General features: G+C 39.7%; 6 protein-coding genes across 6 annotated transcripts in view; 4 read left to right on the top strand and 2 right to left on the bottom strand.

Annotated features, from left to right (window-relative positions):
* Nucleotides 1-9,034: 9,034 nt before the first annotated feature.
* On the bottom strand, nucleotides 9,035-9,988 carry LOC311581027 (olfactory receptor 52D1; the record flags this gene model as incomplete). Its single annotated transcript, XM_084752912.1, has 1 exon — nucleotides 9,035-9,988. One exon carries the CDS (start codon nucleotides 9,986-9,988, stop codon nucleotides 9,035-9,037), a length of 954 nt encoding a protein of 317 aa, XP_084609038.1.
* A 7,950-nt stretch (nucleotides 9,989-17,938) lies between these two features.
* On the top strand, nucleotides 17,939-18,886 carry LOC311581198 (olfactory receptor 51I2-like; the record flags this gene model as incomplete). Its single annotated transcript, XM_084753251.1, has 1 exon — nucleotides 17,939-18,886. The coding sequence occupies one exon, from the start codon at nucleotides 17,939-17,941 to the stop codon at nucleotides 18,884-18,886; it is 948 nt and encodes a 315-aa protein (XP_084609377.1).
* A 13,539-nt stretch (nucleotides 18,887-32,425) lies between these two features.
* On the top strand, nucleotides 32,426-33,370 carry LOC311581263 (olfactory receptor 51I2-like; the record flags this gene model as incomplete). Its single annotated transcript, XM_084753382.1, has 1 exon — nucleotides 32,426-33,370. The coding sequence occupies one exon, from the start codon at nucleotides 32,426-32,428 to the stop codon at nucleotides 33,368-33,370; it is 945 nt and encodes a 314-aa protein (XP_084609508.1).
* An 8,420-nt stretch (nucleotides 33,371-41,790) lies between these two features.
* On the top strand, nucleotides 41,791-50,239 carry LOC311581407 (olfactory receptor 51I2-like; the record flags this gene model as incomplete). Its single annotated transcript, XM_084753609.1, has 2 exons — nucleotides 41,791-41,917; nucleotides 49,422-50,239. The coding sequence occupies 2 exons, from the start codon at nucleotides 41,791-41,793 to the stop codon at nucleotides 50,237-50,239; spliced, it is 945 nt and encodes a 314-aa protein (XP_084609735.1).
* Nucleotides 50,240-59,559: 9,320 nt separating this feature from the next.
* Nucleotides 59,560-60,498, bottom strand: LOC311581368 (olfactory receptor 51I2; the record flags this gene model as incomplete). The annotated part of the gene is made up of 1 exon (XM_084753529.1): nucleotides 59,560-60,498. The coding sequence occupies one exon, from the start codon at nucleotides 60,496-60,498 to the stop codon at nucleotides 59,560-59,562; it is 939 nt and encodes a 312-aa protein (XP_084609655.1).
* Nucleotides 60,499-71,163: 10,665 nt separating this feature from the next.
* The window catches only part of LOC311578548 (olfactory receptor 51I1), a gene marked incomplete at both ends in the record, with an annotated part of 945 nt that continues 19 nt past the window's right edge, over nucleotides 71,164-72,089 (top strand). The window contains one exon of the mRNA XM_084748454.1: nucleotides 71,164-72,089. This exon is cut by the window's right edge and continues 19 nt beyond it. Within this exon, the coding sequence (XP_084604580.1) occupies nucleotides 71,164-72,089 (926 nt within the window).

The raw sequence follows: 72,089 nt of genomic DNA, 5'->3' as shown, positions 1-72,089 counted from the left end.
GTCCATGTTCAATTTTCTATCGCTTCCAGAAAAACACATTATTCCATGTCACTTCCTAACGCTAAGATAGCTTTTTAAAAAATATCTTATTTATTCATATTACATCTCAATTGTTAGCCCATCCCTTGTATCCTCCCATTCCTCCCTCCCTCCCGCTTTCCCCCTACTCCCTTCCTCTACGTCTGTGACTGAGGGGGACCTCCTCCCCCTGTATATGTTCATGGGGTATGAAGTCTCTTCTTGGTAACCTGCTATCCTTCCTCTGAGTGTCACAAGGCCTCCCCATCAAGGGGATGTGGTCAAAAATCGGGCACCAGAGTTTGCATGAAAGTCAGACCCCAAAGATAGCTTTATTCAGTATCTGAACGTTAGACCCTCTCCCTGTTTGCTCTTCAGTGATAAGCCAGGGTGGTTTTGGCTGAGCCCTGACATAGGCCTGTGGTGGTAGAATCGGGCAAGCTGTAATCACTACAAACCCTCTTTCCCTGTTTTTGGCTCAGTATTATACCTGTGCATGGTTTCCTGTTATTGCTGTCAGATAATATCTGCTGCTCTGTCAGCATCTGTGGCTGAGAGGGCTGGGAAAGACAGAAGAGAAGCACAGTGTTTTTCTTCCATTAAGAGACAGCGTGAAAGTATAATGAACCTGTGTCCCACTCGGTTTCACAATGGGTGTCTTCTTCCAAATTTGCCTCAGCCTTTTTAAAGTCAGTAACTGGGTTTTTGAGGTTTTGCTTAGGCAAATACAGTTTAGTCAAACTTAGACATCAATGTAGCAACTCTGAGGTTGTTTTCTTTTTGTTTTTTCCTAATCAAACACAGTTTTTTAAAAAAAATCTGATTTAGAAGAAGAAAAACTCTTACCTGTGCAAGAGGCATCCATCATTTTTGGTGAAGTGTGCCAAGAGTCGATCTCTGCAAAGGAGCTCTGTGTGGGTGTACAGCTACTGGGCGATGTGTTACATGAGTGCTACATTGCTTAGGAGAGAGAGCAGAGGTGCACGGCTTGGGCAGGTGTGTGCCTACGCTTGAAGTTTTGTTTGGAGGAGTGGAAGGTGTGTGACCTTACAAATGTGGACGGGCGTGGCATGAGAGAGTGGAAAGCCTCGGTGCTATTCCTGTAGAATTGTCTGCTCCTTTCTGAACTCTCTGAATATCTTCAGCGTGGCCACCTGGCTCACCAAGTGAGGTTTTTTTATTGAGTCATTCTGCAATACTCAAGAGTAAAGACTCAGGTGTCCTCCTCCTCCAAGGTACCTGCTGCATACCTCTTGGGGGAGAAAGAGAAAACGGGAGGTTGATAAATGAGAAGAAAAAAAATCAAGTGAGAAAAAAAATTGCAATAACTTTTGAAGAAAAGTGGAAGTGTGTGCTTTATTCTCTGTCCTGGTCTGTGTCTGTCTGTCTTTGTTTGATTCATTTTTCTTTCTTTCATTCTGAGTTTTCCTGAAAGCCCTGTTATTGCGGTTCATTTGCATTCTGTGCACAGAATCAGCGAAGTGTGTGAATAGAGTAGTAAGTGGTGGAGAATGCCATTGTGCCACCAGATGCCACTTAAAAACACACAAAGGTGCTGGAGAGATGGCTCAGCAGGGACGAGTATTGGCCGCTCTTCCAGAAGATCTGGGTTTGAGTCCCAGCACCCACATAGCAGCTCACAACTGCAAGTTTAGTTCCAGGGAATATGATGCCTGCTTGGCCTCTGAGGCCATGCATACATGTTGTGAAGACATATATGCAGGCAAACATCCAGAAACATAAGATAAAATATGCACAGTCAGCATGCACAGGGTCTCAGCCAGATGGGGTCCCATTGCTGAGAGAGGAAGCGGGCACCAGCTCTCATTCCTAATGCAGAAACTTTCTCCAGTTGATAACTACTCACATAGAAAACTAAGTTTTCTCCAAGAGAGCCTCACTGGGTATACAAACCACACTTAGGGCAGGCCCCATGCCCAGCAGTAGAGACCAAAAACAAACAAACCAAAAACAACAACAAAAACCCAAAAAACAAAAAACTCAGTAGTATTTTTGAATGTATTTTTGTTTTATAACACTTCATCTGGGCTTCCTCCCCTCCACAAATCTTTTGATTATCTACTACAGTTTCTGTTTTTGTTTTGTTGTTGGTTTTTTGTTTTTGTTTTGTCTTGTTTTGTTTTTTGTTGTTTTGTTTCTGTTTGTGTTTTTATGTGGTTTCTGTGTACGCAAGTGTGTGTTTCTGCATCTATATGTGTTCCTTGTGCTTTTTCTTTGGCTCTTCTTGCCTCCTGTTTGTTTTGTCCTATTTTAGTTTTTAAATTTTTATATTATTTTCCTTTATTATTATTTTTACATGTCTGTCTGTTTTCTAATGAGAGAGAAAGAAAGGTTGTGGATTTGGATGGGAGGGGAGAAAGGATGGATGTGGAAGGATTTGGGAGAGGGGAAACCACAGTCAGAATATATTATATGGAAAAAATTTTATTTTCAATAAAAAATTACCAAATGTACAGTGTATAAAAAAAAGTGGATTCCTGGTAATGACAGCAGGGAATTAAGCAAAGCATAAGACCTTTCTGACCCTTTCCACTGTGACTGCCAGGCTGTGTCATGAAACCAGGTCTGTTGGGGTAGCATTCTGCTCTGACTGGATGCCCTGAGTTTCACGGTATCATCTGCCCACTGGTCCTGATTTTACAATATATGTCCATCCACATTCTAACCCAGGATCCACTGATTTTCCTTTCTGACTTTCTTTGCAACATATATTCTCGGCTTAAATTACTCCAAAGCAGTGGTCTTATAAAAATGTAAGAAATTTATTTCCTAAAGAATGTGGTAAATATATGCACTTTAAAAACTTTGAGCTGGCACTTGAAAAGTAGGATTGAAAGTTTAAATAGTGGAGAAAGGGTGAAATTTTCAGTAAACTGTGAATACTGACACTTAAAAGTTAAACTGTCACATCATTATTTAAAATGCATTCAATAGCACCTTTTTGTTAGTATGTGTCTGTGTTCATGTGTATATATGCTTATGTTTGACATGTATGTGGAGGCCAAAGGTCAAATTCTGGTGTCTTTTTCATTTGCTAACTATCATGTTATTATCCTTATTACTATTATTACAGAGAGAGTCTCACTTTGCCTCCTTGGTTAGCCTAGCGTGCCACTGTAGACCAGGCTGGCCTTGAACCCACGAAGATCCACATTTGTTTCTGCCTCCCAAGTGCTTGTATTTAAAGGTGTGTGACACCACATTCTGGCTTCCACTTTATTTTTTGACACAGGGTCTCTCACTAATTCTGAAGCTCATAGTTGGCTAGGCTGCTCCAGAGACCCTCTTGTATTGACATCCCCAGCCCTCAGATTACAGGCGCTCTCATGTCTGACTTTTTACATTGATGATGGGACATAAACTCATGACCTCACACTCGTACAACAAGCACTTTACTAATTGAATCATTTCCCTAGTCACAGGACTATTTATAGACTAGAAAATTCTAAGTCAGCATTATCAAATTATAAACAAATGAACTTTGGTTAACTATGAGAAATTTATGCTTCTGACTTCTTGATGCTGGCCCATTATTCCACTTATTTTCCCTAATTATTTAATTATGATCACTCTTTCAAGACATCTATAGAAATTAAAATCATTATTTTTATTATTTTTTAAACATAGGCTTTGCATATTAAACTATTTTAGTATAATTATTACAAGAATGCATTAACAATTGAAACATTTTCTTTTTTTCCTTTATTAATTTATTCTTGTTACATCTCTGAAACATTTTCTTACTTCATCACTTGTTAGACATAGGAACCAATATTCTAGGAAACATTTTTCTCTAATTAGATGAATACAATTTCCTCTTTTCTTTCAAATTATTTCATGTGTTCAACGTTGATGGAATGGAACATGGTTAATATGCAGTCACTTTTAATTTTATTTATACAAAGTGGTAAGCTATAAGAACATGACGTACATAAACAGCATCATCGGGAATAACTTTTAGTTCTGCCAGGTAGGATTTGTACCATAGCTAGAGGTTACCAAGAGTTTTAAGAGTTCTGGTTATCTGAAACCTACACCCCAGACCCTGTGAGAGGTAAGGTACACTGGTGTGATGAAGTTAGCGAAAGGGGAGAAATTGAAAAATCAACTACTAATGAAAAGTGTGGTGCCGAATGATACTACAAAGGTGAGACATGGATAGTAACGTCAACCCACTCTCAGTCTTTTGCCTTTGCAGTCTGCCTTCCAGGCCTCCTTTTGGCAGAATTCTCACAGGCAGCTGGCTGACAAAGGAAAAGATGTAGTCTGAGCCCAGTCATCTTAGCCAGAGAGTAGAGGATGGTTTCAGAGCTGACAGAAATAGCTTAGCGTTCATCACAGCGATCTTTGGTACCTGCATGTGGTGGTTCGAATGAGAAATGTCTCAGACATCATCTCAGGCATTTGAACACTTGGTCTCCCCTTGCTGGTAGGTGATACACCCTTGCTGGAGGAAGTATACCACTGGGGACAGGGTCTGAGATGGAAAAGCCTTGCTTACTTCCACTTTGCTCTCTTTCCTTCATTTTTGTAGTTCAAGATGTGAGCTCTCAGCTTTCTGTGGCAACATGGACTCATCCCTCTGGAACCATATACCCAAATAAACTTTTTCTTAAGTTGCCATTGGTCATGGTGCTTTGTCACAGCAACAGAACAATAACTAATATACTATGTACACATATGTAGAATAATTTGAGTGGTGTTTTATGATTAAGTAAATGCGAAGCATGTTAAAAATAGAAATAAATTAATCTGTTATATCTTGCTGTAGGTTTTTCTACATTTAATGTAAGAAAAACTATATTCTCATGAAATATTTTATGGGACCAAAGTATATTAAGAATAAATTAATGTTAACATATTTTATAAAATACTTGATAAAATAGTTTTTAATGAATTAATGACTATCTTCTCTGTGTATGTCTTCTTGAGAAGGCAAACAAATGTGTGTAATAATAACCTTGCGTTGTTTTTAAGTGCCATTTACTGAGTTTTGAGGATAGATGTATGTGTGTATTTGTCTGAGTATCCTCAGTAAAGAGCAGAGTCTTCTTCACAGCTCTCAGCATCTTTGGGTCTCGGTGGAGGCAGTGGTTGTGATTTTCACTTTGTTTATGCCAAATGGTGAATGGGAGATGTGAAGGGAGGGCTAACACTCACCGCGTTGCTGCTGTGTAACAAGCTAAGCAAGGAGCTTCGTATGTACAATACAAGTGTGAAATATGTAGGACATTCTAATTTTCACATTAGAGATCTGAGTACACTGTAGATTACGGCTTAAGATCATGAAATTGGCAAGTGACTCACTTGGTAATTACACCAAGTCTGATTCAAAAACTGTTTCCTCAAATACAGGATACCCCACTCTTTTCATCCTAATAATGTTTTGGGGTTACATCATGGCCACCAAATATATGCATGTGTGTAGGTGTTAGGTTTGTATGTGTTTTTGTGTATGTGTGGTATGGTATAATTGTGAGTGTTGTGTTTTTATGTATATTTGTGCAGGTGTGGTATGTTTTTAGTATGTGCGTGTGTGTGTGTGTGTGTCTGTGTTTGTGTGTGTGTGTGTGTGTGGTGATAATCTCAATATTATTGACAGTGTAAAAAGCAATGAGGAAATGGTGACAATATTGTTAGGGTTCACTTTTTCAGAATTACAGCTGTTAAAGCAATGGCTTGTGTTAATCTAGAAAGTTTTTATGTACAAAATGGCTGCATATCCATAGCAGGCTGTGTCCATGTCTGGGGTTTACATATCACACCAGAAAACGTCCGAGAAGACATCCTTGTTTACTTTGAGTCTGTGCAAAAGACAAGACTGAACTAAAGCTGCAAAATAAATTCCCTAGAGCTATGGTTCTAGCACAAAAGTTTGCCCTTGTCAAACACAGACCTGCTTCTGCCTCTTAGAGAAACATCTTTTCAATTCTTCTTCCCCCTTTTTTTTTTAAGGTCTGTAAAATAATTCTCCCTAGTAATGAATGAAAAGTCTAGCTGCTAATGTCACCTACCAACCAATGGCAGGATCCTTTTTTAATTAATGTTTTAATTTTTTCAGAGTATATTTTTTCATATAACATATTGTGACTCTCTGTTAACATCCATCCACTACAATATACTGGTTTTTTCTTTACCTTAAAAGATTTGTGGTAACGCTGCATCATACACCTACAGGTTACATATTTATAATACTCTAATGAGCATAAGTACTTTTTTAACAATAAAATTTTCTTTTTAGATTGTGCAGCACAGGCTGACCTTGAACTCACATTGTAGGGCAGGCAATTTTTGAAGTAGCAATCCTCCTGCTTCCAGCCTGCACAGTGTTTGCATTATAGGTGTTCGGTTCTATGCTTTGGTACTGAATTACTTTACAGTTAAAGTATATACATTGTTTTGTTTATCATGTTGCTGTCACCCACATCACAGGCAATACTACAGTATAAGCAACTTTCATATACACCAGGAAATATAAACAGGCTTGGGTGATTCACTTTACAGAGCTATTTCCTTTATTTTAATTGTCCTGCTACAGATCGTTGGATATATCTAAGGTACAAGTGTATGTAAAGTATATTCATTTTCAGCAGAAAAGTTTTTTTGTTCTTTCTCTAGGTAGATGCTTTATTTTCTTCTCGATACCTAGGGCTAGAATGACTTCATTATCAGTGACTTGTGTTTAATTAAATAAAGCAAGCAGTTAGCAATTTACATATTCATGGCCAGTGTACGGAGAAAATCTAGCTCCACCAACCCGTGCCCACCAATGCAATGGTTAATCTGTCTCATTGTGGTTTGCTTTGTATTTCTCTGATGTCTCATGAAATATTAACCTTCTTTGTGTGTCTTTGGATTGTGTCCAATATCAAATTTTCATATGTACAAAGAAAGAAGCATGGCTCAGGCACACACAAAAAATAACAAGACAAAATTATTATTCAGAAAAATAAAATTTGGGCTTACTTAACCAAGAGTTTAATTAGGTATTTAAATATATTTGAAGAACTAAAGGGACATATGTCTAAAGATAGAAAGGAAAGTGCAATATGACTTTATTACCAAATATATATCAGAAAGAATTAGAAAAAATATTCTTTAAAAAAATCCACAAAACCCAAATGAAAAATTCCCAAGGCTAGGAGGAGACTGGGCCAAAAACTGGGCAGAAAACAGAAGCAGCAAACTTGAAGATGTGTCAGTGGATATTTCCAGTCCAAGTAACTGGTAAGAGAAAACAACAAAAAACAAAATCAAAGGTAAATGAGCAGAGAACCTCAGAGACCCCAAGACACACCAAGAACATCCAAGTGCATGCATCAGTACTGTGGGAGAGAAAGTGAGGGAAATGTATTTAAAAATCACAAGCTGTGGAAGCAGACAGAGCCAATGGCCAAGACAAGGTAAAAAAGTCCTCAATAGTTCCTGCCTCACAAATATGTCTGTCAGATATATTGGGCCAGAAGGCTGAAGATGATGCTTCAACGTTATAGAGAGTTATCAGTCACTGTCCAGGCAGCAAACTGTCTCTGTAATTTTTTTTCCATTTGGAAGCTCCTAACTTGCACTTCCTGTTTACTCAGGTAATTAATTTTATTCCTTCTCAAGTCTCCAATGAGGTTGAAGACCAAATAGTTTAGATTCTCAACTAAGCTTAGTTGTTTAGGAGTTATGATGTTTTTAGGATGAGATAGATGTTTTAAGCTGATAGAGATAGGATATGATAGATATTGATTTACAGTCAGAATTTTAGACTCACCAAGATAGGAAAATGTTTTCTTCAAGGTTGCCGAATACAAATAGCCAAACCACTATGAATGTAACATAAATATAATTCTCATTGTTTTGTGGTTCTTCTTGCTGTATGTAGTTTATTTTATATATATATATATATATATATATATATATATATATATATAAAATGTATATGTAAAAATATTATTAATTTAAAAGAAGATTCACAAGCTGACTGTTTTCTAAATTCAATGAGAAACATTGGTGTTCACTCCAGGAAGCACCACAACTTCTCAGTGGGAGAAGCTTAAGCATCACTCAGTGGCTGAAGACAGAAGAGACTATGCATGAAGGCAGCTTGGCCTCAAATCACCTTCCCTACATGCTTAAGAAGGGTACATTCACTACTAAAAGAAAATAAAACTTAGATATGAAGTGAAGGGATGTATTGGAAACAAATATAGTTTTATTAAGTACTCATCATGTCAATTACTGTCTATTTTATATACGTGTTATAAAATAGTTACAATTCTATGATGGGAGATTAGATAAGAAGTCTTATGTAGAAAGTTTTATACAAAAGCTAAATTAATAATGTTTTAAGATTAAACATTTTATAATTCACATTTACTTATTGAACATTTTACATTTTAGACACCATTCCAGATTTGGGACACACACTCAGTAATTTATCTAGTCCTTATCACAATCCCAAAGGCATTTCCATTGTCTGGTTTCAAAGCTGGCTTTACCTGATGGAAGAAGGATCTGGTTCAAAGCTGAAAACCAAGTGAGAGAGAACGTATCCAAACCTATGTGCCCTGTCAGACACGTGGGTCCACCCTAGAGCTTTACATGTTCAATTTACGTTCATTCTGAGTGCCATTTTGGTTTTTTCTATGTTGTGCCAGTAGATTATTTCAATCTTGAGATGCAGTATTCTCTTCAGAACATACCTCCTCTTCCTCTTCCTCCTCTCCCTTTTCATTCCACCCCTTTTCCTTTCTCCTTCTAGCAAATTGTATCTCCTTCTTAGGTAACAGAAAAATAGTGGCATCACCTATCTGTGTAAAAGTGGTCGGCAGAGCACCTTAGTGTGGTGTTTAATAAGCCACATTCACCAGACTGTTGTTTTTCCTCCCAGCATTTCTTCCCATGTCATGCTGTCATTAACACGTCACAGATCTCCATCCACCTGACTTCATCTAGATGACTAACCTGCCCATGTACTTTTTGTCATCTTCAACCTCTGCTTAAGACATTATACTGAGTCCTTCCCCAAGTGGAGCAGTCTCACAAGCCGACTCCGAATCTCCTTGGTTCTCGCTCCATAGATAATGGGGTTGAGCACAGGAGGCACCAGCACATAGAGGTTAGCCAGGAAGATGTGCACATGCTTGGGAACTCGGTTGTGACCAAAGCGGTGGGTGAGGAAGGAGAAGAAAGCAGGGGTGTAGAAAACCAGGATGACACCAAGGTGAGAGCCACAGGTACTCAGAGCCTTGCTCCTGGCATCTCGAGATGGAAGACGGAAGACAGCCCGGAGGATGAAGCCATAGGAAATGGCAATGAGGATAGAATCCAGGCCCACAGCTAGCAGAGCCACAGTCAGACCATAGACAATGTTGACAGTGATGTTGGTACAGGCAAGCCTTGCAATGCCCATATGCTCACAGTATGTGTGAGCCATGACACGGTGACCACAGTAGGACAGTCGCCTCAGCAAAAAGATGAAGGGGGAGACAACAGCCACACTGCGGATTATCCCAGCAAAACCAATTCTCCCAATGACAGTGTGGTTGAGGATGGTTGTATATCTCAGAGGGTTGCAGATAGCCACATATCGATCAAAGGCCATGGCTAGGAGAACTGAGGACTCCAAGGCATAGATGGAATGGACACAAAACATCTGGGCTAGGCATCCATTAAAAGAAATCTCCCCAGCATGGAGCCACAGAATGGAAAGTGTCTTGGGTACAGTAGTGGAGCTGAGAGCCAGGTCAGTGAGTGAGAGAAGGCAGAGGAAGAGGTACATGGGTGCATGAAGAGCACTCTCTGTCCCAATTATGAGGATGAGGGCAGCATTACCAACAAGGGCTACCAGATACATGACACAGAAAGGAATAGAAATCCAGAGGTGGAAAGCCTCCAGCCCTGGGATCCCAGTCAGGAAGAGAGTGACTGGGAGACTGTCACTCACATTGGAGGATGACATCCTTGATAGAAGAAGGGCTCTGCCCCAAGTTAAGTGGTACACCAGCCCTGTGGCATCAGGATTGCAGTTGATTCACCTAAAATAATGGCCTTCCATGAAAAACTTATTTTAAATCGGAGAGCATTCATTTCCACTAACTAGGTTGAGCATCTGAGAAGATGCCGTCACGTACAACATTTTTCTCCTTCGCGCTCATCATTGGTGGTGTCATTTACAAAAACGAAAAGGGAGAGTAATCAAATCAACAAAATCAGAAATGAAAAGGGAGAAATCACAGCAGACGGTGAGGAAATCCAAGAAATCATTAGGTCCTACTTCAAAAGCCTATACGCCACAAAATACGAAAACCTAAAATCCCAAGATTCAAGCAAAATGTTTATTCGTCTTCTCAGCCTGATCCTTGTCAATTCGTTTCCTACCACTTCCCTCTCTGCATAGGCAGCTAAGGACAAGCCCATGAAACCCTCTTTCTTTGCATTCTTCTTAGGTTTTGTTTGTTTGTTTTTAGTTTTACAATAGCGTGCTTCTCTGTGCAGTCCTGCTGTCCTGGAACTCACTCTGTAGACCAAGCTGGCCTTGAACTCAAGAGATAAGCTTGCCTGTGCCTCCAGAGTGCTGGGATTAAAGGTGTGTGACACCTCTTCTCTGCTCTTTGAAGTTTGCTTTCTAATCTGCTTCTTAGTCATCTTTTAATTTTATTTTATCCACTACCTTAAAAAAAAATCCTACTGGGTTGAGAGCCTCTGAGTTTCTAATGCTGACCTTTTCACTGACACAGTTGATACCTAGCCTTTGAACTGCTTCACTGAAGCAAATTAATGGCCAATTCATATTACAGCACTGCCCATTTGGTTCAGGGCTTCCATCCCTTTCCCACTTTCTGTGTCTGTAAAGTATTTACCTAATTATATGTCAAATAGCTTGATTTTTTTGTATATTAAGTGTTTGTCAACTTGTATGTATCCACCTGCTTCACGAGTGCTTCTATAGTACTTTAAGCATGAAATACATCACACACTTTAGATGAGGTTCCAGCATTCCAACTACCGCAAAGCCAGTTCATGGCCCTGCAAACCCACCAGAGCAGTGGCCAGATGTGATAAAAAGGCAGTATGCGAAGGGCTAATAGAACAGATGGAAGGAGGAAGTGGATAAGCCTGGTGTGGCCAACCACAAAGGTACTCTAAAGAGTGAGACATATTTGCTGCAGATTGTACAGTGTAGTGTGTGCATCTTCTTTGAGTGACACATTGCATACCCACAGGTATATTTTTGTTGGGTGTCAAGAAATCTGAACCTTAATTCAGACATATGAATGTTGTGTAGGTATTTTCAAATTCTTGAGTTATCTCGACTTATATACAGCAGAGGAATCCCAGCCTCAGCTCATCTACCTTTTGATTTTAGGCATCGATGCCCCTCCAACCCTGCTAAGGTTGGGTTTTGTTGTTGTTGTTGTTGTTTGATTGGTTTTATTTTTATTCTATTCTTTAAATTTTTAAAAAATGTATTCAGATTACATCACGATTGTTATTCCTTTGCTTGTATCTTCCCAGCCCCACCTTCCCTCCCTCTTTTCACCCTATTCCCCTCCCCTAGACTTCTGACAGAAGGGGACCTGTTCCCCACTATATGACCACAGCCTACCAGGTCTCATCCAGATAGCCTGCTTCCCCTTCCTCTGTGTGCTGTTGTCGGACCTCCCCACCAAGGGGAAGTGATCAAATTGGGAGCACCAGAGCGAAACTGAGAATGGCAGCCCTTGGTTTGCCTATCTCATACAATATTTTGTCACTGAAGAAAAGAGTTAAGTATTGGCACTAAAAGTTCTAACACAGGCCAAAGCTTGCAGTGGCTCTTGTCAGGCAGCACTGTGGAATCTCCGCTGTGCTGCCTGCCCCTTTTCTCAGGACTCAAGAAGGTGCTATTTTTTTCTTTACTTCTTTTTGTCCTCTTTGGGTACTGTCCGAAGGGTAAACATGTCTTCCACGGCACTTTGCGTGTTTTAATTCTTTATCTGAAGCCACCCACTTCTTTGCCCCATGGCAGCTTACTGACATTCACTGTAAAAGGTGTGGCTGTCCCTCTATTTCTCCTCCAGTTCCCTTCATGAAGTATTTATATCAGTAGTTTGCCTGACCTGTTGCTTTTCTCTTAAGCTCAAATAAAATTATCCTTAAACGTAAAAAAAAAAAAAATATCTAACGGCAGAAGCAGCACCTTCCCTATCTCATAAGCTCCTCGCCCCACAACAGCAATCAGAGTGGTGGAGAGTTTAATCATTAATCTTACCTGAGCGTGCCTTACTGGTAGAACTGCAGTTAGCCCCCAAGTCTCCTGATTTGAACTTCAGTATTTTATTTAACTGTTAATTATATGGCTGCTCCTAAAATTCCAATGCTTTTCTCACATGCTATTCTGTATAAATCTGTATGTATTTCTGAAATCACTCTCTATTTAAAAGAGACAGAAAAAGAAAGAGAAGGAGGAAGGGAGAGAGAGAGAGAGAGAGAGAGAAAGAGAGAGAGAGAGAGAGAAGAGAAGAGAAGAGAAGAGAAGAGAAGAGAAGGGAAGAGGAGAGGAGAGGAGAGGAGAGGAGAGGAGAGGAGATGGAGATATTATTTGTCTGAAGATTTTCTCTGGTAACCACAGTTCCTAGGGGAAAATCTTGGACAGTGAAAATTAGAGACCTGAAATTTCTGGTGTTTTCTTTTTAACTTATTCTCATTCCCAAGAGAATATTTCAAGTGGTAATTGTAAGGAGGATGCTCTCCCATGAGTGAAAATGAATGTAGACTGTGCAAAGGTGGAGTTTAGACAAATCTGTACTGTAGGATAAAGTCAGAAACATATATAGAATAGATATAGAATTGGAGTAGCACTCCGTCCTGATGGAGGAGGCACGCTCCTGAAGTTTTTCCATGCAGCCTTGCTATGAGTCATTTAATTAGTTTTGTCCCCTGATTCTTTTTAAATCTTAGCAATTGGATCCTGGTTTCTTTCTTTGAGCAGTTGTTTTGAGAGCCTCTATTTTTTTTTTCAAGACAAGGTTTCTCTGTGTAGCCTTGACTATCCTGGACTTGTTTTGTAGACCAAGATGGCCTCAAACTCACAGTGATCCACCCACCTCTGCCTCCTGAGTTCTGGGATTAAAGAAGTGTGCCACCACGCCCAGCAGATCCTTTAATCTTATGGGCATACCTGTCATAGGCTGGCATGCGTAGGCTTTAGCTACAGTGGGTATTCATGTGTGAGTCTGAGCCTTGTCATGTATGAGTAGTAGACTTATGTGTGGTTTCTGTGGGCACAGGGCATCTGTAGGGCCATTTGTCAAGGAACGATCATGGACATGTGCATGCTCCCTGACCTTTAACCTTCACTCCACAAAACACACCTTACAGTTAGTAACAGTTTCAGAAACATGCCAGTATTGAGTCAAGTTCAAGGTTCTTCACAATGTAGGACCCTTCACTGTTTCCGGTTATGAATCATAGGTGTGAGCCATGTTGGTACTCTGGTCAGGTCTTCTCAGATCTCCGATATTGTATTAATCAAGGCAACACATAATACTAAAATCTCACAAATTATTAAACAGATTTTTGTTCTGTTTTGAGACAGGGTTTCCCTGTGTACCTCTTGCTGTCCTGGACTCGCTCTGTAGACCAGGCTGCACTCAGACTCACGGTGATCCTCCTGCCTCTGCCTCCCTGATTAAAGGCATGCACCACCAGGCCCAGCTTATTAAACATTTTTAAGGAGGAAATACATTCCTTAATGAGATGCCATTTTCCCCACTCAATGTGTGGATAATCAATATTAATGGATCAGGATAGGGTTAGAGCTGTTATTTTTAATTTAATTCTTCAACAGTTACACTACAAGAACTGCTTTAAAACATATAAATAATTTAGAGGAGAGTGGAAAAACACTTGCAATGTAAGTGGCAACGCTGTAATGCACAGCTGGGGACATTGAAGATCAACTTCTACTCTCAGTAAAGTTAAGTTGTTTTTACATGACTGGGTGGTTGTATTCAAGTTTGTAATTCTGATTCTAATTCTAATTCATTCCAATTCTATTTCTAACGAGACATCCTAAAACCTCTACTTTTTCATTTTTTTAAACCAAAGACAAGTTTATATGGAAATTTAGGCTGCCTCCATATCAAATTAGCCTCTTCAAATCTTGTCTTGATAAATCTTGCCATCTTGCCTCTATTTATTATGGAGTAAATAAAAAACAAAAACAGGACACTGAGTTTTGTGTCTACGTCCTATCAGCACGCAATTGCTTTGGCCTCCCAATATCTTTATGGCCACCCAAGGTCCAGAGAAAGGAGTCTAAGTCCTGAGAAAATGTATATCACTGCCTATCTATCAGGAACACAAAAGTTTCTTCCAGACTATGTGGCTCAGGTAAAACTCCAAACCAGAATGGAAGTAGGAATCAGAATGTAATTCAAACACTAGACAGTCTCCAAATTGACTTCAGAAATGCATTTCTTGTCTTAGACATCTACACAACACGTATTCACCCACCAGCTCACATGGCCTGTTGATATCTTCAATGGTCTTTTAGGTGACTGAGATCTCAGAATTCTTGACTAAGATCCAAACAAATATATAGTCTTTGTTTCAGCTCAGCGTGTTTAGAGAAATAAAACGCTACACAATAAAACTGTGTGAACTTTGCTGGAGAGACTAAATTGGCCCTCACAAAATAACTTTCCTTTTAAAAAGTTATTATAAAGTTGTTCAAAAAAAAAAAAACACTTGCTAGGGCTGGAGAGACTGCTTAGCGGTTGAGAGTATGTGATGCAGGCTAGAGAGATGGCTCAGCAGTTAAAGGCTAGGCTCACAAGCAAAAAATAGAAGAGAGTGTGTTCTGCTCTTGCTATGGACCTGGTTCAGTTCCCAGCACCCACATCCAGTAGCTTCCAGCTGCCTGTCATCTGCATTCCAGGAAATCATACACCCTCTTCTGTCCTCTGTAGAAACCACATGGTGTATATAAACTCACTTAGGCAAGCACATATTCACATAAAAACATCCATCCAAACAAACTCTCTGAATACATATGACCAACATGGAAATCAGCCTGTGTTTAGAATTTATATGTGACATATACTTTATAATCAGCGACATGTTTAAAAAGCACAGAAATACTATAAAGTGCTAAAACCCATGAACAGTTTTTTAAAAGATTTATTTATTTGTTATTATGTATATAGTGCTCTACCTGTATGTACATCTGTAGGCGAGGAGGGCATCAGATCAGCCTAGGTACCCACAAGAAGTTTAATGAAAAATAAAATATGTACCATATAAGCACAACAGAATATTTATTTAGCCATGAAGGAAGATGCATTTTTACAATTTGCAGCAAACTGAGAGTAACTAGAAGACATGAAATGAAATAGTAGTGTGTTATTTATTTATCTACACAAAGCATGACTGTTTCTCTTGTGCTGGCCAAGGCCTTGGACTCAACCAGAATGGTGTCCCATTATCAACCCATTTGTCTTAGTCTCCCCATGCTGTGATTACAAGTTTGCCATGTCATGCCTGTCTGTTATATGTTTGGTAATTGTAAATGAATAAACGAATGGTCTGTATGAAAGCAGCCTTGTCACTTGGTACTAGTAATTTTGAGTATATGTTAACTTCTGGGCCTCCAGATTTATCAGGTGTGAAAGGGGAGGATTCCTTGTCCGTGAGGTTGGTTGTGAAGATTAAGTAAGGTAATGTCCTTAAATTTTGATGGGGTTCATGGACACTGGAAACACAGGGTATCACTGATAAGATTTGTTCCTATTGTCTAGAGGATTAGCTACTCCTACTGTACAGCCTCTGCATCTTCTGGGGGAAGGGGTCTTGGGGTGGAAACTAGGCTTTGGGAAGAACTCTGTCTAGCTGGGGAAGAGGAAGAATGAATTAGTTGTGTATCATCTACTAGTGTTGGACTCCTTGTCACCCAGACCCTGATGTGACACATTGTTTACAGGACCCCAGGGGCCATGAGGACATGCCACAGCTGCCTGTAAGCTTTGTTTGATTGGCAGGAGAAAGATTTTTATATTGCTATCTGCACACAGCTCTGAAGCAGCCAAGGGAATAGATGGCAGGTTGTAAACACCGGGACTGTGTGGTGAAGATCCTATTCCCAACAGGGCTTGGCTGAAGAATATTAGGTCTTTCTGTAGACCGTCCACTGCTCAGAGGTGAGAGGAGGCTTCTGAGAAATGTGGCAGGAATATGAATTCTTCACCAGGCCTGGAGTGAGCATGGCACAGGATGCCAGGAGCATGTGGTAGGCTGGTGCATCTCCTTGTAGCTGCTTGCAGTTTTATTTGTCCTTCTCTTAATCTTTATTTTCAGTGTTGCTGTCATAGTATCTTTAATCTTTCCTCTCGGATTGCATCCTATATCTTTCATTTACTCATGTGACCTTATCCCTTTTTATATTATTTTCCTTTCTTAATTTTTTTCTTATTTCTATACATATCTATCTAACTCTCTACCACTTCGTTCTTCATTCTCTATTTTCATTTTGTTTCTTGGTTTAAGTTTCTGGAAAATTACAAAGGAATCTAAATGACACCATTGTTACCAAGGTCCACAGGGCCTTTTCATCTTTTCTGGTTACAACAGATATTAATGCATTTTTTTCCTGAAGAAGCAGGATTTTAGTTAAGACAATTTTAGGTTTTCTAAAGTGGTATGTATTCCGTGGTGAAATGAGACTACAGTGTCAGGAAGTCTGTTCACCTCTAAAATCAGCATTGTTCTTTCTTTGCACAGCACTGTCAGAGGCTCATTACGCTGGAAAGATTTCTCTAAGTATTTCTGATCTGTCTTTTCTACCTCTTCAAAACTAATGCTGTTTTCCAGCAAACTTGTCCTCCTTTGGTGGGTCCTCAGGACTCTTTCTCAAACCCTCATCACGTAACAAATAATTTCCTCCTAATATCTTATATTAGTATACCCTGATACAAAACTTAAATTCCATCACAGAAAACTGTCTTTCCTGAGACTTGTATAGAATAATAAATATGGAAACAATATGCTATTCAGTGATGGGTAAATGTCTCAATGATTACCTGTGAGACACAGAAATTGATCTGGCACCCATATTATGAAGTCACTCTTTACCAGGTATTAAAGGTTTATAGGCTTGCCACAGAAATGTTACAGAATACTGTTAAATGCAGCTTCTTCCTCAAATGGGTGGATCTTAAACAAGGCAGCAAAGGAGAAGGATGGAAAATGCAAGGTATGTTATTTTTTCACTACATCTTCTTACAGCCTCACCTGGGCTGATGTAAGGCAGCATTTCTTATCTCCTATACTTTGAGAAAATTGACTTTCTAATAGACGAACAGAAATGGTATGTTATGAACATGAAAGCTTGTGGTATTTTATCAATTTATAGTGAAAAAAAATCCCTGGGGATTGTAGTTGGGTTAAAATTCAAGTTCTAAGCATGTAGCTTCCGTAATAAGAAACCTGGGATAATTTCCTTCCTTTACTTGAACATTTGTCTCCTTATTTTTCAGAATGGATGCTTAATATTCTATAGACCATCTTAGGTCATGGTTATGAAGTTTGAGGCATATGAAAATAGCTGATTGAATGACCATAAAGACCATATCCAGGAAGCTACTAAAAGACTGAATGAGATGGCCAACCCCCCTCAAAAAGATTTCCAATTCATTCTTCTGAAAGAATCCTGAAAAACGAAGCCTCTCCCCATAGTTAGAATGTCATAACCTTCTGATCAGCTCACCAGTGGATTTCAGAAATCAAATACAGGTGCAATCATTATTAAAAAACCAAACCAAACCAAACCTGTCCGCTGTCTTTCCCTCCACAGAGATAGTAATAGTATTGGGCACATGGTGTAGTTTTTCAAAAGGTTCATCTGACTGGTGACAAATGACTCTATCCTTTCATGGGGAACTTCAAGGTCAATGCTTCTGAGGCTCCCACCTTTGTTCTGACAGGCTTCCCAGGAATGGAAGCCATGGAGCCCTGGCTCTCCCTCCCTTTCCTTTTGTTCTATGCCATCTCCATTGTAGGCAACTCATTGATCCTCCTCATCATCAAGGAGGAGCAGAGCTTGCACCAGCCCATGTACTATTTCCTGTCCCTGTTGTCTGTGAATGACCTGGGGGTGTCTTTCTCCACCCTGCCAACCGTTCTGGCCACGCTTTGCTTCCATGCCCGCGTCATCACCTTTAACGCCTGCTTGGCCCAGATGTTTTTTATACATCTCTTTTCTTGGACCGAGTCCGGCATCCTTCTGGCTATGAGCTTTGATCGCTATGTAGCTATCTGCAATCCGCTGCGTTATGCCACAGTGCTCACCAATGCCCGCATTGTGGCGATGGGCCTAGGAACTGTCCTCCGCAGCTTTGTCCTCATTGTGGTCTTTCCAGTGCTTTTACACAGACTGCCCTTCTGCCACCCTCAGAACATCCTCTCCCATGCGTACTGCCTACACGTGGATATGATCAAACTGGCCTGTACTGACGTTTCCCTTAATAGCCACTATGGGCTGTCCATTGTTTTGCTCACCTTTGGCCTGGACTCTACACTCATCTTCATCTCTTATGTGCTCATCCTGAGATCAGTGCTGGCCATTGCCTCTCGGGAGGAGCGCCTCAAGACACTCAACACGTGTGTGTCTCACATTCTGGCTGTACTCATCTTCTATGTGCCCATGGTCAGTGTGTCCATTGTGCATCGATTTGGGGCTAGCCTGCCTCATGAAGTCCACATCCTCATGTCTGTTCTCTATCTCTTCGTGCCTCCTATGCTGAATCCTGTCATCTATTCCATTAAGACAAAGGAGATACGTCGGAGACTCCTCAAGATGCTTTTCAGGATCAAGTTGTGACTCGGGCACAGACAGAAACAACATATGATCTAGTGTTGGGAGTATAGACATCCAGCCATCAGAGCAGGGTGAGAATAACTCTCGATTCGGTGTTGTGAGGGAGGGAAGTCTGTGCTCAAAGTTCCAGGATCACTGATAAAAAGTTTAATTTTCATTATTAGGCTAGTACCTGCCAATACCATTTGGGGTCATAACCAGAACTTAACTTTGTTAGCTTTTCTTTATAGACAAAAGCAATCTTCTTTTCTTTTCTTTTCTTTTCTTTTCTTTTCTTTTCTCTCTCTCTCTCTCTCTCTCTCTCTCTCTCTCTCTCTCTCTCTCTCTCTCTCTCTCTCTTGCGTTTCAAGACAGGGTTTCTCTGTGTAGCCTTGGCTGTCCTGGACTTGCTTTGTAGACCAAGCTGGCCTTGAATTCACAGAGATCTGCCTGCCTCTGCCTCCAGAGTGCTGGGATTAAAGGCATGCACCACCACCCCCAGAAATCTTGTTTTCAAGATAACCAAGAGAATTTTACCACCACAACAAGGAAATTTTATTTTCTAGGAGATCAATGACTAATATAAAAATACTTAGTGATACTGTCGGACTTCAAGGGACATGCATGAAAAAGATAAGACACAGAAAAGGTTAATGAGGGATGGGTCCATGTCATCCATACTATGGAAGTTTAAGCAAAAGTGACTTGATACCTGGGGTCTGAACAGTGGTAAAGCCCTGGTGTTTATTTACTCATAATTTGATTTTAGGATTCCTTGGACATTTTCCCCACATATGGGAGACCAGAGGTACATCAGCATTTAGTTTCACCCAGCTGAAGTTATGCACCCTTTGCTTATGCCACTTTCTATACATATATTTGTCCTCAACGAATAAGACTTCCTTGCGGCAATAATCTTGTGCTGTTCTGTCCATCCATATTGGATCTGCCACTGTCCTTCCATTGAGATAGGATCTGACAGTGCAAGACTAATAAGGAAGGAATAAGTGAAAAGGTGGTTGAATAAGAAATAACAAATGAGTAACTAAGAACAGAAAATAAGGTTTGAACAAATCAACAAACTTATAAACCATTGATGACTTTTCTCAAATCTCTCAAATCTCTCTGGGTCTCATGCTTCTCCCAATAGGAGAAAACGTAAATGAGATTTGAGATCTTAGCATCTTGATTTTTTTTTCCGCATGTGAAATGAGCAATCAGTCTTTCATCTATTTACCTCATAGGTGTGTTTTGAAGTATAAACAAATAAAATTTCTTTAACATTTATGTAATAACAGACACACCTTCTTTATGCTTATTAATTTTTATTCAGTGGGAATAGATACAAGATAATATGTTATGACATGCAGGCCAATAAATTGGCCCAGTGGGTAAAGGAACTTATCACTAAGCGTGACTCCCTAAGTGTGAAGGGAGTGGACTGACTCCTGCAAGTGGTTGTGCTCTGACCTCTATAAGCACACGGTGACATGTACACACTTGTCCCATGTAAAATGAAAGTGTTAAAACATCCCTTAAAATATGACATGTGAGAATCAATGTCCTCAGAGATGTTTTGTCTAAACTTTCCTGAGTGTTAATCCCCCCCAGTAGAACTCACTACCTGCTTTGTATTCACGTTATCCTCAGGGCGTATATTTTGACCATCTCAGTTTAGTTTGTCCTTTCCACCTATATTTTCTTCATTATTTTTTTCTTATTAGCCTCCATTATAAGGCCTGCAATGCACCTGACAGATACAAATTGAGGAGTGAGTTAATAAATATTTGTGTGTCAGTAACTTCTTCAGGTTGAATTGTCACATCCAAACATCTTATTCTAAAACTGATTATACTTTTGCTGAAGATTAATTTTATATGGAATTTTTGCTATTGATCATAGTGTAAATAGTATATGTATTACAAGTGGATAAAAATAACTTTATTTTCAAATATTTCATAAATGCACATTATATATTTATGTAATATGTACCATGTGGATTATGGTTTATAGTAATAACAATTATTAGAGTCAAATGTGTTCAAATAAATATTTTTAATGGAATTGTCTGTTTAGTGATTTTGACTATAACATAATGTGACATACTGAATTAGTGCTGTTATAAACACCATGGCTACCCAGATCTAGCCAATGATCAGAACATTCTCCACAGTAGAGTGGAGAGTGGGATATTACTTTCTCACATACTCTGGTGCCTCACCTTTGACCATGTCCCCTGGAGGGGGAGACCTGGTGGCACTCAGAGGAAGGACAGCAGGTTACCAAGAAGAGACTTGATACCCTATGAGCATATACAGGGGGAGGTAATCCCCCTCAGGAACAGTCATAGGGGAGGGGAATAAGGGGAAAATGGGAGGGAAGGAAGAATGGGAGGATACAAGGGATGGGATAACCATTGAGATGTAACAAGAATAAATTAATAAAAAAAGGAAAAAAATAAACACCATGGCAATACTTTGATTTATTACTGTTATTCTAGAAGACTCTGATGCAAAGCTTTGAGTCTTTAATGTGATTGTGAAAGGCTTATGCAAACACAAAGACAAGGCTAATGTTTTCCATAGTACATTTGGTAAAGACACTAAGAATCCACTTCTTCATCTTCAAGATCTTCTGCATCTGGGAGAGACTCCTCATAGATATTTCTTATGGACAGCCCTTTTCTTCAGACTAGTAAGCAGACAGTTCATGGTTCTGTCTGGGCCTGTCACTGGTGTATCCAGAGCATTTCCATATCCCACTGATAAATAGGTTTGCACAGAAATCCACAGCAGGGCAGGACTGCTGGTACCAGTGTCATCACAAACATCTAGTCAGAGGTACTGGAAGCTTTAACTTCTTAAGATTTACCCTTCACTGTTCAAATGTGATTAGCTTCATGGTTCATTCTTTTAAACAGGTAATAAGTGCTCCTGGTTTTGTTGAGCAAGAGAAGGTACACTGTGGCATATGATCTTGCAAGTACTTCTACAGACCATCCAGTATACGTGCCTGCTCAAGATACTGGAAGAAATGTGAATATATTTAGTCTATAGAACAACAGAGGAAACATCTCTCAAAAGGATATATGGAGAACCTATGGGCTCATGAGATTAGAGGAGCTTTTGGCTGGAGAGATGGCTCAGAGGTTAAGAGCACTGGTTGCTCTTCCAGAGGTTCTGAGTTCAATTCCTAGCAACCACATTGTGGCTCACAGCCATCTATAAGGTGATCTAATGCTCTCTTTTGGCCTGCAGGTGTACAGGCAGGCAGAGCACTGTATACATCATACATAAGTCTTAAAAAAGCAGCAGCAGCAGCAGTGACAGCAGCAGCAGAAGAAGAAAGAAGAAGAAGAAGAAAGAAGAAGAAGAAGAGGAAGAAGAGGAAGAGGAAGAAGAAGAAGAAGAAGAAGAAGAAGAAGAAGAAGAAGAAGAAGAAGAAGAAGAAGAAGAAGAAGGGGAGCCTTGGATGGATGAAGTTTTACTGAGAATGAGGTCAATGGGGAGTTATATGACCTTTTGCCTCTCCAAGTACACATCCATGGAGTTTCCAGGGAACAAAAACTTAGGTCCTATACTGCCTTCTGTGCACTACTGTTGTAGGTTCATCAAAGCACATTCCAAAGAGTGAGTGCAGTTGGAGGGCAGGGATGCAGCTCTCACACTCTGTTCCAGCAGAAGGTGCCTCTAGACAGATTCTCACAAGGACTTAGTAGGTTCTTTCATATTGTTCTACTAAAAATTCCTTCCATGATCACAGAAGAACAAATCAAGGTTAGGTTTGAGATAAGACTTCAAAGCAATGGAAAAAAGAACAAAACAGAAACCAAAAAACAAACCCAGACACTTTGTCTAGTCCACTTGCTCTGTTCAAGATCATAGGTGAGGAGGATTCCATAATTAGTCCACTAACAAATACTTGACTATTTTCTTTCTCAAGAAGGCAAAGAGGATCAACAATGTTGTATGGTGTCACTTTATTGCTAAATATCCAAATGAAATTTAAAGCCCTCTGTGTACCTAGCATAGTACTAGCACAACAAAGCTCTTTGTACACAGTTGAGGAAAGAAAAGGAGTGCTGAAGATTGTATCAAGATGAATGGTATGCTTTTCAAATTAATACATATAACATTAATAAATTTATTGATAATTTAACACATACTAACACAACTGTAATAAATGATAGTATTTAATTAAAATAGCCTGAAGGACTTTGATACCCAAAATAAGCCAGATACAGAAACACAACTACCTCTGTTTCATTCATGCGTGCAATTTTAAGTTAAGCATAAAGGAGGATGGAGAATGTTTGGCCAGTGGGTATAATGTCACATCTAGATAAAAGGAAAATATTCTAGTGTAGCACAACAAAGTGGCTATAATTAACAATAATTTATTGCACATTTCAAAGTATTTAAGTTTCATTCTTCTCACTACAAGGAAATAATTATTAAAAGTGAGCATATGCTAATTTCTTTGATTTAATAATTGCACTCTCTCTATATACATATATATTTGCATCAATACATTGAACTTTATCTCACTTATTTTCAATGAATAATGAAAGAGCAGTGCCTTCAGTAAATAAGTATGAACATATATATAAAGAATACATATAATGCAGGAAACAGGACTTCAGTGTTGGGGAGCAGTAAGGCAATCCCGTTGATGACTGTTGTATAACAGGCCTGGGAGGGAAAAGGGGCTTCAGTGGGCAGTTGAAAAAAAAATGAAAAAAAAATGCCGCTCCCCAAGACCAGCTCCGGGAACAGGGAAGAGGAGAGAAGAGAGGTGGATCACGGTAGGGAGAATTGAGCAGGTGGTGAACGGCTGGTTCAGGGAAACCAGCTGTTGGTTGAACAACTAGCTAAAGCAACCAGTTGTTGTGGAGAAGTTGCAGAACAGAGAAAAAAGAAATACTCGGAGACTCAGGCATATGTGGTACAAGCTGAAGGTCTTAAAGTCCAGGAGAACTTTTCTATCTGTCTCTATCTTTGACTCTCTTGTTGTCTGTCTGTCCAACTAACTTTCTCCATGGCCAGGCCCAATATCTTATTGAAATGAAGTTCAGTTTTTTTCGTTACAGATAATATCATGATTCTTTTTTCCCCCTCATCATTATAATCACTAGGGCAACCAAAAATCAACAGAGTAACTGGAAATACAAAAAGTTCTGTTACCTACAACAAAAATCAATTATTTTTCAAACAATGGGCAGCATAACCTAATTATTACTTCTTAAACAATATTCAGGAACGTTTAATCATAGATTTCCCTGGGATAAAGCCAATATGTTTACAAGATGGTCATAGCAACATAGCTTGAACTAGACATTCTCTAAAGAAAAAATTCAATCCTCTTCTAGTCCCAGACCAACAGGTGTGCTATCCAAGCCTAGGCTAACTGCCAAAGGGTCCTCTATTATAGACTATCGATCTGTAAAGTATGATGTTCCAAGGCCACATTCTATTGCTCTCAAAGCAGATTCTATTGAAACATTTCTACAGGTAACAGTATCTAGCCAGGTACTGTTATGTCTAGATCTTGACTTTCTTATATGCAGTTTCTGCTTGGGTGCTCACAGTTAGAGCAAAAAACTCTATCTGGTCAGCTGCCCTCTTTTAACATTCTCTGTGGGAAAATGTTTTCCCAGTATGATTTTCCTAAGGGCTGAGAAATAAAGAGAAAAAGCAGTTTCAGGAGAAATAGCAGATTTCTAAACAACATTACTCCTGGACCAAACATAATATTTAAGAGCAGTGGTGATCAGCTGGAGATCTTTGGAACTTTGACAAGCAAAGCCTCAACAGCTGCTCTGGATGTCTAGAGATCATGCTGGACAGGCAGAGGTCTCTGGACCTTTGTCAAGCAAAACCTCTATGACTTATCCTCAAGTCTGCAACAAAGAAAAAAAAGCTTTTAATAGAAGAGTAGTCTGGTGAGGTGTGTAGGCAGATTTGAGGAAATGCTATACTATCCGGACCCGCCGGACAATCAACTGGGACCCTCGGACCCCTGGGGGAGAGAATGGGGGACAAGAGACGCGAAGAAAAGACAGCAAGTCAAGAAGTCTGATCAAGCTGACAAAATTTTATTTTTTTCACAGGCAATTATATACCATTGAAGCAGGAGGCTGAGTGGGGTGATCAGGGTGAGCGGTTTTCACAAGATATCAAGAAGTCAGGAAGTTTGGCAGGGCGAGGGCCCCTGTGGTTCTGGGGCTGGGTGGAATTGTTAGGCATCTGGAACCACAAGATGTTATCTATAGACTTCGTTCCGCAGGCATCTGGAACCATAGGTGTTATCTATAGACTTCATTACGCTCGTCCTCTGAAGGCCTCTGTAATTCCGGGAATACTGAGAACAGCTGTAGAGTACCTTGAGGGAGAGGAAGAGGTCGCAAGGCAGCCTTCTGGAATGTACCCTGAGGCAAGGAAGGAAAGAGGTCACAAGGCAGCCTGCCCCAGGTCCACTTGATGTATTATGCCAAGGCCCGAGATGCTTGCCGGCTATGGTCTTGGCTCCCCACACTAAACTCAGTATTATAGCAAGCCCAGACCTTAACACATTTCTATTCTTCCTCCTTCATAGCTTCGGAGTGACTTCCACAGGCTGGGCAAGTTTTCTACCACTTAGCTTTATCCCAGAACCTATTTCATCATTGTTTTGTCTTTTAAACCACCTCATCTATGTGTAGCTTATGATTTTACATTTTTTTTTGTTAGAAGAATATTCCTAATAGGTACTCTAAATTTCCTAATACTGAGTTTGCATGTAGCTTTTTTTTTTGGTCAGTTTATGATAATGGTGGAAGTGTCCCTACTCTCTAAATTGCTTGGTTGCCACCATTCATAGCCCTTATAAATGAATGTTGAATGAATTTCTTGGTTTTTAACACACATATTTTCCTGTGCTGTCTGTTCCCCAGTTAAGTATTCTTTCTACTGTATGTGTACTGTCAGGTCTTCTGAAAATTATCCTTCTTGACTCTTTCTCCTCTTTCTTTTGCCTATAGTTCACCATGTTAATTTTCTATTGCAGCCAAAAGAAATGAGTATACACTCAGTCACTTAGAACAGGGCCCTCTTTCTTACAATTTTTTGTATGCCAGAACTCTGGGGAAGAATGTAGTCCAAAGGTGGCTGGCCTGTTTCACTTCCTTAAAGCGGTGAGACTGAGGTTTCAATTCTCTGACTACATGTTTATGTATCTGTTGGGGTCCATGCAAGAGGAACAGCAAAACAGCTCTAGAATGCATGGAATATGGCCCACCAGTTAGCAAACCCACAATGGGTGTGTCTCAGAGAGGCATAACCCCAAGAACTGCGCATCCTGAGGACTTCATGCTGTTATGGAGCATAGCTCTGCTTCTTACCTTTGCGGTCCTTATAATCCCCTTAATATGTGACTTGTGTAAGTACTATAAAAGGGGCTTCTAGGCCCTCACTGGGCAGTATCATTGACATACTCAATAGCAATGCTTGATCTCTTTCAGGCATTGCTGCTGGAGCAGATTAATGATTCAACCACCATCTCTAAAAACAGCCTATAGATGTAGATAATGATCTTTGCCCTTAAAAAGGATTTGGAAAAATAGATTGTTCAACAAGGTTAGGTAAAGATGTTTTTGCTAGTGGCTCCCATGCAGGAAATTTTAGCGGACAATTGAAGTTAAGAGAAAGTACACTCTTATTAGTAAAGCTAGGAACCTTTTGAAGTTGTCAAAGCAAGAACAATGACCCATAGCAGCATTGGCTGACATGACTCTTTCAAGCTGGGCTGGTGACTGAGATGGTGATTGATTTCCTTATTCTGTTTTTCTGCCCTCAGCTTCCTGATATGATTTAATAAAACATATTAACGAGTCGATGAGTACCTTTAGGACTTAAAATAGAAGTGGATGATTATTTTTATATAGGAATTTAGATTTGTGATTTCTTTAAGATCTCCATAAGATTACTTCTTAAGATAATTGATTCCTTCTTTGTAACTGCAAACTGCAGCCTGCCAGTAAAGAAAAACTGGCTGAGAAATTCCCTTGCTTGCTTATATTCTGTTAATATGTAACTAGTTGCTTATGTACAAATGTATATTCTTAGAAATAACTTGTTATTCATGTTTGTTCTTCATCCATAATACGTAAAACATTTGATCATGTGAAGGTATGGGGGAACATGATTTTCTTAAGTATATCAATTGTAATCATTTATTTACAGAGAGATAGAATGTAAACACATTGTGATTTTTATACTGCTTGAAATATTTTGTTGGGGTTTATAAACTGTAAGAATAAGGAGAAGAATAAGAAGAAGGGAAAGAAAAAGGATAAGAAAACGGATAAGAATAAGAACAGGGATGAAAATAAGAAAATAATAATTAAAGAAGAAGAAGAAGAAGAAGCTTGTTGAAACCTACCTGCTGGAGTCTGTGTAAGTGTGTGTGTGTGTGTGTGTGTGTGTGTGTGTGTGTGTGTGTGTGCGCATGCCCGCCCATGGTTCTTTTCTCTCTTTCTTTCCCTTTCTTTTTTAGATGCTTGCCACCCTCAGTGGAAGCCCCCCTAGGAGCCATCAGCTCTAGAAGCTCCCACTAGGAGCCATCAGCCCTAGCCCCAGCTTGCCACCATCAGTGGAAGCTATTGCCGGTAACTATCCAGCTTGGAAAGTTGCCTTCAGAGAAAGTTTACAGGGTTACCAGCCAGCCAGCCAGCCACAGGATTCACACTCCACTTCAGTTTTCCCCTGTTGATGCCAAACCTGGACTTTGCTCTTCTGGCACCCCAACAGTAGGACTTCCATAGGTATCAGCTCTTTTTCCTCAAAGCTGCCTTCAGTATTGCCTGTGGTCTCTTTATTGGTGTCCTGCAAGTAATGGTGGACTGAGTGCCTCACACAGTCGAGCCTCTACTTATCTACTGTATTTCCTTCTCTATTCTAAAAGAAAAAGCACTGAGCTCCTGGCTGCCATGTAGCACTCAGTGGGTTTAGTCATTGTGTATATGTTTCTAACACTTAAGTCTTAATAGGAAAAGTCACTGATTAAAGAGTGCAGAATGGCTCAAAAGCTCCCTCTTGTAAAAGAGAGGTACATACATGTTTGACGAATGTAAGAACTCATGTGCTTAGTTTAGTATTATGAGTACCACTCAAAAGTAACAAAAGGAAAGACTATCTTAATGTCTGTAATCCAAGTTGCCTATGCAAAATTCTTTTTTGACACGAAATATATCGTACTCATGGGATTAAAAACGGGGACAATTTTTTGAGAGGCATTTTGTCTATCATGTCCGCTTGAACACTGTTCTTTTATTCTTTGAGAGTCAAGCACACTACATATGTAACTAATTTTCAGGCTTCTCAAGAATGGATTATGTGGCCCCCCCCGAAAGAAGTATTAATACTATTTCAAAATGTATCCTATTAGTAAAATCTGCATCTTTTGTCACATTATTCCTTCAATGTGTACCTACAGGTGTGTTTGCAAAGGGGGAGCTTTTAAGTGACTCTGTATACTTTAGTGAGTGTCCATTTCCTACTAGGACTTAATGTTAGAAACATATAACCAACGATTAACCCCAGCGAGTGCTACATGGCAGCCAGTAGGCTCAAGACTTTCTCACACTCATTTTTAATAACCCAGATAATTCTATTATATACGACTATATCTATTTATAGGTAAAAGATAAAGCCCTGCAGGGAGGGGTCAGATGCCTTCTTAAGCCAAGACTAATAAAGACTAAAATTCAAGTCCGTCTAATGCCTTCAACTTCATCTACAAATCCCTATTACCCTTATTTTCTCCAAAAGGTTTTCCAAAGCCCTCTGTGAAGAAAATAGCACAGTGCAATGCCTCAACACTTTACTAAGAAGCCATTTTCTATGACATGATTTGTAATCACACGCTGTGTGTGATCAGCCATGTGCACTAGGGTTTCTTACTAGGATTCAGAAACAGCTTTATTGGTGGCTGTGACTGACATTTATGTGTCCCGACCAAGTAAAATGTTAAAGTTTATATGAGGTTTGAGTTCTGCTTACAGGATTCAGCCTTTTTGGTAGATACTGACTGTAGGTATGCACGCACACATACTGGAAAGCCCATATACTGAATGGGAAGGGTTAGATTTAAATAATATTTGGTTATTGAGCAGCAGTAGTTTAGAGAGTTATTTTCACTCACTTCTGTGAATGAGGAGTGAGATAGAATCCTCTTAACAAATGATCACTTCCAGTTCTGATCATTTCACTCTGTGTTAACCCCATGAGACATGGAATGCTAAGTCCAGGAGGTGTGGATGCCGCTGATGCTCTCTATTCCCAGAAGTCAATGAGCACCTGAGCTGATAATAACCTATGGGACTTCCCAGATACAACCATAAAGTTCTCAGGTAGGAGAATTGAAAGAAGTAACAGGGGACTATGGACAGAGGACTCATAGTCCCCAGAACTGTTCTTTCTTTCTTTATACAGGCCATGCATGTGACTCTCAGGTAGGAGAGCTGAAGTATCTGATGCTTCAAATTCAAGTTCTAAGACTCTGCTGTCAGCTTAGAAATCTCAGCACAACACCATTACAGTCTAAAGAAAGACATCTTTGCATACTCAATTCTTAATTTTGCCTTTCCTGCAGGTTCTCTGCCTCTTGCCTTCCTGTATCTATATTTTCTACCTCTTGCTCTTGGTCAGAGACATCCCACCTGCTTTCCGCATCATTTATTACTTTCTTGGAAAGAATGCTCTACCAGGCTGTTCTTTGGATATAAAGGCTTTATGCCTACTCCCTACCATCAATACTTTTCTCAGAAAATACAGTATTTGGCATATACATCAGCGAGTTTGGGTTTTTTAGAACCATCCATTTGCATCCTACTTAATAGTAAAAGATTGCAGTTTATGAGTGGGAAATAAAACGAACATGAAAAACTTGCATATAAGAAAAGCGAAGCAGGGGTTGATGAAGGATACATAATTAAAAGCATCCTGATGAGAAAAGAGAGGAGTGCTGTGTGTAGACAGAGGAGTGAGGGCAGATGGGAACAGGAGGGTAGGGTATAGAGCAAGCTTTCCAACTCAGACTCACAAATTCTTTGGTATAAAGAATTTACCAAATCTGTTCAGTTGTGGCTTTCCACTACCATGTTAGGTAAGTTTATTAATATTGCTATGCTACAATGTGTGAGTCAAAACCTGGGAGCATGTGTGACCTAATGAGTACCACTCCCAGTCAAGCCTTTGTGCCAAGAATAGGATAGCAGGGACTTAACTGTGAAAGAGTCAAGGTTGGGCGCTTGGACCTGGCCAGAGAGCTCCACACAAGGTAAGATGCACAGTGTTACAAGAAGATAATGGGGGAGAAATGCTCACCAAAGGAGGTGAAACCTCAGCATGATCAAGGAGAGAGGGGAAGTCACCTCTGCTTATGTTAATTATATGCCAAGTATTCATGGAGGACGCAGCAATGGGTTAGAGCTCTGAAAAATGAAGTTTTTCTTCATTTTCACTTTCATTAATTAATGTTGATTTACAGACTGGTGGGTGTATTGATGCTATTTCCTGGCATACAAATAATGATGTCTTGTTTCAGTCCAATTCTCTTAAATCTCTCCCTTCTGCTCGTTTTGTTGTTTTCTTCCATAATAGTTTCTTCCAACTTCCTCTATTTCTTGGTTTTAAAAAACCTACATTCTATTTGCAGATAAAACATGTAGCATGGTTCTCTTTCTATGTTTGATGTACTCTGAAGCATGATTTGAATGACCTGAGTTATATAGTGATGAAATCCACTGGAAACTGGAGTGCTGCAAGTAAATATTTGGGTGAAAACAAAGAGCATACTGGAGGCACAGGAAAGAAAGATGCTCTTGAGAACTGATGTTAGGAACATGAAGAATTGATCATAGAAGCCTTGAATTCTGTGCTAAAGAGTTGAATTTGGTCATTTAATGAGGAATTATTTAAGTTCTCTAACAAGAAAAATGCCTTTTAATACCCATATTTTAAAATATATTTTAGATTTTCAATGAATTAGAGGGAGTTAAGTGATTTTTTACAAGGCTGTGTTCATGGACTAGTGATGTGACATCCTGGGACTAAGGCAGGGGCTACAGTTGAAAGAGGTGGCGAGAGGTGGTTCAGAAGCACTTTAGGTCAGCAGTTTCATTGAGTATTAACTGTCTAACATAGTAGACAAAGAAAAAGGAGATGTCAGCTTGGCATGGTGGCATACACCTGTAATCCTAGCACTCTGAGAGGCATAAGCAAGTGGATCTCTGTGAGTTTGTGGCCAACCTGATCTACAAAGAAAATCCAGGACAGCCAAGGCTACACAGAGAAGACCTGTTCAGGAAAAAAAAAAAAAAAAAAAAAAAAAAAAAAAAAAAGGAAAGGGAGATGTCTAAGCACTGTTTGGAATCGAGTCTTAACCTTGGGTATAATGATGACGTCACCCAAGAAGAGAGCACACGTAAAAGCAATGTTGTAGTTTAGAGAAATTATTAGTACTTTCACTGATTTCAGGAACCAAGTAGAATTTAATTCTGAAGTAAGTGGTTATAAAATCACATAAATCAAATTGCTCTGAGAAGAAGTAATGTGCTGCAATGAGTGGACTGAAGCACAAGACGGTGGCGGGAGAAAGAGAGCAAGCAGCTCAGCTAACGAGCGTCAGAAAGTCCTCTCTACAGGCTCTTGTTTTCCAGTTGAGATAGATCCTAGCTTTCTATCCAAAGCTGGCTGCAAGCCACAATCCCCCTGCCTCAGGCTCTCAGGTACTGACACAGGTGGGATTCAAGGTTGGATGGACATCTTTCTGCGTTCTTACAGTTCACCTGATGGTCTTTAACAAGATTTTTTTTAAAAAAAAGGTTTTGTTTTTAGAGATTGTCATATAGTTACATTATATCCTCATTCCCTTTTTCCCTGCAAACTCTCCCATGTGCCCCTTGGTACTCTCTTTCACATCTTCGCCTCTCTTTTCATTAATTGCCCGATACATATATGTGTATGTGTGCATATGTAAATATTCCTAAATACATAAAGATGACCTGCCTAGTCAGCATAGTTCTCCTTGTGTGTAGGTTGAATGGGTGGAATGTGGTGGTAGAGAAAGGGGAGTCATAACTGGATATTCGGGGCTCAGTAGCTTGGGCTTGGAGAAAGAGGAGAAATGATTGTGGTATAACAAATGTGTCTTGCCTCAGGAGAGAGTTTAGCTGAAGAAGTATAGCAAGGTTTTTATCTCAGCTCTTGAAAAAAAAAAAACCAGTACTCATATAGTGAAAAGGAAAGAGTTTATCCAGTAAAAGGGAAAGTGTTAGTCATAGGTAACAAAGTAGGCAGAATATCTGCTGTTTCAGAGCAATTCACTAGGTAGGGCTGCTCTGAGGTTTCAGAAACTTTGTTTCAACGAGAGACAGGAATGCTTGGTATAATTCAAAGGAGATTATTGCTCTCAAATGAGCAAGTAGATGGCATATGAGGGACACATTTTATTCTCCAGAAGCCACACACAATATTATGTACTTGTCTTACAGGGTAGAGGACCAAACATCTAAGGAGTCTCAGAATGAGAAGTGAAGTCCACAACAGCTCTGGGTTGCCTCCCTTTATCTTGACAGGACTGCCAGGGCTGGAGAGCTCCCAGCACTGGTTGTTTCTGCTCCTCGGTGTCCTCTACACTGTCGCCATAGTGGGCAATGCCCTGATTCTTTTCATCATCAAGGAGGAACAGAGTCTGCATCAGCCCATGTACTACTTCCTGTCTCTGCTGTCAGGGAATGATTTGGGAGTGTCTTTCTCCACACTGCCCACGGTCTTGGCTGTGTTTTGCTTCCACCTAAGAGAAATCAGTTTTAATTCTTGCATGTCCCAAATGTTCTTTATCCACCTTTTCTCTTTCATGGAGTCTGGGATTCTGCTGGCCATGAGCTTTGATCGCTATGTAGCCATCTGTAACCCTCTGCGCTATTCCACAGTGCTCACCGATGCCCGGGTGTTGTGGATGAGCTTGTGTGTTTTCCTTCGAAGTTTCTGCATGATTTTACCCTTACCTTTCCTTCTAAAGAGGTTGCCCTTCTGCAAAGCTAATGTGCTCACCCATGCCTACTGCCTGCATCCAGATCTGATTCGTCTACCTTGTGGTGATACTTCCATTAATAACGTATTTGGTCTGTCCATCGTCATCTCTACCTTTGGACTTGATTCTGCACTCATTTTCCTGTCTTACGTTCTCATACTTCGCTCTGTCCTGGCTATTGCCTCCAGGGAAGAAAGGTTGAAGACCCTAAACACATGTGTTTCCCACCTATGTGCTGTGCTCATCTTCTACGTGCCTAAGGTAGGCGTGTCCATGTTCGCTCGCTATGGGAGGCATGCCCCACATTATGTACACACCCTCCTGTCACTTATCTATCTCTTTGTTCCTCCAATGCTCAACCCTGTCATCTATTCCATCAAAACCAAGGAGATTCGTCGGAGGATTCGCAAAATCCTGCTGGGGAACAAATTTTGAGTAGAAGGATGCTGTAATGTCAGTGTTCTAAGGATGTTTATCTTGACCCGTCCAACTTTGTGTTTTGAAGAGCTGCTTAGACAGTTACTATTTGATCTCCCACCTTAGCACTGTCATTCCTCTTATCAGAGATTAGATGATAGTATTTAGGATTCAAGCCAATAGTTTTTCTTACGCTAAGAAATGTAGGTGTTCCATTTTCTTTTTAAAAAATAAATAACATATATTCTCATAATTAATTTCTCATTATGTCACAATATGTCCCCATTTTCTTTATTAAGAGTTATACATCCCTGTGAATTTCTAACTAATATGGAAACATTTAATAATGGCAATTGTATTATTCTTCCAAAGTTTATATCCAACTGACATTAGTTAAAACTCTCTCTCTCTTGAGACATACAAAGCATCTGAGATAACATTCTTACATCCTCTCAAAAGAAACAGTGTAGAAAGGAAGCCATTGAAGAGAACTCCAAAACTTGATAGAGATGCTGGAATGTAGCTCTTCACAGTTGACTGATTCCGGCTGGGAGTAGAGGAGAGGTAAAGGACTCATACAATGGAAAAAAAGGAGGCATCTTCAACAAATGATGCTAGTCTAACTGTATTTCTGCATGTAGAAGAGTGCAAATATATCCATATTTATCACTTTGCACCAAAATAAAATCCAAGTGGATCAAAGGCCTCAACATTAAACCAGAAACATTAAGTCTATTAGAAGAGAAAGTGGGGGGTCAACCTTGAACTCATTGTTATAGAAGACAACTTCCTGAACAAAACACCAACTGCTAAGGCACTAAGATCAAAAATAAATGGGACCTCATGAGACTAAAAATTTTCCATAAGACAAAGGACACTGTCAATAGGACAAAATGGCAGCCTACAGATTGACAAATGATCTTCCCCAACTCTACATCTGCCATGGACCACCCTAGCCGGGTATGGGGTTCCCTGGGATGAGAGTCCTCGAAGGTTAGGTGGGTAAGGATTCAGCAATGACAAACAGAAACAAACACAGAGGCAGTTTGAATCTGAGTGTATTTTGCAGCTCTCAAGCAAGGGTTTTTATCCACAATGAAACCAGTATTACAAGTAGAAGATATGTTCAGGGAAGCAGTCATGAATAGAACACAGAAGATGTGTGTAGTGAAGCAATCATGGATAGGACAGATAACATCATTGTTATTTGGCACAGGAAAGTACAAAATTATCCAAGGCGAATGGCATAATTCCAAGAGCAGGTTAAAAATTCTTATGGTCAGTAGTATCTAACCTATATTTCTGTGAATCTTCAAGGTGTGATTTTAAACTATTTTAAATTTTTATTTAAGGCTCTCTTAACTATATACCAAAGCCCACTTCTGACAACACATGTATAACCATATGAAATTTTGTTGTTGGGAAACTTTTTATCAATCATAATACTATTTTGTAATTTTATAAATGATTTATAAAGTGAAGCTCTGGTTCTCCCAGCAATACGGTCATGGTTAGTGACTCTATCTCAAGGTATGATCTCTTATCCAATTTCTCACTAAAAATCTCAGCCTAGGCTATAAGGAACATCTTGTAGATAAGACAAGGCATAGAATAGATGAATTTCCATGAAAATTACAACTCAATATTTTTTCTCCTGCCAAGAGTTCTAAAACCATTTCCAGAAGACCTCCTTCCTTTGAAGTTAATGCCTCAGTCTGTGGAACTTGTCAAACACAATCTGCCGGAATTGGTGTGGCATACATCAGAGGGCTAATATCCAAAATATATAAAGAACTCAAGAAATTAATTACCAACAAATTAAATAATCCAATTAAAATATAGGATACAGGGCCAAATAGAATTCTTAACATAGGAATATTAAATGGCCCCGAAGCACTTAAAGAACTGTTCAATACCCTTGGTCATCAGGGAACTACAAATCAAAATGACTCTGAGATCCCATCTTACACCTGTCAAAATGGCTAAAATAAAAAACTTAAGTGACAGCACATGTTGGCAAGGATGGGGATAAATGGGAACACTCCTCCACTACTGGTGGGAGTGCAAACTTGTACAACCAGTATAGAGGAAGTCAATTTGGCACTTTCTCAGAAAATTGGGAACAGCTCTACCTTGCGACCCAGCTAGCTATACTGCTCCCACAGCCCACATGTCTAGTGAGCTCCTTTAACAGGATGGCTCTTGGCATATACCCAAAAGATGTTTCACTATAAACCAAGGACACTTTCTTAACTACATTCATAGCAGCTTTATTCATAATAGCCAGAATCTGGAAACAACCTAGATATACCTCAAGCAAAGAATGGACAAAGAAACTGTGGTACATTTACATAAGGATTACTACTCAGCTATTAAAATCAAAGAAACCATGAAATATGCAGGCAAATAGAAAGAACTAGAAAATATCATTCCGAGTGAGGAACCCAAACCCAGAAAGACACACATGGTTTGTACTCATTTATAAATGGATCCTAGCCATATAGTACAGGATTAACACACTATAATCTATAGACCCCAAGAAGATAGATAACAAGGCAGTTCCAAGGGAGGAAGCTTAATCCTCACTCAAAAGGGGAAGGAGAGTAGACGGAGGTAGTGGTTGGAGAGAGGGAACCAGGTAGGAGAAAGAGAGCAGAGAGATATGAGGGTGGAGATCGGACCTGGGGAAAGTGAGAGCAGGAGAACAGAAGGTCTGCAGAGAAAAGAGAAGCTGTGGGCGGGGCATCTCTCTGACAAGCTGGAGACCTAAGTCAAAACAGGTCTCTGGGAGGCTATGTGGGGCACTCTAGCAGAGACTCGAAGTAGCAGGGGATATAGAGACTAAAGATGACTCCCCCTAACTAGAAAATACTCCTAGTAGAGGGAGCAGAACACCAACCCACCCATAGAAACTTTGGCCCAAGATTTACCCTACCCACAAGATGTGCAGGGATAAAGATAGGGCAGAGAATGATGGAATCTCCAACCCATGCCTGGCCCAATCCCAGGCCCACTCCATGGGCTGACACTATAAGTGATACTCTGCTGTGCTTATGGACAGGGGCCAAGCAGGGTTGTCCTCCGAGAGGGTCCACATAGCAGTGCTTTAAAACAGGTTCTGAAACTCACAGCCAAACATTGTGAGATGCATAAGGAGTCTTGCAGGAAAGTGGGAGGAAAGAGAAAAGGACCTGGAGGAGACAGGAGCTTCACAAGAAGACAAAAGGAGCCAACTGACCAGGGCCATAGGGGTTTGCTGGGACTGAAGCACTAACAATGGACCATGCATGGACTAGACCTAGGCCTCCTACACAGATGTAGCCGATGGGCAGCACAGGTTTCATGTGGGACATCTAGTAATGGGAGTGGGGAGCTGGCTCTGACATGGCCTTTCTGCCAAGCTTTCTGACCACTTTCCCCTGGCAGGATTGCTTGGCCAGGCCATGGGAAGGGGACATGATCAATCCTGGAGCAACTTGATACCTTGGGGTGGATGGGAAGGGGGCGTTGTTCCCCTTTTCTGAGGAATAGGGGAGGGGGAGGGGAAAGAGGGAGAGGGAGGAAGGTGGGGGCTGGGAGCCAGGAAGGGATGGAGCTAAGACTAGAATGTAAAGTGAATAAACAAATAAAGAGAAAAAATTAGGAAAAAAAATAGGGGACGGAGCTAAACAGAGAATTCTCAAGAGAGGAATTTCTAGTGGCCAAGAAACGCTTTAAGAAATGATCAACATCATTATTCATCAGGGAAATGCAAATCAAAATGACTCTGTCAGAATGGCTAAGATAAAAAACTCAAGTACAGGCTGGTAAGGATGTGGGCAACAGGGAAAGCTCCTCTATTGCAGGTGGAAGTGCAAACTTGTATATCCACTTTAGAAATCAATCTGACCCAGCTATACCACTCCTGGGAATATAAACAAAAGATGCTCCACCATCCCGCAAGGACATTTGCTCAACTATGTTCACAGCAGCTTTATTCATAATAACCAGAAACATGAAACACAACCTAGATGCCCTTCATTTGAAAAATGGATAAAGAAAACGGTAGTACACTTACATAACGAATACTACTCAGCTACTAAAATCATGAAATTTACAGGCAAATGGGTGGAACTAGGAAAGATCATCCTGAGTGAGGTAACCCAGACACAGAAACACACACATGGTATGTACTGACTTACAAGTGGATATTAGCCATATAGTACACGATAACCATGTCACAATCTACAGACCAAAAGAAGCTAAATAAGAAGGAAGGACACAGAGGAGAATGCTTCAATCTCACTCAGAGGGGGAAATAGAATAGACAGCCAAAGTAGAAGAAGAAAACAAACAAAATAAAAATTAATTATGTATCAGATAAGTATGTCATGATGTGTGTGGATGTGTAAAATTATTATTTTTCTTTTACTCCAAGGCCCTGAGGTGACAGAATTTTTGACCTTGACCAAGATAAACAGCTAGTAATTGAGAGAGCAGGGGGCAAACCAATGCAGACTGACACTTAAGTTGAAGGCTCATCTGAGCAGCTTTGAAAATGCTGAACTCTTGCCTAAACTGTTTTAGTGGCGTCTACAGCTACATGTGATCGACAGTGTCAGTCTTTGTCTAGACTAGGGACTTGCAAAGGCTCACACCATAACTGACTGATTCATCTGTTTGTTCTATGATGACTTATTGAGTATCTGTGGCATCCCTCATCTCATGTTGAGAAGGAGTAATGGCTGAAAGGAATAGTGGATGCCTTCAAGTCCAGAATAATGTCTTCTGAACGTGTAGGTGTGGCTGTGTTGCATCATGGTTCAGTATTGAGATTTAAATGTTACTTACAACACTACGTAAAGTGAGATATTGGTAGTTATTTTAAAAAGTATTTTTTTTTACCTGTGGTGGTGGTGGTGGTGGTGGTGGTGGTGGTGTGTGTGTACATATCTGTGTAAGTGTGTGTCAGATGTGTGCAGGTGCCCACAGAGGCCAGAAGAGGAATTTTCCCCCAGACATGCTACAGACAAGTGTGAGCTGCATTGTGTGGAAGCTAAAGCCAAACTGGTTCTCTGCAAGAACAGTAAGTGCTCTTAGCCACAGAACCATCTCTTCAGCCCTCAGTAAACTTAATTAGCCTACTCTGCCTTGGTTTTACTAAGTGCAATATATAGATAATAGCAGATTCTGAGTATGATGTAAATTTTAAATGACTTAAAATCAACTCATACATAAACCTCACAACAATAATGCATGGGCATTATTACTTGTAGGAAGGTGGTATAAATTTAATTAAGAAAAGATACCTTGATCACTGCTCATGATATCCCAGTAAAGGCAACTGTAAGGTAAATATAATTAGAGTCAGTGTTTCTCTCATGTGTGCTTGTTGTGATTATGTAAGGCTAAATTATGAGTTCATCACATTAAGCTGTCTTACACTACAAATGAAAATGACTTGCAACATTAGGTAAAGAGCTGTGGGCGTTTTTAGTGGTAGAGTGCTTGCCTAGAACCTGGGTTCCATCTACAGAACCATCCATGCATGTGTACACACACACACACACACACACACACACACACACACACACACACACACACACCTTAACTGGTTTCATGTGTGAATCTTCTACTATTCACCATCAATCCTTTCAGATAAACTTTCCAGTGTATTTTCAAAGGGAAGCTCTTCAAAGCATGCTGGCTGACCACGTTGGTCTATAATCATACTGTTGGGACTTAACAAAGTTAACATACTGGCTAATCCATACTGAGTACCACATGGCAGCCAGTGCGTTGAGTGGTTACCAGGCACTTCTTCTGCAGTCATTCCTGTCATTGTATGATACGTGTCATTACCTATTTATAGAAGAGAAATGCAGTTTATTGGGGTGGGACTGATTCTCAATCAAGTGCTGAGTACATTCAGAAATTGAAGTTCTTGAAAGGTTTTCATCTATGACTCTTTCACAACTATACTGTCTCCCTAACAGGTGTTCTGTAGCCATCTGTGAAGAGCACAGATCAATGGTCTCAGCACTTTCTTACCGGGAGGAATGTCTTTATGACATGATTTGCATTCACATACTGTGTGTGACCAGCAGTGTGGACTAGTGCTTCTGACCATGCTGCAGCACAGATTCACTAACGATCAGGTGTGGTTTGTAAATGTCATGATCACATTAAATGTTGTAATTTATATGGGATATACCTGTTCTGTTATGAGACTCAGTATTTCTGTGGCTAATAATACCATATGCAGACATGCATGTATACTGGAAAGCCTATAGAATACATTGAAGACTTAGGTTTAGACAATTGCTCACTGTTAAGCTATATAAATTTGAGGAGTCATTTCTTCTCAGCAATCTGATTATTTCACTGTGTCATAACCCCATGAGAAATGAAATGCTAAGTCCAGGATGCGTGCATGCTGCTAATGCTCTCTATTCCCAGAAGCCCATGAGCACCTGAGCTGATAATAACCTATGGGAATTTCCAGATGAAATCATATAATCTTCAGTACAGAGAGGGATATATGTAGGGCACGTTCCCCAATGATGCTCTTTCTTTCTTCACATTGGCCATCCTTGTGATTCTCAGGTAGGTGACCTGAAAATCCGGTGCTCCAAAGACCAAGGGTGAAGATTTGTCCATTAGATTAGAAACACCAAGATTACATTTCAGCTGGAAGAAGGAAAACCTATGCTTACTTCTTTTCTCTCTCCTCTCCTCTCGTTTCATCTTCTCTCCTCTCTTCTCCTGCCCTCTTCCCCTCCCCTCCCCTCCTCTCCTCTTCTCTCCTCTCTTCTCCTCTCCTCTTTTCTCCTGTCCTCTCTTCTTCTGTCCTCTCCTCTCCTCTCCTCTCCTCTTCTCTCCTCTCTTCTCCTCTCCTCTTTTCTTCTGTCCTCTCTTCTTCTGTCCTCTCCCTCTCCTCTCCTCTCCTCTTCTCTGCTCTGTTCTCTTGTATGCTTCTTTTACCATTCCTTCTCTCCCCTAGGCTTTCTTCTCTTTTCTTTTTTCCTGCATGCTTTCTTCCTCAGCCTCTTTCTTCTGTTTTCTCTCTGTCGCTCTTGTTCTAAGACACATAACGCACTTTCTTCACCAGACATTTCTTTCTTGGAAACAGTACCCCATAAAACTGCATTGTGAATGTAGACTCTATGAATACAATATCCACCCCTATACTTGTATAAGGAAAATCTAGTGTTTAAGATACAATAAAAGACCTTTGCAGAAAAGTGTTTATAAAGGAGGTTCTAAAAGGAGGGGAGACAGCACAGCTTGTAATAATCTGCCATGTGTCACAGGAGATGGCATCTTCTGATCAGAAACCTGTAAGATGAGTTTTTTTTTTAAATGAGGATTGAGGTGGATGTTACCATGGACAAGCAATGTGGTATCTTATGTCTGATACAGAGCTGCAGGTAAAATGATTTGAAGAGATGTGCTGGAAGGAGCACTTTGGTTCAGTAGTTTTATCTAGCGTTACCTTGTTAATGTAGTTTGTAATGAAAAGATGTGTTATCCATGCATTATTTCTTTTCTAAGGTATAAGGATGAGGTCATTCAAAGAGAGAACTGTATGCATGACGGCAATGTTGTTACTTAGAGAAGTGACTATTAATTCATAGCCTTCAGGAGCTAAGTACAAGTTGATTGTGAACAAAATTGTTAAGAATTTAGTTTCAGTAAATCATAAAGTTCACAGAGAAATACGATGTCATTAGCTGAATAGGTACAGAAATGAGAAAGAGGTAGAAAGTGAAGAAGAAAGTGTGAGCATAGCTAGTGAATGCTTGAATGGTTATCACCATGGATAGACACTTTTAAAGACAGGGTCTTGTCATACATCTCAATAATTCCCAGTACTTACAGTCACTCAGTCTCGGCCTCTGAATGGCCATATCAGGTATGAGCCACCCAGCTTGAATAGCTATCTTTCTGGCTATTTATCCTCACTCTGGATGAATGGTTGGAAGCTATAAACAACTAGCTTATAGGTATAGGGAGCTTAGGGTGTAGAGGCTCAGTTCCATCCCAATACAAAGAGGAAAAGATTTATGATCTGATGAGCAAATGTTTTGCCTCAAAAGAGGGGGCATACTAATTGATGACCTTGGAACTAATAGAGTTTTATATTGGTACTAGAAAAGACTAATTCCAATATATTGATAAGCTGAGTTTATGACCTTAAAGGTAAGAAAGCAATAGACATAGATGAGAAGGAGGGCAAGTGTCTATTTCCACGCAAACTCAGTGGGACAACTCAGAGTTTTCAGAAGTCTTTTGTACAACGAGAGGCAAAGTTGAGTACTATTGAGGTCAAATTTCTCTAAAGTGAAGGAATACATAGATATGAAAAAAAAAACTAATGTGGCTTCAGGACATGCATGAAAATATGAATTTATTTTCTTTTTAGGACAGAGGTCTGACATCTTTTAGGGAGTCCCAGAATGAGAAGTGAAGCCCACAACAGCTCCGGGTTGCCTCCCTTCATCTTGACAGGACTGCCAGGGCTGGAGAGCTCCCAGCACTGGTTGTTTCTGCTCCTCGGTGTCCTCTACACAGTCTCCATAGTGGGCAACGCCCTGATCCTTTTCATCATCAAGGAGGAACAGAGTCTGCATCAGCCCATGTACTACTTCCTGTCTCTGCTGTCAGTCAATGACCTGGGCGTTTCTTTCTCCACACTGCCCACGGTCTTGGCTGTGTTTTGCTTCCACTTAAGAGAAATCAGCTTTAATTCTTGCATGTCCCAAATGTTCTTTATCCACCTTTTCTCTTTCATGGAGTCTGGGATTCTGCTGGCCATGAGCTTTGATCGCTATGTAGCCATCTGTAACCCTCTGCGCTATTCCACAGTGCTCACCGATGCCCGGGTGATGTGGATGGGCTTGTGTGTTTTCCTTCGAAGTTTCTGCATGGTTTTCCCCTTACCTTTCCTTCTAAAGAGGTTGCCCTTCTGCAGGGCTAATGTGCTCTCCCATGCCTACTGCCTGCATCCAGATCTGATTCGCCTGCCTTGTGGTGATATTACTATTAATAATATATTTGGTTTGTTCATAGTCATCTCTACCTTTGGACTCGATTCTGCACTTATTCTCCTGTCTTACGTTCTCATACTTCGCTCTGTCCTGGCTATTGCCTCCAGGGAAGAAAGGCTGAAGACCCTAAACACATGTGTGTCCCACCTGTGTGCTGTGCTTATCTTCTATGTGCCCATGGTAGGTGTGTCCATGGCTGCTCGCTATGGGAGGCATGCCCCACGGTATGTCCATACGCTCCTGTCGCTCGTTTATCTGTTTGTTCCTCCTATGCTCAATCCTGTTATTTATTCCATCAAAACCAAGGAGATTCGTAGGAGGCTTTCTAAAATCCTGCTAGGGACCAAAATTTGAGCAGGAGCATATTATAAGCTCTAGATCCAGAGGATGTTTGTCCTGACTGCAGGAAGTTGTGCTCTGAAGCCCTGTTTTGACATGGGATAATTTTCTCTTAAAAATAACTTACTGGGCTGGAGAGATGGCTCAGAGGTTGAGCCCACTGACTGCTCTTCCAAAGGTCCCGAGTTCAGTTCTGAGCCACCACATGGTGGTTCACAGCCATCTATAATGTGATCTTATTCCCTTTTCTGGCCTGTGGGTGTATATGCAGACAGAGCACTGTATACATAATAATAAATAAATCTGTAAAAAATAAATAAAAATAACTTATTAATTGGTGCAAATAATAATCTCATATTCATTCCCATGTGATTACAGTAGAAACATGAGTAGCATATTTGTTTATTATTCTGTTATAATTTTTTGGGGGTTTTGTTGTTGGTGTTGTTAGTTTTCTATTTTGGATTCTCCGTTAATTTATTTATTCACTTTACCTCTTGATCTCAGCTCCACCCTCCTCCTAGGACTTTCCCCACATACCTTTCTCCCATTCTCCCCTCTCTTTTTTTTCTGAGAGGGGGACGTCCCCCATGAGTACCAACCTGCTCTGGAACATTAAATCTCTGCAGGACTAGGTGCATCTTCTCCCACTGAGGCCAGACAAGGCAGCTCTTTTTATTTTGTTACTGAAATTTCTACTGGGATTCTTATTATCAGATGTCATACCATAACATCAGCATGATTAGGATTCACTCAACAGGCTCTGGTGAGGTAAAACAGGTTACAAGATAATTGATCAAAAAAGCATGTATTCCATTTCCTTGTTTAAAAATGAAAAGTATACATCCTTGTAATCATTCTCCCATTATGTCATAGTATGCTTCAAGTTTTTAATTAAAAGTATTATTTCACCTTGGATTTCTCATTAACATGGAAAAACTGTCAATGGGAATTAGACTGTTTTCTCCAGAGTTTGGTCAAGAGATATTTACTAAAATCACTGTCTCTGTCACACATATGCACACACACTCTGCATAGCTATTCTATATAGTATGGTATCCATCTGTCCTTTAGGGTGACAGAAATGTTATTTTATATAAATTATGTTAAAAGATATTATTTTTAGTTTTTTGAAACTCAGCTAAATTTCATTTACATTGTAAATATACGTTCACATCTATTAATGAAAGAATTAAAATGGTAGGAAAGGCTGTGTAATATACGGAATATACAGGATGATTCAATTTAGGACATGATAAAATAATATGCCACTTTATAAAAGGATTGAAATTCTTTAAAGAATTTAATAAATGCGTGTAACATTTGGTCCTTTAATGAACTTGCAGACTAGACCAACTTCTAGAAATACAGCCCCATTTAAAATGAAACTTAGACATTCTATGTCTTCCCATGGTGGAGATACTTTCAAGACTGCAGTATAGTGTGTGTGTGTGTGTGTGTGTGTGTGTGTGTGTGTGTGTGTGTGTGTGTGTGTATTTCACCCTGACCAACAACTTGGATGAAAGTTCTTCTTGAATGACACTGGCCTTTTGTTAGATGCTGTATAGCTTCTGGAGGGTGCACTTCCCACTGTGTGTGTGTGGGATAACTGTGTTATTACTGTATATGCATATTTTATGCATATAAGTTACACATGTGTTTTAAAGTAAGTGTATAAAACAATATTTTTCTTTGTGGCATTTTCAAAATTTTTAGTGTTATTTATTATTTATTCTTTTTTATCCTAGTACCCACTTATTCCTCCCAGTTAAGTATCTTACTATTTCCCAGACCCCCTTCTTAACACACTTGTCCTTACTTCTCTGGAGTTCTTCCCTCTCCTCCAAAGGTCCTTTTCAACTTTTTAGGTGTCTATAGTTTCTCTAAGTTACACACAAACCTAAAGATTTGGGTCTAGGATCCACCAATATGAGACATTTGTCTTTCTTGGCCTTGATTATTTTACTCAGCACAATAGTTTTTAGTTTCATCCACTCACCTGCAAATTTCATTGTTCTTTCCAGCAATAGAATTTCAAGGTGTGGTGTGTGTGTGTCTGTGTGTGTGTGTGTGTGTGTGTGTGTGTGTGTGTGTGTGTGTCTGTGTGTGTGTGTGTGTCTCTGTGTGTGTGTGTGTGTGTTTCTCATTTTCATTATCCACTCATCAGTTGACAGTTATGTAGGCTGGTTCCATTTTCATTCTATTGTGAGTAAACAGCATAGATGCTTAACATAGGTACACAAGTACTGGGGATTGTGAGGTTTCTCCTGAGCACCCTCAGAAAGTCCTATGAGATGTGAATCACCAGCTTTTGTGAATGGGGCTGCAATAAACAGGTGCAAACTTATCACAACAGCATGTTCATTATGTTTACTTAAAAAAAATGAAAAATAAATTCAACATCCGTAGACATTACAGTAATGCAATTTGGAACAATGAGATTCCACTTCACCCAATCAGAATGATTGCTACTGGAAAACCAGTAACAAATGTGTAGGTGGCTGTGGGGAATCCTTACACACATCTGGGGAGAACATAAATTATTCTAGGCACTACAGAAAACAGTATGAGGATTTCTCAAAAAATGAAATATATAGCAATTACATGACCTTTGTCACTCTAGGATGTATCCAAAGAAATCCAAATCGGTTGCTTTTGAAAGCAGAACAACGTTTTGCATGTCACCCATGATACTTCTTAAACACATCTTTCTTGAAACGGTTGAAGAACAGTGCTGTGTTTATGATTATTCATATATTTGTGTCTATTATCACACAATTTAACACAATGTATGAAATGCATTGCGTAGCCACAGTCTTCTGAAAAAGCCAGCTTTGGAGGAATTGTTTTTCAGATCCTCAATACATTCTTTTTAAAATTATTATTAAAAAGAGGCTATGTTTGAAACTCTAATGGATATGTTCTAAGCTCTAAAAATCAATGCATTGGCTTACAAAATCCTGTGGTGAGTAGGCCAGTTCTAACCTTTTGTGATTACTTTTTGAATGCTGTTCTTCAAATCTCATTTTTTCTTTTCTGTAACTCCATGTTTTGGTTAGTGAAATATTTGTGTATGTGTATTTGTATACAGTCATATTTTTATTTTTATAAAAATTTTATCCTTAAAAATTAAACTCTCAAAAGAGTATAAGACAGTTTGTTCAGTGGAGTTATACAGTTCCAGTAAAAAAAAACTTCAATACATAAAAATTTCTTTTCAATGTGATCAGCATACAAGGGTTTATAATGTTTTCCTTTTGTGTTACCCTAAATGAACACGATTACCTTCTCTACTGAATAATCTGGTACTTATCTTAGGTGCAGTAAGTGAATTCATAAGGTTTCCTTCAAGGTGTCCACTTGGCTGGAGCACTTGTTCATCGGTGTCTCCTCTGTTCTCTAGCCTGATAAGAGATAGCATGGACAGTGTGCGTTTTCGTGTGCGTCAGGATAATTTATGTCCAAATTCTGATGCTGTAAATCATTTCCCTATGCATATCGGCAGACTTTTCAGCCTGAGTCTTGATTTCTCCATTGTAAAAGTTTGGCTGTAGTACTTTACCACCCACTTTAATTTTAAGACTTTAAATTATACTTGTATCTTAGAAGTCAATCTGTATTCAGAGTGAACTGACCTTTCTACTATTCAATTTCTTTTCTAGAGGGAAAGACTAGCAAGACGTTTCAACTGTTTCACAGCCTCTTGATATGTGTTATTGGCTCACAGGGCTCAATGAAGGACAATGATTTGTCCTTCATCTTACAAATATGGAGTCTAAAAACCAAGAGAATGAAGCTTAATGTCTGGATTTTAAAATTGTGTTTTTTAAAGGTATTTTATTTTATTTTTATGTGCATGAGTGTTGTGCTTACACATATGTAGGCACACTACTTGTGTAACTGGTATCCATGGAGACAAAAAGAGGCCATTATCTCTCACATAGCTTGAATTACAGATGGTTGTGAGGTGCTAAGTGGTTGCTGGCACTGAACCTAGGTCATCTGCAAGAGGAGTCAGTGTTGGTAACCTCTGAGCCATCTCTCCAGCCTAGTGAAGCTGGCTTTGAATAAATGTCTGGCCACATGGTAACAAACTCTCATGCACATTCTTGTCTTGCTTTTAACAGGCAATAAGGTAGCTTCCCAGACAAACCTAGATGGTTACCATTTGCTGATACCATATAACTTGGATTGTAGCACTTGTGTTATTTCTTTCTTGAAATCTGTCTGAGTCATGGCACAGTTAGTGGAAATAGCTCTTCTGTGAATCAAGGGTTCCACGGGTCTGAGATTCTGCTTAGCTCTGGTGCTGGCGTACAGAATGTGCTGTTTCTGAGTCTCAGTTCTATCAAATGAATACTTGAAATTATGGAAACTCCAGGACAACCCGAGCTTTGACTCTCAACTTCCTCAATATCTTCAAATGGGAGAAATGACAGAGCACAGGGGAGCACATTTACTCAAGAGTTTTCCATCTTCCCATTGCTGTAACCATCTCCTTTGTCTCAGGGGACTGCCAGAGGCAGCTTCATAGATCTCAGAGCATGGGAGTGGAAACAGACTAGCACAGATGAAGAGCAAAGCTGTGTTCTGAGGTTTAGAGTACTTGGTGTTTCTCCTCTGGGCAAATACCTTGGCTTCTCTTTTCTCACAGCCACCAGATCCACCTTGAGAAGGTAAATGGGGACCACAGCCCTTCTTTCACAGGGATCCCCAAGAACCTCTTTCCTAACTTTGAGATTCTGGGATGACTAGGGTACAAAGATTTCAGCAAAGGCTGTCAATTCAGCATCTCTTCCTAAGTGGTTGCAACCCCACTGTGCTGGCCTGATTCTCCATTTAAGCTGCAGGCCCCGGCATGAAGCCTCACAGAGGCATCTGGTGTTTTGTTTGGTTGGCATGCATAGTTTTGATTGGAATCAATGCTTCCGGGTGATTAACTGTGATGTTCTCATAGGAAGTAAGTAGACAAGAACTATACAGAAGAGACTTTGATTGGCAAAGTGGTTAGAATTCATGAAGTAGATTGGAAACAGAACAGGGCATTCTCAATCTTCTATAATCTGCTTTCAGTGCTGCGTTTTTATCTGTCACTTATTCCATGTGTGACTTGCACTAGAGACCCAAATATTCACATCAAGTAACTTATTTTATATTAATGTTCATATTCTTTAAATGTGAAAATGATTTGTTAGAAACTTAAGTTTACAGTTAGTGTGTGGGAAAGTAAGTTCAGATTACTTTACTTGTCTCCTAGATTTTACATTCAAAGTGTAGGTGTTAATATCTTATTATTATAGCAGTTTATACACTTAATAACATTTAACAAAAGCTTAAAACTAGAACTAGTAACCTCTGAGACAACGTGTGCCATTTTTCCTGTCTAGACATTGAGAAGAAAATGAGAATGAGCATGTAAGATGGCTTACTGGCAAAGGCAGATGCCACCAAGCTTTATAGGCTGAGCTTGGTTCCTGGGACCCACATGGTAGCTGGGGAAAAACAACTTCTACAAGTTGTCTTCTAATTTTCACATATGTCATGGCACATGCTCTTCCACTAAATAGATAAGTGAGAATATGATATAATTTAAAAAGAAAAGGAAATGCAGGCAAGGATGGGAGCTCATAGTTTATTAAGGGAGAAAGATACTAAGCAAAGAGCAACATGCTCTGTGATAAAAAAAAAAAACAATGAATAAAATATGGTAAGGAAAGAGCCAAACTCTGGAATTACCTTCGGAGTTTACAAGTGGAAGAAGAGAAAGGAAATGTGGTACATTTATGTATGTATGTAAGCATGATCTATATTTTTCTATAAGCAACAGTTAGATTACAAGATTTGTAAGAAAACATATAGTAAACACAATCATATAAAATGAAATAGCCAGACTGAGAAAAAAAATTCTATTACTTTTTATTACTAGATTCTTTAGTCCTTCTTGCAGAATTTCAGAAGCAACTGCTATGCATGTGGCCTGAATAGCATTTTAAGCCCCTCAAGTCAATGTACATACAGTTCAACTTCATGATATTTGGCCTAAGGCAACATATGAACATACAGGAAGCAAAATCAAAAGCAATCAGAAGCAGAAGAGAGTGAGGTTACTGACCTCTGGTGAGTAAGTGAGGGCCTCAAACAGCAAAGAGGAGATGAGATACTCGGATGATATTTGAGTTCAGGAAAAAAAGAAGAGAGACAGCTTAGAATCTAGTCAAATGGTGTCATAACTTGCACAGAAGAGGAAAAAAATCAGCCTTGACTTATTAAGAATTGACTTTATTTAGCACTCACTGTATGGCGATGTCTATAAACCAGAGGCAAGGAAGGCAAGATCATAGAAATGTAAACTTCTGAAAATAAGACAGAACAAGAAAAAATGTCCAAGAAAGAGTTAAAGGATGGCTATGGGGAAAGGGAAAGGGCTTATCAAGTCTGTTCTTTGCAGATCTTTCCACAGTCTTTGGTATAGAAATCTAACCATCCGTTCCCTTCTACCCTGAGACACTTACTGGCTCTGCTTTTCCTATTCTTCACTCTGGTGCATCTCCGTACCAGCTGCTCAGCAACCCTGATGAGGAGCCTCCACACTAACACCTCAAGCACTTCCAGCTTCATCCTCACAGGCTTCCCAGAGATGGAGAGTCTGGAGCACTGGCTGGCTGCCCTCCTCTTGCTGCTGTATCTTATCTCCATTGTAGGCAATGCCCTGATTCTCTTCATCATAAAGGAGGAACAGAGCTTGCACCAGCCAATGTATTACTTCCTGTCCCTTCTATCTGTCAATGACTTGGGGGTGTCCTTTTCTACACTGCCCACAGTGCTGGCTTCTATGTGTTTTCATATCCCAGAGACTGCCTTCGATGCTTGCCTGGCCCAGATGTTCTTCATACATTTTTTTTCTTGGACAGAGTCTGGGATTCTACTGGCCATGAGTTTTGACCGGTATGTTGCCATCTGTAACCCTTTGCGCTATTCCTCAGTGCTTACTGATGCCCGTGTGGCCCATATGGGTATGTCTATCATCATCCGCAGCTTCTGTATGGTCTTTCCACTTCCATTCCTCCTGAAGAGGCTGCCCTTCTGTAAGGCCAATGTCTTGACCCATTCCTACTGCTTACACCCAGACCTTATACGCCTACCCTGTGGAGATACCACCATCAACAGCATGTATGGGCTGTTCATTGTCATCTCTGCCTTTGGTGTAGATTCATTGTTCATCCTCCTCTCTTATGTGCTCATTCTGCGTTCTGTGCTGGCCATCGCCTCCCAGGAAGAGAGGCTTAAGACACTCAACACGTGTGTGTCACATATCTCTGCTGTGCTCATCTTCTATGTGCCCATGATTAGTGTGTCAATGGTCCACAGGTTTGTAAAGAATGCCCCAGAGTATGTACACAAGTTCACATCCCTGGTCTATCTCTTTGTGCCTCCAATGCTCAATCCTATCATCTATTCCATCAAGACAAAGGAGATCCGCAGGAGGCTTCACAAGATGTTATTGGGCACCAAGTTCTGACCAGGGGCACATTTTCTGAAATACTATATAGCTTAGAAAATTTCCTTATCTCTGATGTTTGAGTGTATCAAGATAGTTTGTGGAACACACACACACACACACACACACACACACACACACACACACACACACACACACACGAGATATACGAGATATGGTCATACATTTGGGAGTATATGTTCCATGCAAAATACAGCCTAGATAAAATCTGCAACTCAAAATATCATGGAACTAATTATGTCATAGTTTCCTGAAAATTAATTCTTCTGAACACAACAACAACAAAAAGGCACATGAATTAGATCTTGTTTGGTCCCAATATACCTGTAACATCTATGTTTTCAAGTAATATAAAAGTGAGTTCATCCATATATATGTATATATATGATATTACCTAATAAGAGAATGGTGGTTTGGGATGTTTTTAAACTTTAAACTTTTAAGTTAAACAATAGTTATTTGGCCATGGAACATGTGCTGTCATCACTCAAGCACAACTTAGGGGAAGATTCCATTTCTCCTAAGGAACTAATAAGCACACAGAGTGGAAGATGAACTGATATTAGGGTCTAACGGAAGGGCCAGGTACCTTCCCGTGTTGTGGCGGTGTAGCCTAGTCTACAGGAGTATGGGTTCATGACTTAAGATGAATAGCTCTTCCCAAAGACAACACTGCAAGTTAGAACAGAGCCCAAGAGATGAAAGATGGCAGAGAAATCATAGAGTCACACTCACGAAGAGACAGAAACCTTCTGAGATCCATAAATATGATCACAATCCACACGACACAAGGAGGTGGACACTGGTAGAATTAACCACAGTGGGCTGGAGACTCCACCATGTAGTAGACAGGACATGGAGTAAAAAGTGAAAATTGACGAGTAATCGAGAAAGCACATACTTTGGGCAGAGGTCTTTTAAAAGTCATATCTCTTTACATTTATTCTTATTAGGTTATTAAGTTTTAGAAATTAAATTAATGTGGGCCAATAAGAGGATAGCAACAAACAAAAGAGAGCATATATAACTGCCCATACTTGAATGCAAACTAAGAACAGAAAAGTAAAATAAAAATCTACAGATGACATAATGTAGGTAACAGAGATATCAGAGAAATGCCTGCTGCCATTTGTAGGCAAATGTATCACAAGAAGAATCTTGAATAGATGGCTTTGTGACAGATTGGAAAAACTACAAACAAAGCTTACAGATTCCAAGGTGTCAGAGGCAGGAGGTGACCAAGTACCGCTGCCATAGTCCCAAGAGTCCACCAATCTCAAAAATGCATCAAATGAGCTCTTAAGAAAGAATACATGTCAAGCAAGAGAAAGAGGCACTGAGTGAGGTAAGGAAGGCTCTGAACCAGTAGCAGGAAGATTATAAGGAATCAGAAAGAAGAGAATGCTGTAGTTTTGCAAGACAAGGGCTGATGTGGAAGCAATGCCTATATATAGGTGAGGGTTAGAGCAGAGATGGGATAGAGCATCCTCCAGAATGCAGAACACGTTCAGCTCTGACTTGGAAACACATGCTACTTTGATCTGTTTACAAGGCTACAGAGCATACTGAAAGCAAAGCCAGTGGAGGAACTTCCCTCCCAAGAATCTTCAGCAGCATCATGGGAAACAACTTATTAGCGTTTGGAGAGAAAGAGGGAAACAAGGCAACTCTACACACAGTCATGTGCAGATAGGCAAAATGCCAAGGATGACGGTGAACCCTCAGTTCTCTCTCTCTCTCTCTCTCTCTCTCTCTCTCTCTCTCTCTCTCTCTCTCTCTCTCTCTCCCTCCCTCCCTCCCTCCCTCCCTCCCTCCCTCTCTCTCAGAGAGAAACCATCTGAATTCAGTATTTTTAAAACTTGGAATTTGGAAGCCAGGTGGTGGTGGCACACACCTTTAATCCCAGCACTCGGGAGGCAGAGGCAGGTGGATCACTGTGAGTTCGAGGCCAGCCTGGTCTACAAAGGGAGTCCAGGACAGCCAAGGCTACACAGAGAGACCTTGCCTTGAACCCCCCGCAAAAAGTTGGAATTTTGGGCAACTGAGATGGCTGCACCTGATGACCTAGCTATAATTCCTCACCCAACAAAGTTTGGTAGGACAGACCTGACTTCTAAGAGTCTCATTGTGGCAAGACATGCCTGCAATCACACAACACAAATAAATACATTAAAAAAAAGCCCGAAGCTCAGTTTTATTTATATAATCTAGTTACATAGTAGGGCATAAGGATACCTGAGTACTTGAATTTTGTTATAGGGGAAGTACTGTACCCATATTGAGCTTGGGAAGTATTTACCATTTATACTAATAAATGCATATTTTACTTTGCTACTGCTTAATAAAAATGGACCAAATACATAAATAAGAGAACTCCAATTTTTCTTTCTGGATTAATGTATTTGTTATTACTAGCAAAATAAATTTTTATATAGTGTATCAACTTCTGAATAAACTAAGGACCCATTAATAATATTTTTGTATTGACTGAGAAGCTTCATTATTTTAAAAAAGTCTGAAAATAAACAAAACAACATTGTACAATTTGTACCTGTTTTACTTCCAACAACTCTACTTTATAGTTGAAGACAGTTATTTATGATATTTGTAAAAATATTCTTATGGACATTTAGATTCTAAATACTGAGTTGTATTTCTTATTAAACATGATCACAAATCTCCCTTCTTGTTGCATAATTGTTGCAGGCAATAAATCCTATCTATTCCCTGCCACTCAGTATATAAAGGTGATAATATGTCTGCTGAGCAGGGATTTGTTTGAGTTTTATAATTATTTTACTTACTCATATACATTTTCAAAAATTGGCTTTGTGTTATGTCTTGTAGATAAAAAGCTATTTGACCATCTGCTAAGCTCTAGACTGAACAATCTTTAAGGAACAACTCATCTCAGTTAACAATAATAATAGGAATTGGACGTTAAGATCACAAAGAACCAGAGGTGTAGTTCAGTACCAGAGTGCTAGCCTAGCATGCACCAGGCCCTGGGTTCAATCCCCAGCACCTAGGAATCTTGTTTCTCCCACTTGTATTTTCCTTTAATATATAACCTTGTGGTAGTCACCCTTGGTTATGCCTTCACAGGACTTTTATAGACATTTACTCCACCCCTGACATTATTTCATCACACTGCAGTTAATCACAATGAATGGCAAACACCACATGTTCTCCTCTTATGTGGAATTTGAGAATAATGACCTGGATGTAGAGCTCTAACTACTAAAGATTGTAAAGGGAAGGGTGGATAAAAGTCATACTGTATGCATGCACACCAGATCTCATTGCCATTGCTTAATTCATACATGTTAATAAAAAGGAGGAAAAGATGAAAGGAATGTGTATATAGATAAATAAAAAATAATTACTGGAGTTGTTGACAGACCACATTTTTTCTGTAACTATTCATGTAGGATTTTTCCCCAGCCTACAGTGACTAAGTCATATTGTCAGGCCCAACACCACATTTTGTACATTGTAGGTTTCAATAACTGTTACTGAGTGAGGTATTACATTCCTTTAAATAAGGACAATACAAGCTACGATAATACCAGGCACATACTATCACACCAAAGCTGGTTAAGTCAACCCAGTAGGAGGGAAGGGTCCTACAAGTAGGCAAAAGAGTCACTAACAGATCACCCTACCAAAGGACAGCTCATGCTCTCGCTTTTAGGATTCTCACAAGAATACCAAGCTACTCAGCCATAGCATATATGCAGAAGACCTAAGTCAGACCAGTAGAGGACACTTGATCTCTGAGAGTCCCCATGAGTCCCAGTCAGTTGATTCTGTGGACCATAGTCTCAGGTGTGTCTCTGACCCCTCTGGTTTCTCCAATTCTTCCTCTCCCTCCTCTGTAGGACTCTCTATGGCCTAATGTTTGGCCGTGGGACTCTGCATCTGCTCCCATTAGTTGCTGGATGAAGTATCTCTGGTCTCTTTGATGATGATTCTGCTAGGCTCTGCTCCCAGAACACTGCAAGGAGGACAAACTGTAGGTTGAAGGTTTTGTTGCTGTGTTGGTTGCCCAATCCTTTCACTCGAGGCCTTTCTTGGTTCCAGAAGATGGCTGGTTTAGGCTCTGTGTCCTCCATTACTAGGAGTCTTTGCAAGAGTTACTTTTGTAGATTCCATGGGGTTTTCATTTCACTAGGTTCCCACCTCACCCCCAAAATGCTCCCCCTAATTCCTTTTGTTCCAAACCCCACTTGCTCTGAGTCTATCCATGGAATCTATTTTATTTCTCCTTTCCAGGGAGATTTGTGTTAGGCTTAGATTTTTCATAACCTACTTTATTTAGGGTTCTTAAAGACTTTAGGCTCACTTCTAACCCACTGACCAGGGGAAGGGGAGAAAGAATGTTAACAGGAAAAAGGTTTGTAGACCTCTTCAGACCTAGTTCCTTGGGCCAATATCACTCTGCATTGTCAGGATACCAACGGTCCAGTCCAATAGCCAACACCAGGCAGGGACAGGAATCCCTAGTGGCAGAATGATCCAGCAGAAACAGCAAGGCTCTGCCAAATCAACGTGAGTCATCAGAAGTGGCTAGAACCAGCTGGAGTACTGCGTGAAGTTCTCTGGAACATGTCTGTCTGTGAAGTGAAGACCAGCAAAGACCAATGAAGACCAGCGAAAACCAGAGAAGAGCTGCACGGAGTAGGAGTGCAGCAATGCAAAGAGCATCATCCCACTTTTGATGGTGTTCTGTTTATACCTGCCAAACATCACGTGCCCTCTCATGTGTCTGCTCCCAGCAAAACAGCACATGCCCCTCTCACAAGACATCTTCAAGAAAAACATCACATGACAAAACTGAATCTTCAAATAAACCAGAACCTTGTATTCCATAAATCTCTTTTCTCAGGGAGATCCTTGTGTTCCTGATTAAGCTCTTCCTGTTACTTAGCCTCTCTAGGACTGTTGACTGTAGCATGACTGTCTTTTACTTACAGCTAATATCCACTCAGAAGAGAGGACATACCATGCTTGTCTCTCTGGGTCTGAGTTACCTCACTCGTAGTGATTTTTTTTTTCAGTTTCGTTAATTTGCCTGCAGAGTTCATGACGACGTTATTTTTAAACAGCTGAGTAATACTGCATTGTGTAAATGTGCCACATTTTCTTTATCCAAGTGAATCCTCTCTTGCTGAGGAAATGATTTTAGTGACATATAACGTAAATTGGAAGACGAACTCATTGTGCCCTGCTTTGTTTGTTACCTCATAAAGCTATGGTAGGTGTACTCCATGCCAGCTGAACCGTTCCTGTATCAGCAAAGTTGTGTCTGAGAAGAGCTGGCCAAATTTGCAAATTATTTCATCGATGCTTCAGTGTACATAGAAAATTAAGCTGATGCCCAGGTGTTGCCAGGGGCATTGGCACCATCTTCTTCTGAGGAGTTTTTCTGAAAAATATCTTCTTCCTTCAGTTCCTGTGGAATTCCCTCAAATATGACTTGGTGGCTTCTTAGTTCCATCTTGGATCTTATTTATCATAAGGCTTTTATGAATATTTTTTAAAAACATATTTTTATTGATTGTTTGGAAATTTCACATAATGTTCTCTAATCACATTCACTTCCCAGTCCTTTAAGGTCCACCCCTTACCCTTGCAACCTCCATGGTAACAAAAGAAAAAGAAGAAGGAGGAGGAGAAGGAGGAGGAGGAAGAGGAAGAGAAGAAGGAAGAAGAAGAGGAAGAAGGAAGAAAAGGAGGAGAAGAAGAAGAGGAAAGAAAGAAGGAGGAGGAGGAGGAGGAGGAGGAGAAGAAGAAGAAGAAGAAGAAGAAGAAGAAGAAAAAGAAGAAGAAGAAGAAGAAGAAGAAGAAGAAGAAGAAGAAGAAGAAGAAGAAGAAGAAGAAGAAGAAGAAATCAGGTTCAACTTTTGTTATCCATATGTTCACTGGAGCATGGTCAAATTCACAGTGGCCAGACCCTTAAAACAACAATAAAACTGAGCCCTTAACTATGAGGAGCAGAGGTCAAGAATTCTGTGCTTTTGGAATTGCTTCTTCTAACTATTGTTCTTATCAACCACCTCAAGGATGAGCCACATATCCATGACAAGGCAGGACAGAAGCATGACCTCCCATATTCACACATACTTTCTGTAAACTAGGAATTGTTTACAGAGTATCTTAGTTGAATGCTGTCCAATATTTCAATTTCTTAAGTTATAGCTAGGTCTAGGGGGACTTAAAAAAGAAATAAAAGAATTCCCTTTTAAATATTTTTCCTGGGATGAAACTAGATATTTGGTTACTTCAATATGAAAGAAAATGTTGAATTAAAAGGAGACATTGTAACAAAACAACAACAATAAAACTCAACGGTGGTTGGCTTAGAGCTGTTTGGGGTTATAGTTTCAGGGGTGGCCTACCTATGGCTATGACAATAACTGTCTATACAGTCACAGCAGCTGAAAAAAATCAAAACAAAACTCCAGCCTCTCCCCTTGCTTCTGAAAAGCATTAGGACTTGTACTTTATGGTGGAGAAAGGAGGGAGAAAGTGAAACAGAGCCAGAGGCCATCTGAGGAGCCACCTAGTCTCTTGCTCCTCCCACCTTGTTCACTGTCAAACAAATGTTCCGCTCTCTGTCTTTGGGCAGATGCCAGAGGGTGTTTTTCTTACTTTTATTTAGCAACTTGCTTAAGCCTTTTGCTTTCATCAATATCTTTATTTAAAAACAAAATCTTTTTGATGCTCATCATCCTCTTTGAAGTAGGCTGGACATTGCCAGGAGTTAACCTGTCTCATTGTCAATGAATCTTTAAAATAATCTCTGAGGTTTTTGAAGACCTTACCTAACTATCCTACCTTGTCTTTCTATAGAATCATATCTATCTGCCTCACCTAAGGTGTATATTCTTGTGATAAAAGTAGAGTAGTGATTGACATTACCATGATTTGATCAGTATGGAGATGGCTTCAAATATGACAAACAAGTCACTGGGCAATATGTCCTCACTTCTACCACAGACAGAATTCTGCCTAAAAAAGTGCAAGCTTGAATGCAGGCAGAGTTGATGGTCAAAGTCTGCCAAGACAGGGTAAGCAATTCCTCAATAGTTCCTGCCTCACAAATATGTCTGTCAGATATATTGGGCCAGAAAGCTGAAGAAGATACTCCAACAAAATAGAGGATTTTGGGAGACTATTCAGGTAGAAAACTGTCTCTGTCATCTTTTCATTTGGAAAGCTACTAACCTGTACTCCCGGCATACTCAGGTAATCAAGTTTATTCCTTCTCAAGTCTCTGATTGAGTTGAAGACCAGGTAGCTTACAATGAAGCTTAGTTCTTTAGGGGTTAAGATGATTTTAGGTCTAGATAGATGTTTTAAGTTGATAATGACAAGATGTGATGGAGATTGATTTACATTCAGAATTTTAGACACACCAAGATGGGAAAGATGTTTCCTTCAACGCTGCCAAATACAAGTAGCCAAAACACTAAGAATGTAACATTTATATAATTCCGGATTGTGTCATGGTTCTTCTTGCTATAGGTAGTTTATTGTATATACATGTAATAATTTAAATGTATATGTAAAAAATAAAAATAAAAAATAAAATAACATTAAAAAAATCTCATGCCATTAAAATTATTTATTTGCATCCTAAAGGAAGCTATGAGCTTCTTTTATAATTCAGTAAAGTTATTTTTACATTGACAGTTACATTTCACTGCCAACTAAATATCTCTACTTATTTTCCTTTGAAATTACTTTGCTATATTATTCTATTCTATTTGTTATATGATTCTCTAAAAATTAGCTCAGTGAACCAGTGAACATTAGTGTCTTATGCACTCATGAGTGTACTTTGAGATCTGGCTTACAAATACTAACACTCTCTACATTCACATAGAGCTCCCTTCCCTTGTCCCCAGCACCTATCAGTGACATTTACTCACTAGAGCCTTGCATACTAAGTGGTATCCTCCGCTGCCCTGGCACTCTAGATCCGTTTTTCTTGCAAGATAGATTTCATAGTCACCCCCACTTAATTTTTTTCAGCTAGAAATATGGATAAACTTAGTCTGAGATGGTAAAAATTACGCTAAGGAATTTTCTAGTGTTTGTTAGCTCTCTTCCATTAAATAAATGACACCAAAGGAAAAAAATCATTCTTGAAGGTCAGAAAAATTATTTTCTAATTGTAAATCATTCCTGTTTTATGATGCACATACCAGAACTTTGTTTCTTAGGCAACAATTCTAGAACATAATTTCTGACAACTTTTAGCATGGAATTGCATAAGAGAAAAATTGTTATGCCAAGAAGGAAAAAGAAAACAGAAACCAGGCCTCAAGCACATCACCCACCTACAGAAAAGTCTGTGGTTCAGACATCTGTGATAATGAACCTTGTCTTATTTGGAAAAAGATAAATGCAGTAGACAGAAAAGATGTAGAATGCTTTTAGTGACAGCAGCTGTGAGTTTTCTCAGGTTCGCTTTGTTCACTCATTTTTTAAGGTGAGCTCTGAAAATATATCAGACTTCATCTTGTGAAGTTAAAGCAATATTCTTGGGGGAACCAGACAGCAATGATGATTTTAGCAACGCAGACTAGAAAATGGCATGGTATTCATACAGACACTCTACCAGCATAAGAAACAGACATAGATCTAATCTCATGTGTGTAATGCTGAGCATTTCATTCTCTATGCCTCATGTGATTAATATGAACACTGAGTTAGTCAATGCATATAAATATTTTAGAATAGAACATGGCACACTTAATGACTCACTAAAATTAATTTTTAAAAAAGATTTATTTATTTATTATTATGTATACAGTGTTGTGCCTGCCTGTACACCTGTAGACCAGAAGAGGGGCATCAGATCACGTTAAAGGAGGTTGTGAGCCACCATGTGGTTGCTGGGAATTGAACTCAGGACCTTTGGAAGAGCAGGTGGCGCTCTTAACCATTGAGCCATCTCTCCAGCCCTAAAATTAATTTTTAAATTAGGAAAATTTTATCATTATAAAAATAATCCCTAGCTTAGGTTAATCTGCAAAAATTTACACAGCTACTCAATCGTCTCCAACCTTTACCATCTTTGGGTGACACAGATGTTAGCTGAATGCCCCATTTATTTGTATTTCCATATTTTATGTTTTAGGTTTTGTGCCTCCATTTTCCTGGTTTCATAGATTTTCCTCTATTTACATACCCATTCTATATTTATGATATTAATAATGCTAATGCTGCAAATATGACCATAATGATAATATCATCAATGTAAACCCATAGGCACTGTAATCATCAGAGCCTAAAGAAAGATATGAAAGTCACAGTTTGATACGGTGAAACATGCGGAAGATGGCACGGCGGATATCCTTTGTCTTAGCACTGTAAATGAGAGGGTTGAGTACAGGAGGCACAAAGAGGTAGACATTGGACATGAGGACATGTATGTACCGTGGGGCATGCTTCCCAAAGCGGTGTACTGTAGAGACTCCTATCATTGGCACATAAAATGCAAGTACAGCCAAGATATGAGACACACATGTATTGAGAGCTTTAAGGCGTTCCTCATGAGAAGCAATGGCCATAACAGAGCGCAGAATGAGCACGTAGGAGAGGAAGATAAAAAGCAGGTCCATTCCAAAGGTAGACACAAGAACAAAGAGCCCATAGATGCTGTTGATGGTGATGTCAGCACAGGCAAGCTTCATCATATCTGGGTGTAGGCAGTAGGAGTGGGAAAGAACATTGGATCTGCAGATAGGTAGCCTCTTGATGAGGAAGGGCAGTGGGAACAGGGTGACGAAGCTTCGAGCCGTCACAGCCAACCCAATCCCAGCAATGAATTCGTTGGTGAGCACAGTGGCATAATGTAAGGGATCACATATGGCCACATAGCGGTCAAAGCTCATGGCTAGCAGAATCCCTGACTCCATCATGGAGAAAGAATGAATGAGGAACATCTGGACCAGGCAGGCATCAAAAGCAATGCTGCGGGCATCAAAGCAGAAAGTGCTGAGCACAGTGGGCAGTGTGGCCACGGACATGGCCACATCGCTGAAAGACAACATGGACAGGAAGTAGTACATCGGAGCGTGAAGGCTGGGTTCCACTCGCACAGCCTGCAGGATCACAGTGTTTCCCCCAAGGGCCACAGCATACATCAGACAGAGGGGCCCTGCCAGCCAGGGGTGGAGGGCCTCCAGACCAGGAATACCAGTCAGGAGGAAGGAAGCAGGGCGAGTGACATTGAACAGTGCCATAACAGGAAGAACCCAGGATGGGTCTCAGGGTAAGATCTTGGATGCAGAATTTCAAGAGGCCAGGAATGAACAGATACAGTGAGGCGCTCTCTACAATTAAAAGCTGGTGTATTCATGAAACCGCTGGTCTGGAATCAATGCAGGTACACTGCCTTTCTTCATATGTTTACGATCATCAGGCTACAGATGAGGGTAGCATTTCCCTGTTTCATGGATGAAGGAAGACATTATATTAATAGTTCAGAGATATCGTTTAACAACGAGGAACATATTCCCACCATATTATTTTCATTTTTAATGCATTTTTAGAAGTACCATTCAGGAAAAATATGTATATAGTAATTTAAATGGTTCATTTGTTATAGAAGGAGAGCAGGTGTTGGAGTCATCAATAACTCTTGGAAATGTTTAAATATTTCCTTGGAAACAGTTAAGTTCAGATATGTTATTAATTATGAGAGAATTCCTCAAAGACATATTTTTTCAATTTTAGAGATTCACACATTTTATTTATATGTATGTGTGCTTATTAGCATTTCTTTATGTACAACATATATGTGCAGGAGCCAGTGGAAGCCGGAAGGGGATGTTAAATATCCTGAATGAAGTTACTGGTGGTTGTGAGCTGCTGTGTAGGGGTTGGGAACCAAAGCTAGGTCCTTGCAAGGGCAGCAAGTGCTCTTAATGTCTGAGCCATCTCGCCAGACCCCAGGGCTAGAATATATCATGGTAGATACTTGGGAAATAAGAGGAAGACACAATAGGAGAATGAGCAAGGTGACTACATTTGAACATCAGTTTTCATTGGCACAGTTACTGAAAATAAGGGATTTTGAAAAACTACAACAGAATGTTTTTTAAAAGTCAAAAAAGGACATGCATTAGAAGGTAGATATTAACTTCCTATTTATATAAGATATATCCAATATGTAAAAATTTAAATATAATTAAATAATTCGATATGATGCAGAGAAAAATAGGAGAATAATAAAAAGTAAGAAAACTATATTTGTACAGAAACTTAAAGCAGATTCTGCTTTTGGACAAAATTATAAATTCTAAATATCCAATAGTTATACTAATCTTCAGAGTATAGGAAGGCATTGTCCCCAAAAGAAACTTTCACACCTTGTACAGTCTCATACACTCACAAAATATGTGCTATTCATCTCTGCACACTAGACGCAGCACGACTCCCATCCCTCTCCATGAGACACCCATTCCCGATCTCCTCAAACCCTACTGTTGCCACACAGTACAGCCTCACACTCCTCCTCTTCTTCAATATAGATCTGCATACATCTCGTCCTGTTCATATTCTCGGTTTATCTGGTGTACAGGCAACATTGACATGTGCAAACACTCACATGCCTATTGACATGTTTATTCACATATATAGCTACATGCATGAGGCTTATTTTCTCCCAGATGTTTTAATACCACTCCTGGCATGTTACTTAGTTTCTATGACTCAGGCACAGGACATCAAAAGCATGGCTCCTAGGCCAAACACAATTGCTTTTGCTTCTGGAAACTAGACTATGTTATGATAGCCATATGGAAGCTAATGTGATAAGGGGGAGGATGTCATTGGCAGTGGAGCAGAACTGCTACAGCTTATTCCTGGCTCTGGTCCATACTGACTTGACAAATAATCACTGTATCTAGTATGTGGCTGTTATGTTAAAGAAAGGACACCATGAATCCTTTCCAGCTTTAAGAAATATCATTTAGTTAAGTAATGGGTATCCATAAAGATTTGCACAGGTCTGGAAAGGAGTGTGAAGTAGAAAGAGTTAGTTTCCAGGAAGGTTTGGCTGCAGTCAGTATATCTCAATCTCTAGCACAAACGAGAAAAGACTAGAAGTGTCTAGCTCTTTATGGCTTATCTGTAGTTATAACCAGCTGACTTCCCTTATTCTCTTAAGCTGACCATTAGGTACTGGGTAACCAATTGGAGTGTCTTCTCTGGGGAAGATGTTTTCTTTTTCTTAGAAAATATAAAAGCAAAGTTCATTTACCCATGCTTAAGCTTTTAGAAGCAGGGATAGGAGATAGCCCTGAGTTCTGAGTCCTGCTTTGTTACGTGAACTTGTGGCAATATTGCTGATCCTTTGAAAGTTTGGCTTTTGAAGCTTAGAAGTTGACCGTGGGAAATGAGTTACTTGGTGAAGTATAGGGAATTATAAAATAACTTGAGTGACAACTCCAGAGTAACAACCCATTTCTCAACCCCTGATAGTTCTGTCATCTCTGTCTATTCTACCAGGAAGCTGCTATCAAGACACTTTCTACCCAGCCCACGTCACTCTCACCTACTCTTACTCATCAAAACCATCTCTTGGAGCAGGATTTTAGAGATCAGCTGTCTCAGGCTCCCTGGTTGCAGAACTCACCAGAAGACAGGCAGATTAGAGACCTCCTCAGAACATGCTCTTCTTTTTGCCTGAGTGAATTCATGCCTGTTATTTTATATCTTCCCTGAAGCCCCATGGAGAGAGAGAGAGCACTGAAACGGACTTTTTGGTCTGGAAAGTCTTCAGGGAGGCCCAGGTCTCCTGAGGTCTTTAAAAGCGGGTGCAATTAAATCATGTACTCCTTCAACTGAAAATGAGCTCAGTTAATTCTTTCTCCAACACAGCACATTATCTGAGATTGTTGGGCAGACTCCATGAGGCTCAATATCTAAGAAATCTGATTTATGAAGTAGGTAATGTGTAAACCCAAGAAATAAAGAGTAAAGAGAAAACAAGTTATTGTTTATTCTTTTCCCTTTGAACGTGTTGAGTGGGGCTGGGTCTTCCTAATTCCTCTGTTGAAACTCTGTTCTCTGATTTTTAGGGGATAATATCCAGACAGTAGAGTCTCCTCTGATGAAAAGTTAGCATTTACAGTCACATGTAAGACTTCCTCCCGCTCTTCACTTGCTAACACTGGTCTCTGGCTACTCTACTGGGGAAGGGGGAAATTGCACGGATCATCAGCGCTCACGTATTTAGTTCACCTATTAAATAGTTATAGCTGTCTTTTCATTTGGTGAATTCACATTCAAAGAAGCTTCTCTTTGTTGTTTTCTTATTACATGTTTGATTTAAGTGGTTATGTCATTGGCATCTATACTTATGAATACATCTAAATCACAGAAATTCCTTTGTGAGAGCCACTTGAAGAGGACACTGGGCAGACCCATGCAGCTCCCTCTAGGATGTGTCTCATCCACGAAATGCAAGGCTTCCTCTGTTCCACAAGTGCCTGATCTCAATGCTTCAGTTTCTTCTCACTTCATAAACGTTCTATCTCAAGGCTCCTCCCTCAGTCCCGAGAAGTGGCAACTTAAATGTTACTTCCAGTTAACTAGTGTTAAGTGCACATCATATTGTGTTGATTATTGGATTCAGATGTTTGTGAGTCACATTCCAGGAAGAAAGAAAATCAGAGTTCACTTATGGTCCAGTCAAAACATAAGAACCAATAATTTTTTCAGTTTGGAAGCTGCTAACCTTCACTTCTGATTCACTCAGGTAATTAAGTTTTATTCCTTCTCATGTCTCTGATGGGGTTGAAGACCAGATAGATAGTTTAGTTTTACTATGAAGCTTAGTTGTTTAGGGGCTAAGATGTTTTTATATATAGATGGGTGTTTTAAGATGACAGAAATGAGATATGATAGAATTTTAGACTCACCAAGATAGGAAAGATGTTTTCTTCAAGGTTGCCAAAAACAGCCAAATCACTATGAGGGTAACATTTATATAATTCCTGATTGTTTCATGGTTCTTCTTTCTGTATGTATTTTATATTATTTATGTGTAATATAAGTATATATGTAAAAAAGAAAAATTATTAAAAACAATTAATATACATAATTATTAACTATGTGTTAGAGAACATGACAAAATATAATTCAAAGGTATCATCAGGACTTACAAATTCATGAAATGGCTCCTAATGTTCTTGTGGGCTGTGTACAGTTTACCCTTGTTCATTCAAATGTTGGTTTATCCACCACACTCTCTGATTTCAATCAGGACATCTCATTGTGATGTTCATTCTAAGTATATCCTGTTTCAAGTTTCTGTAAACATGTCACTACTTGTTCTCTTTATTGTCAATAAAACAAACTAGCCAATGCTGAGCAATAAAAGCGAATATGGTGGGACATCTTTTTAAAATTTTATTTATTTATTTATTGGCATATACATTTTTATTATTACATGTAAGTAGAAAAATTTCATACAACAAGAAGAACCACAAAATAATCAAGGATCATATAACGCTACATTCAAGGTGTTTTGGCTAATTGCATCTGGCCACCAGAATGAGTAGGAAAAAACAAAAAAGAAAAAATGATGACAGAGACAGTTTACTGCCTGAACAGTCACTCAAAACTTTCTATAATGTTAGAGCATCATCATCAGCCTTCTGGCCTAATATAGCTGGCAGACATATTTGTGAAGCAGGAACTATTGAAGACTTGCTTACCCTGTCTTGGCAGAGTTTAGCTATCAACTCTGCCTGTATCCAAACTTGCCCATTTTTAGACAGAATTCTGTCTGTAGCAGAAATGAGGACATTTTCCCAGTGGCTTGTTTGCCACATTTGAAGCCATTTCTATAAAGAGGATGTTTGATACTCATCATCTTCTTTGAGATAGGCTGGGTGTTGCCAGGAGTTAGCCTGCCCTGTTGTCAAAATCATTAAGATATTAAACTCTTCTTAAATGCCATATTCTGTAGGTCTCTAAGGCTTTGAAGACTTTAACTATCATGCCTTATCTATCTTTAGGATCATAGCTAACTGTTAAACCTAGGATGTGTATTCTTGTGATTAAAAATAGGCAGGTGGTTGACATGACCATAATTTGGTCAACTAACAAATGGCTTGTGTTATTTAATTATCCTAATCAGCCTGCAATAGCACATCTTAATCAAGTGAGGGGAGGAGAAAGAGGAGAAAGTAGAGGTTGGAGCTAGGAGGAGAGGCCGGGGAAATATCAGGAGAAATGAACTGGGCTGAGGAGATGATTTAAAAGCAAGTAAAAAGTGGGAAAACAGAGTGGGCGGAAACTATACTAACATGGAAGTTTAGGATGGAGTAATTATTGTGCAGCATTGTGCTATAGGCTAATTAAGTAGATCCTGGTCTCCCTGTGTGGTTATTTGGGTATAAAGCCAGTTAAGGAGTAACTGATGATTTCACTAAAATAATAATTCAATATTAAATATTCACAATCATTTGATACCCTAGACAGGCCTGGGTGAGGGGAAGTTGGGATTTAGAATTATGATATGGTGCAGTTTTGAAAGAAGAGTGTCACACAGATGAAAGTTAATTTTTACAAATGAATTAATTAATTTATTCACTTTACATTCCAATTGTAGCCTTGTCCCTCCTCTCCTCCTGGTCTCAGCCTCCCTACCTCTTCCTGCATCCCCCACTCCCATTCCTCAGAAAATGGAGCTGCTCCTTACTCATTCACCTGAGATCATCAAGTTGCATCAAGACTGAGCACATCTTCTTCCCTTGTGGCCTGGCGAGGTAGTCAGCAGGCAACTGAGTCCTTATCAGAGACACCCTGTGCTCCCCTTACTAGGTAGGGGGACCCACATGAAGCCTGAGCTGCCCTTCTGCTACATTTGCGTAGGGGTTCTAAGTCCAGCATATTCATGTTCCTTGGTTGGTGCTGTACTACATGATTAAAATCCACTCCTAAGCGAGTGCATACCATACGCATCTTTCAGGATCCGGGTTACCTCATTCAGGATGACAAAGGTCAAGTTTTTAAGGAGAGGGTGTGGGTTAGGGTCTTGGGCTCTCTTGCGTTTAGAGGAGAGGTTAATTGTGATTGAGATTTACTCCACAGAGAAAGGGGTTTGGAGGTGCTTTCTGTTTCTTCTGAGATATTTAAGAACACATAGTAGCTTGTTTCAAGAAATATTGGAAAGCTGCAAAGTGGAGCCAACTAATACTTCTGGTATTAGTTGTTTATCTTTGAGTGGAGAAATATTGCCGGAATAACACCCCAGAATAAAGCAAATATGACCATACAACACCCTTCCTGGCCAAGCTCTTTGTGTCCTTTAGCAGCTATCTAAGGTCCTTTTTGACAAAGAAAAAACACAGTTTGAAGCACTTAGCTATAAAAATCACAAGCAAATAACAATGAAGATGGAATTGAGAGACAAGTTACAATATAGCAAGCATAATAATTTGAAATGAATTTTATCCTGGAAATTGTTTAGGCAGATCTCACAGCAACAAACAAAGTGAAGAGCAGATGGTGAAACATCCTGGGGACTTACAACAGCTGGATGCCACTGCTGTGTAAAGATGTGAGGTGGCACTATTAGTTCCCAGCAAAGGTGACCTCAAACAGGAGAGGTGTGATGTATGTGAAAGACACCCTGAGGTAAGACTAGGACAGATAGACTATATCTGTGAAAGCATCGCATCAGCTGAATTTATCTGAAATATGGCTGATACAGTACTGTGGAATATTCCAAAATTAACAATTGAGCACTTGCTTTATGGAGAACAGACATGTAAGGGTAAAGGGTGGATCCTAAAGCATGCAAGCCTTGCCTTGGTAGAATAGAAATACAATTAATTCACCTCACTCTGATTATAATGTTAGTAGTGTAGGGTAAGTATAAACACATGGGGTTTAATGTTCATAATAAGCACTGTGCATAGTGCTAACTAAGTCACTGTGAGACCATAAGACATGACCAAGTAACTGATGAGTCTGTCCACTTCTGAGGAATAGAGATTGTGTTGTACATTACACTCCTCTCTCTCAAAGTCAGCCAGATTTCTCTGGGAACTACTTGAGTATTTATGTATTAGTGAACACTACTTTTGTCTTCAGGACCTGACCTTTCCAAGGACTGATGGCTTTTTGTTTGTAACACTTTTTTTTTCATGAAAAGATGCGTGTGCATGGCTTCTATCTACTCATTGCCCATCCTATTTACTACTTATATATATTCATATCTTGACTTTTGGAAACCTTTAAAAGTTGTGGCGTAATTACACATTTCCCTAAATGTGTGAACATTTATATCATTTATTGCAATTCATGTAAATTGACTTCTTGTAAATATATGGAATGTAAATGTTAGTAAATAATTGAGTATCTGAGGCTGTACCTGTGGACATCTCAGAGTGATTATGCATGTGTATGTATCCGTGCATCATATGCAGTGTGCTGACATTCCCAGCTAAGGAAGAGTTGACAGACCGGTGAGAGTAGATTACAGCACCAAAAATACCAAGGGCAAGAATAAGACCCTCTTGGGAGCAATTACTATTGGTAACAGCTCCTTTATTCACTGATGCAACCTTGCTAATTATGTTACTTTCCCACTCCTCCATTTCCTACAGGAGTTTGGAGACTAAGAGGGCTTCATAAATTTATATCCTAGAGAGATGAACAGAGGCTGCTCTTCTTGCTGGACCCACATCACAGCACATCCAACTACAAAGAAAAGAGACAGCTTCCACCCAGTGAGTGCTTCTCCCTCAAACTGATCACCTTCTTTCTTATCCAGATAGCATCAATGCTGTCGTTTTTCTAATCTGTATGATTTCCTTCCACACAAGGACCAATATATCTCCTTTTAAAGTCAGAAATTACAGAAAAATGATGCCAGGTTCCCATCTGAATCAAAGCTCCAATGTCAGACTACCCATTATCAGGCTAAGAGGCTGATGTATCCAATTTATATTTTATTCAAGAATTTTCCAAACTACTTATTTTAAAAGCCTGTATTTTGAATTCTGATCCACTGTGTATGCAGCTACAAAAAAACCCACAGGTACAAACATCCATTCAACAGTATGCCTTTTAATTTTGGTTTTCCATGTTGACTGTGTCATGAGAATACAATTAGTGAGAGTATTACTGTGGGTCTGTCACTGATGATGCATTTGTTATTCCTTGCCTGTGTTTGTGTGGAGAATGTATTTATGAGTAAAGGGGAATATAAAAAGGAGCAAATATTTGAAATATATTATATTATATTGTACCAATTAGCATTCATAGGTTTTTCTAAGTTCTGTGGTAAAAATAGTGTCATGTGTGACAAAGGAGGATGTATAGGTTCTATGTGTTCATGTCACATTGTGGATGTGAGATGGTGACATAAGTGCTTGGACATGCATGTGTAGAAGTATAAATGTGCATTTTCTGAGGGTTTATAGAGGCTCTGGACTTGTACATGCTCACATATGCTGTGCTCCGACTTCTGACTTTTATTCCTAGAGCAGTTGCATTTGCTGAACTCTGACTAATACACAATCCTAGATCAATCAAAGAAAATACCTCAGTTACATGTGAATTGCTTTCTACAGGAAATTTTCAGCTCTTCCTTCCAGACACAAAAGCACTCTCCTAGACTCCTTCAGTTGGATCACAGAGAAAAGGAAAAGGGAGCTGGGTTTAATATATATTTTGAAAGCATTCTTAGGAGTTGTCAGTTTTTCCATTTTTTTCTTGACCCTGAGAAAGTCTAAAATAAAAATAATAAAAAATTAAGATTTGGTATGGACTGGATCTAAAAAGACTTATTAGAGATAGTAATTAGAGATAATCCTGGTTTGAAACAGAAACAGAAGTTTGTAGAGAATAGACAACAGGAAGTCCCGTTGATGGAAGGAATGCTTTCATCTCTCAGTTAGAGGAGCCAGAAAATAAAACAAATTTCTTACTCACATCCGACATACTTGTATGATCATGACTAGTGTGTTTATGTTCTTCAGACTCTTGCCACCATCAAAGCTCTGTATTCTTATTGAGAGTATAAAGAATAGAAGGAAAACTAGAAATAGAGCTCTAATTTTGGGCTATCTGGCATTATGGAAGCATCTTTGAATAAAGACCATAATGTTGGCTTTCTCAATGCTCATGACTCTTTCCTTTTTCCCACTTTATTATTGTGGCTGCTTAAAGACAAAGACAGAGACAGAGTTCCCACAAAGAAAGGATACACAGAGAAGGCAATGCAGGAACAAAATTAAAAAGCAGTTCTGAAGGGAGTGGAGGGGGAGTGAACTTGGGGGAGGCAGGAATGTGGAGTTGGGAGGATTTGGGGGGAGAATTAACTGTGGTCAGAATGTATTATATGAAAGAAGAATCTATGTTCAATAGGGGAAAAAAAGAAGCAGTTTCCATAGATGAGGAAAGCGGGCTTAACAAGGTGAGTTACCAACAGTATTAATTCTGAAAGGGAATTCAGTGTACTAGGAAATGTTTTCATTACATTTAGAAGCAAAGAGGTCATCATGGAGACATATGTGTGGATGGGGAGAGTGTGGTATCTGCAGGACAATGAAATGGACAGCACCAGCAGGTTAAGTTCAAGAAGATGAAGCCCCTGACATCGAGAGTCTCAGAATCACAATGGGGAAGTACACACTCAAGCAGATAACCTTCCCTGGTGTCAGAAGAGATTAAATAGAAAGAAAATTGACTATGTGTGGGGAACATGGGCTGGAAGCCAGAGAGAAATATTACTATGTATTTATGATGAGGTGTTTCTGTACACAGGTATTGACTGAAGGCAGAGAACCAGAAGAGGGATGAGACTGAAGGAATTGTACAATGGCCGGATAGAAGAGGAAGCTGCAAGGGGTAATAGGAATTGACTCTTAAGTAGAGGGCCTGTCTTTGGAAAAGGAGAGACACCTGCTCACAAAACCAGGGTAAGAATGGATAAAGGTGCGAATACAATAAAAAATTTAAATAGCAATAATAATGTATTAGTTCCAATAGAACATTTTGTTTCTTTGCTATGATGTACCTGGTTATGTATATATACCATATATATATATACATATATATATATATATATATATATATATATATATATATATATATATATATATATATAGAAAGTTTGTGGTTTACTATGTAGATTTTAAAGAGAAGAAAGGCAGTGATCAGAGTAACTGTTTCAGTAGAGAGTATGTTAGGAAGGCCATAAAATTAACCAAAAGAAAACGGAGCAATTATAGATTTTCCTAAACAATGCACAAACATTAGAGAGCAAGAGAGCTGGGGAATAGAAAAACGTGGAATTTAAGATTTCAGAGCTAGAATCCTTTTGTGTGTGATGACAATTTCAGGGTAAGCATAGCATGGGAAGTTGAGGCAAAGTCTGGGTAAAAGGTTTTTGGTGCTGATGTTTGGTGGCTGCATGTAGTTTATCTATGCTATCAACTGGGGAGTTCCCAAAGGCATGGGCATTTTCTTATTTCTTGTATTTTAATTTTTATTTTTCTCTCCAAGTCCCAGTATATGATTTCTGGAATGCATGGAGAAATGGTAGGATATTACTGCACCTAATGGTAACGGCCAGAGGGCTTTGTGTGTATGGTCAGCTTTCCTGCTGCTACATCATGGGCACTCATTTGAGCATCAGATCTTCACAGAGTTCCCTCTGTCCTAGGGCATATACTGGGCCTGGCATTATGGAAAAAAAATGGAAACATGTTACCTTCTCAAAGAACAAATAGTCTAGTAGGGAAGCGCAGAATGTAGGCACACATATTAAATACCCAACATTTTGTGTTGGAGACAGGATATCTGAAGTAAAGAAAGTGAAGAGCTCCCCTCACATCCCCTCGTGGGCCTAATCCTCATCTGTATTCTTCCGCCTGCCTACCATGCTAGGCTTGAATGACACTCCCTTCCAGCCAGACACATTACAGCTGACAGGCATTCCTGGGATGAACAGAGGCCAAGCTTGGATTGCCCTGATTTTCTGCTTCCTCTACTTCATCTCCATTGCAGGCAACCTCAGCATCCTTGCTCTGGTCATCCGGGAACCTCCTCTGCACCAACCCATGTACTACTTCCTCTCTATGCTCTCTCTCAATGATCTGGGAGTGTCCCTATCTACACTTCCCACGGTGCTTGCTACCTTCTGTTTTAATTACCGCCATGTTGGTTTTGATGCCTGTCTGGTTCAGATGTTCTTCATTCACACGTTTTCTTTCATGGAGTCGGGCATACTTCTCGCCATGAGCTTTGATCGTTTTGTGGCTATCTGTGACCCACTGCGCTATTCCACGGTGCTTACCAATAGCCGCATCTTGGCTATGGGTCTGGGTATCCTTACCAAAAGTTTCACTACCCTCTTCCCTTTCCCCTTTCTCGTAAAGCGATTGCCCTTTTGCAAGGGCAACGTGTTGCATCACTCATATTGCCTTCATCCAGATCTGATGAAAGTGGCCTGTGGAGATATCCATGTTAACAATGTATACGGACTCTTTGTGGTCATTTTCACATACGGTGTGGACTCAGTTTTCATCCTTCTGTCCTATGCATTGATCTTGAGAGCTGTGTTGGTCATTGCATCCCAGGAACAGCGACTCAAGGCACTCAACACTTGCATATCGCACATCTGTGCAGTGCTGGCCTTTTATGTGCCCATAATTGCTGTCTCTATGATCCACCGCTTCTGGAAAAGTGCTCCAGCTGTTGTTCACGTCATGATGTCCAATGTCTATCTGTTTGTACCCCCCATGCTCAACCCCATCATCTATAGTGTGAAGACCAAGGAGATCCGCAGAGGGATCCTAAAGGTCTT

The sequence above is a fragment of the Acomys minous genome (assembly GCF_964271855.1).
Source record: "Acomys minous genome assembly, chromosome: 2".
NCBI lineage: Eukaryota > Metazoa > Chordata > Mammalia > Rodentia > Muridae > Acomys > Acomys minous.
Note: the sequence above shows the minus strand (reverse complement) of the source record. Positions and strands in the feature narration are given on the sequence as shown.